Source organism: Patagioenas fasciata, chromosome 1, assembly GCF_037038585.1.
Source record: "Patagioenas fasciata isolate bPatFas1 chromosome 1, bPatFas1.hap1, whole genome shotgun sequence".
In the NCBI taxonomy this organism is placed as follows: domain Eukaryota; kingdom Metazoa; phylum Chordata; class Aves; order Columbiformes; family Columbidae; genus Patagioenas; species Patagioenas fasciata.
In genome coordinates this window covers 77,478,777-77,544,935 of record NC_092520.1, presented here as the reverse complement: position 1 = coordinate 77,544,935, position 66,159 = coordinate 77,478,777, and the positions used below count along the sequence as shown (strand labels likewise).

At 41.2% G+C, this 66,159-nt stretch overlaps 1 protein-coding gene across 1 annotated transcript; it reads right to left on the bottom strand.

The window, feature by feature from the left end:
* Positions 1–9,714: 9,714 nt before the first annotated feature.
* SLC22A15 (solute carrier family 22 member 15) lies at positions 9,715–56,026 on the bottom strand. Its single transcript, XM_065845166.2, has 12 exons — positions 55,819–56,026; positions 40,517–40,729; positions 34,276–34,408; positions 33,103–33,267; positions 31,976–32,105; positions 29,962–30,177; positions 27,815–27,955; positions 26,943–27,028; positions 24,816–24,936; positions 23,788–23,860; positions 20,288–20,476; positions 9,715–17,318 (listed from the first exon to the last, which is right to left on the bottom strand). Exons 1-12 carry the CDS (start codon positions 55,903–55,905, stop codon positions 17,232–17,234), a joined length of 1,641 nt encoding a protein of 546 aa, XP_065701238.1. The 5' UTR covers positions 55,906–56,026; the 3' UTR covers positions 9,715–17,231.
* Positions 56,027–66,159: the final 10,133 nt, after the last annotated feature.

Sequence of the window (66,159 nt, the reverse complement as noted above, 5' to 3'; positions counted from 1 at the left end):
GACAAGCATAAGAGCACCAGCAGAGGTGAGAAAAGAGATGCTCTTTATTAGGAGTATGCTATGTGTACCACAAAACAGATCAAAAGATTCAGCAGACAAGTGAGTAAGAACCAACCTTGTCTGAGAGAGTCTCAACAGAGGCTTCAGTCAAGTCTTTTCAGAGAATTTCCAGACAGATTAGATCATGACCTGCACTGCTACACACTCCAGCTTCAGTGACTGGAAAATGAGCTAATAGCCTCCAGTCCAAGCTGTGTCTGGCAAATACGCGTGCTATTCTTTTAGTTGGCAACTTTAAAAAACTCGTCATCATCAAGAGTAGGCAGCGGTAGAAAGAAGGAGGAACGCAATTACATTCTTCAAGCAAACACTTCCTCCTCTATCTTAGACTGTAAAACTATTACAGCTTTAAGCTGATCCCTGTAATCAGCTGCCCAGCCCTTTCTACTTTATTGGCTGTTTTTTGCAGTCAATGCCAAATTGCTAAAGGGAGAGGGTCAATCGTTCGTGCTGCATCTGCTCCGGGCAGCGATAGGAAACAGGGTATATGTTTAGGGCTAGAATTAGTTAAATGCAGATTCAGGACACTGAAAGCAGGAGTGGGGGAGGAGAAACAATCCCAAAATAAAAGCAATGGGAATATGCAGAACAAGTTGCTTGGCCAGGCTAGTGCATGGGAGAGCAAGCCATCTCTTTGCTCCTTGGGCTTTCACGGAGGGAGGCGAGGGCAGGAGATACGTATGTGTATATTTAGGAGAGAAAATCGGGTGAATAAAGCTACTGGTGATCCAGTAGTAGAGGGCAGGACTGCTTTTCCACCTTGCTGAGTTTGGGTCAGAACGGAAGTGGAAGAGCATTCATAGGAGCACAGGGTCATTCAGTCCAGTTCCTGCTATCAGGGACAACAGAAATTTAATATGAGTGAAGTGCTATTCCATTCATTGCTCTTTAACAAACCGAAAGCTAAGAGAAAAAAAGAGCAACTGGCCACAGTTGTAATTCGCAATTGTAGAGAAAATAATGGACCCTCAATTCAAACAACCCAATATCCCTGAGAAAAGGTCACTGTGCAAGCACTGCTTTTTCCTGCCCTTGCATATACTGTTTCTGAGAGGCCATCCCAAAAGCTCACCCTCCCTATATAACATGCAACAATCAAAGCATTAAAAATTAATTTCCTAGGAATGTTCAGTTTCTCTATGACATCTTCATGCCAACTTTAGCAGAGATGCACCCTGCCCAGCACTGGAAACACTAATTGAACATAACCCATGGTCTGGCAAACTCACACTGGTTCTGCTTTATAGATGGGATTATGGTTGGAGTGTTCAAGAAAACAACAAACTTTGGTGAGAAAAAGTCACTTACCCAGAGCCAGTGCCAATTTCAGCTGCAGTATTCGAAAGTTGTGTCCTAATCATTGCGTCAGTAGCAGATGCATTGACAGGTTTGCAGAGGCTTGAGAGGATTTATTGCCATTTTCTTTAACAAGATATTAATCAAACATTTCAAAGTGAATAGCAAACAAACCAGAAAGAGAACTTGACCCAAACAGAATAGGGCCTGTGAAAGCACAAGACTCCCAGTGCTGTTTAATATACAACATGGTGGGTAATTTGGTACCCACTGCAAATGTATCCACGGGTCAGAATATGCAACACAGCTGCCGAGGTGCCTTGATGCAGGTTTAGAACAGGAGGAAAAAACAATATGTGGAGTACCAGTATCCACCTCCACTATTACAGAAAAACAAGTGCAACCACAGAACAGGAAACCAGCACCATAAAAAAAAAACCAAAATGGAAGCTCTGCAGGCTCAAGCTTGCAGGGTAGGTCTATCTTCACAAAGAGCAGGACAAGCTGAAGGAGGGAGGCCTGCTGTCCTCCTGTCACACAAGGGAGCCCTGCACTGAGCTGCATTTGGCTCCTTGGTGTAACTGGAGACAGAAAACTTCCTCTAATAGCTTCTACTTTTACTTGACCCCAGAGTTTGGAAGTTCCCTCCTATGTGGGGAAGAGGGAGAAACTGTCAGTCAGTTACTAGGACTTGTGAAGAGGTAGTCTCTACTATTTAGTGCACTCACCATCCAAAATGACGTAAAAGATTTCTACCACATCCAAATGCTACTAATAGCTTTGGGAGGTGACAAAGCTGTGCAGGAGCTCTTGGAAGAAGCAGTAGTTGATCAAGAGAAGAATCACCCTATGCTGAACAGTAGTTTATCAGTAGCTTTTACTTGCACAAAGCACCTGCATGATGCTAGAATTAGGTTATAGTTGGACTCGATGATCCTGAGGGTCTCTTCCAACTGAAAAGATTCTATGATTCTATGTTTATCCTTGTTTCTCTGTTTGTGTTAAGCACACTCAGAGGACAGCTCCACCATGACATTAGCAAAGGCATCACCTTGTCTTGGCTTGGCTGGTAAGCAGGGCAGCTGGAAGACAGGTTAGGGATCAGGAGTCTCATACTGCAAGATGCATCATGCAAGAACTAACAAAATAATCCTAAAAAAATAATAATAAACTAAAAAAGCACATTAGAGCACTCCAGCTTTAGGGTCTCATCCATGGCTCAAGCAACAGCTGAATCAAACTAAAGCCAAACTAGATTTTTAATTGTTTCTCAAGTTGCAAACATCCAAGTAATCCCATCTGCATGGATCAGTAAGCCTTTCCTTCAACAAGCCCTCATAACATTCCCCATTGCAATTTTGCCAAGCTCCTGCATGGATTACACAAACTGCAGAGAAGTGAACAAAATCACACACTTTTAGTTAAGGAACAGATTGCAGGACTGTCATATCTTAGCTACCTTTCAGTAGCAGAAGTGTGGAAGGGAAAATGAGATCAAAAGGAATGCTATGACTTTTCTGGTGCATACTACCTACCCCCTCCCCAAGATGGAAGTAAATCTGATCAGCTGCAACTTTACTAGAAAAAGAAAGAATAAGCCACCCAAGAACCATTTTTTCGAGTATGACATTATATCACCTGCTATTACCTAGTTTGATCAATAAGTTGAAGTTCCCCGCTCCACCCTGAAGAATTAAACACCTGTATTTACCACAACAGAGGGGATTTGACCACAAATATTCGTCTTGTGTCTGTGTAACCAAGAAGATGAAAGACAACAAAGCTGGAAAAGGCAGAGTGAGTCTCTCTCAGAAGCGCGCTACTTGGAAATAGTCAATGAGTTCAGTAGAAATAAGGTAACTTCAGTTAAATTTGAGCCTGGTCCAGTTTGGAAGAACTGAGCAATTTTGCTTGATAGCTGCATGGCAGCTGGTAGGCAACACTTAACTACTGCCACCTCAACACCAGTACTGGCTGTTATTGGCAAGAGACAAGCACGTTTTTCCAAATGTCCCCATTTTCAAGGGATGACACTTTAGTTCCATACCTCCCATTTGGTAACTTCCATAGGTCTCTTTGCCAGTGTGAAAAATTACTGCTAGCAGAGGCATCACACCACCACAAAGGTTACAGCTACTTTGACTTAAAAAAAATAAATATCTCACAGCCATGTGAACCAGAGTCCTTCCCACATGTAATTTGTGGCCCCTTTCCCCATTCTTGGTGTCTCACCCTGTTTTTACTTACCTTGGCCCAACAAGAAGCACAATACAATGGTTTGGTAGTGAAACAGTCTCTGGTTACAGCAAGATACAGCCAGTTCCCAGACAAAGCACGAGCAAGCTGCATTTAAGAGCAGCTCAAGTTAACAGTCTCCAAAGAAAGAAAGAAAAAAAAAAAGTGCTTCAGTGTAAATCAACCCTTGGGTATGGCAGATCATACTGCCATACCCAGTGGCTGCTCACAGAAGCACTCCTTATCCTCATGTAGACAATAATCAATGAAGTCTTCCAGGCCAGTAATTCCCTGCAGCATGTAGTTGAAACATATTAGAGAGATGTTGTGCTTTAACCCCAGCCAGCAACCAAGCCCCACCCAGCCACTCACTCAGTCCCCCACAGTGGCATGGGGGAGAGAATCAGAAGAGTAGAAGAAAGAAAACTCTTAGGTTGGAAGAAACAGTTTAATAAGCAAAGCAAAAGCTGTGCACACTAACAAAGCAAAACAAGGGATTCATTCACTGCTTCTCATGGGCAGGCAGGTGTTCAGCCATCTCCAGGAAAGCTGGGCAGCATCACACATCTTACTTGGCAAGACAAACACCATCACTCCAGATGTGTGTCCCCCCTTCTTCTTCTCCCAGTCTTATATGCTAAGCATGATGTTATATGGTATGGAAGATCCCTTTGGCCAGTTTGGAACAGCTGTCCCAGCTGTGCCCTCTCCCAATGTCTTGCGCACCCCCAGCCCACTCACTGGTGGGGTGGTGTGAGGAGCAGCAAAGGCCTTGGCTCTGCATGAGCACTGCTCAGTGACAACTAGCAACGTTAGCAATGCTGTTTTGAGCACAGATCCAAAACATAGTCCCATACTTGCTGCTGTGAAGAAAATTAACTCTGCCCAGTCAAAACCGGCACAAGGGAACAACAAATTTGAATGGCTATAGGTGGAACTATACTGAGCACATAACTAGACACATGTGGAAAACTTGGCCTTCAATCATCACCTCCATGTAAAGTAAAAAACTAAGTACCAGAAATAAGAGTAAGACTCAAAAGAAACAGAAATAACAAGAACAAAAGATGGACTTTATCTGGTGACTTTAGATCAAGGAATGAACAATGTAAGTGATTTTGGATGCTGGTGTATGCTTCATATATTCTAATTACCCATTCTAGAAAGCCTGCTGATGAAAATACTTTGAGTTCAAGAGACTTCAAAATTCCTTGTTTAAGGCTTCAGTAGATTCTAGAAAGGATACTACATTAATCAGAAGACAATTAAGATGGCTGCATTTTTCTTTTGCAGTAAGCAATACAAGAGCAAAGGATGACTTTTCCAGGAAGCGTGAACAGTGAGTCTGGCTGGGTTATTGTTCTTACCTCCATGTTGAGGAAGAGTAAAATTGCAACACAACACAAGGTCCGGTGATATTATCTACACTTTAAAATACTGATAGATGAAATGCTTTGGTACCTGCTCAAAGGACTAGATATTCAATGACAGTTGTTTTTTGGTTTTTTTTTTTTTTTTTTTTAAGTATATACAGAGGTATATATATTTTAAACGGGTATCCAGTTTAAAATAGAGCACGGACCCCTGTTTCTCAGAGTCACTTCTCTTTTTTTCAGATTCAAACAATATTTTCATTGTCACTGGACAGGGGACAGGCAACACAGTCAAGCTGTTTATCACCTCATTTCCAGGTAATGAAGACAAATGTTCAAATTCTGCTATTCCCTGCCATTCCTCATCAAGATATTTAGGTAGAAGCCCTGAGGACAGGGACTATGTTTTAGTGCATTTGCATAGCACTTCAAAGAAGGGGTGTTAAGTGCCAACCAGTGCTCATGGGAACTCCCCCAGTACAAATGTTAGCAAAGCAAAATGTCTGCAGTGGTGTTACTAAACCCCCCAAAGTGTTTCCAGTCTTTCAACATCAATCAGCACAACTGAAGCCAGTAGTAAATTGATTCTCGCATTCCACTGCTGCCGGTTTTTGTTAGAAATGATTTGTGATAGATATGGTGGAATATATTGATTAGTACTGACAGTCCCAGTTTCCCAGGCTCTTTGTAGCAGTGCCATTCCAAAATGACCTGCTTTCCACCTTGTCAGTTTTCTTCAGAGTCCGTTATAAATATCTATTCTATTCTGAGAGCTTCAGCCCCTCCAGAAAACAAAACAAAAGGGTCAGGCAAGTAAAAAAAAAATAGTACAATAAAATAGGTTTGCAGTGTTGCAAAAGAGCTTGTTTTTATTGACAGATTGTGTTTCAGGGAAGAAAAGGCACGAAATAAGTTACAAAGACAATATATGAACTGTATGAGACAGAGGCAGTATCAGAGCTGCTACAAATCACCTAAAAGTTGGCTTAATAACATAGGTTAGCCTCTACAAAAATCTTAAAAGATTTCTTTCAAATGATCAAAATCATAGATAAATTAAGTGAGAATGTAAAGACCACCAACATTAACTTTTGACAAAATTCACCTGGGCTTATCACCATAACTCGTTTAAAACACCAGAAAATATGTAGTATTACAGAATTATTTTAAAAACTCATTTACATTTATAAATTAAGAACCTGATATTTACCTTTTGTACCTTCAGTGAAGTACAGTACACACAGGCAAGGCAGTATGCATAGGAAATACATTAAGAAAACAAAATAGGTAAGTGCAATTATTCTGAATATTCCAATATTAGTTATGGCCCCTCACCTATGGCAACGAACATCTTAAAAAGATGGATCCAACAGCTGTTCACAGAACATATGAATATACCACCAAAAAAGGTCTATTGTGGAAAAGCTTATGCTGTCTTTAGTTGTTACTTCTCAGATCAAGTATTCTGTTAACAGACTTTTCAGCAGTATAACTGAGTTAACAAGAACACACTAATACAGTTAAAGAAGATAAAGTACTTCTGAAATATGAGTCCTCATTTTAAGGTGGGAATGCTCAAAACACTCAGTATATTCAAGTAATCTAAATTAAATATTTAAACATACACCAACTATTTACAACTTGATTTTTCTTTGAAGCAGTAAATCTATTCCCCCCATTCCTATTATCCTGTAATTCAACTCCCAGCTGACAAGGACTTTTGATTGTTGGTTCAAATCAAACTGGCATGAGGAAACAATACAAAGTCTACAGGATATAGAGACTATACAAAGATTTGATTTCATGATGATGAAGGGTTGAGCAGAAAAAAAAAGTAGTTTACCCCTTTGGCTGCTCCTCTGATCAAGTGGAGATCTAAGTTCTATCTGCTGAAATCAACAGGGATGTAAATGTAACCAGACAGAGAACTTGGCTATAAATGTTTGATTATATCCTTAGGAGTTTCATTTACGTGACCTAAGACAACAGTAACAGAGAAAGGGAACACAGTACCAACTTCTCACAAAAACTGTCAGCCCAAACTGCGAGGACTTGATTTGCAAGAAGACCCTTCATAGTCGTGTATGGAGCATAACTGTCAGAGGTTTGGTAGGGAGGAGGCTGCCCTGTGCTGGTCCCAGCCAGCTCCGCAACATGCAGCACAGAATCATAGAATGGCTGAGGTTGGAAGGGACCTCTGGAGGTCATCTGGTCCAACCCTCTGCTCACACAGGGCCATCTACTAAAGCAGGCTGCCTAGAGCTGTCCAGACAGTTTTTGAAGATCTCCACACATGGAGACTCCACAACCTCTCCAGACAACCTGTGCAAGTGCTCAGCCACCCTCACAGTAAAAAAAGTGCTTCTCTGTGTTCAGATGGATCCTCAAAAAAAATCTATTAAATACAAAATTGACAAAAAGGCTCAACATAAAGAGGTAGCTTAAAAAAAAAAAAAAAAATCAAAGTATCATTAGATTAAGGAAGGAAAGGTAGTGCAATAAAGATATCCATATAAAAAACATACTTCCACTTTCTACACGACTCACTTAAATTTTAACAAGAACAAAATAAAATTTGGGTTAGACTTTGGGGAATGATAACAATCAAATACTCAAACCCAGTCTTTTAGAGGCATACTTGAAATCACAACAATCACAATAAAATCTTTTACAATAAATCACCCAGCAGTTGTCTGCTCTGTAACAATTTTCATCAGTGCCTGCAACACCTTTTTTTTGCCTACAAACTAACATCAGAAATGCCTCTCTCAATCAAGCTGCCATCATTTCAAAACATTTTGTTTGAACACAAAGTGCTACGTACATCTCATTGGGCATCTTTAAGTAAATATATCTTTCAACATTAGCAAGGGTTTTCTCACTGCCATACTTTTTGCCCGCCTCCTGATAATGTAGGTATAATATGAGCACCTCAGATGTGTTGGTGGGAAGCAGTAACATGCATGCTGAAGACCTGTTTCCTTCTACAAGGAAATGAGGGTGGGCAAGTACTTGTTTAAACATCCTCCATTCTATAAGCTTGCTGTAAATTAGAAGACTCTGACACCCCATGGTCCCGCTTCATTCATTTCTTTCAAACAATTATTTTGGGGGCAGACAGCTCTTGCTGCACAAGCTTTTAGGCACTTGCCTATTTACTGGCAAACAGGCAGCCATGACAGGGCTGACTTGCAGTGAATTTCAGTTGTAACAGGGATTTAAACTCCTGACATTACTACTTAGCAATGCCTCAAACAGACTGTGCATTTTATAGAAATCTGCTAGATCCTATGAAGCTCCAGGCAAGTTGTTATTAGCAATGCTAATTTGTACTGCCGATGAATGAACTTAAATTCCAATTTGCAGTTTTTAACCAAGTTTTATCAGTCTTAGAGTAAGCTTTTGACATTTGCAACTCAGAAGCAAGAAAGCTCTGCTTTCTCTGTAAGGGCTACATAGTATAAATTCTCCACGTTCTACAAAACCTCCGCTTTATCTTTAAATCCTTCATTTAATTTCTTTGGTTTCTCAGAAACAAAAGCTACTTAAGTGAACTGAGCAATGAAAGACAAGCAAAGGTAACTCTCTTACTGTCCCCTAAAGCTCCAGAGATGCTTGTAAATACCAGCTTCAGCAGGTTGCATGGAAGAATTCCAAATGAATGCAGCTAGAACTAGTTTTGGACCATTGCTTTCCAGCAAAAACCGTCTTTGGCACTTATATAATCCAATTCTATGAGACTACTTTACACACAGTCTCATATCAAGTTGACTGAGGAAATTAAAGATGACTTCTATAAAGCAGGCACTTCAAATTAGAACAGAAAAATCTGCTCCCCATTAGGCAAAATAGGAGCTTTTTTCCAGAATGACAGAATCAGCCAGCAGTACCAAAAATAAAACGAGAGAGCTCAGTAAATTCAGATTGTCAGGCTTAAAATTTTAACCAGCTCTATTAGACTTAAATAACAGTAGCACCTGGAAAGCTACAATAGACTGGACGAGGCATTAAAAATACCTAGCAGGGAAAAATTCTATATAGATTTGTTCACCTTCCAATTCTACATTTAGATCTGTCACAGAGGTTTTCTTATGTTGGTATCTTTCTTCCACTTAATACCTCTTGTAGTAAGATACAAGTAAGAAATGAGACTCAAAATACAGATATACCTTCAGTCTCCTGCGTGGTAAACATATGAATGCAGACATTTCTGACAGGCATTAAGTGCGTTAGGCGAGACTAACTTCCACCATCAAATGACAGCAGTGCTCTTGGGCTTTTCTAACATATCTACTTGCAAGGCTCACAACTTGCATGCACAGATGCCTAGATTCAGCTGTGTCAAAGAGCACAATCAAAGAAGCTCTAACAGGCAAAAGGTATGCATAACACACTATCCTTCAGCTAAAACAAAATAAGACTAACCAAATATGCATTAAGCGACTTTGCAGAAGCTTCAGGAAGGAGTATTAGCTCAGATGTTTCCATTAACACACTCAAGAAAAAGTAAGTTTGCTCATCACTTTCCCCTTTTCCTCAGCACAACAAAAGCATTCTGCATTCCCCATAGTCCTGTAAAGGCTATTCTGCTAACCTCAGTACATCCATAGAGTCTGAAAAACCTTGCATAGATTGTGCACTGTGAGCAGAGGAGCATGAGGCTTCAATCCTTAAAGATTTGACTATAACAAAGGTGGCAACTAGCCGCAACCCGCTCTGTGCAAATTAGGTGTCTCTGGAGAGACACCCTGACCTGAACAGAGTCACTTGTGGCCCTCCTTCAACACAGAGCTTCTAAATTTCTGGTTTGTCAGGGAGTCTCTGAACAACACTTTCACAGTCCCTAAATGGAGAGACTTGGTTTTGTTTTCAAAGAAAGTAGTTTAAAAAATAAACTAGTCAAATCAATTCCCTATTTTATTCTCTTCAGCCTATCAAAAATAGCCAGGTAGTAAAATCCTTTTAGAAGGCTGAAGTTTCACTTCATAAGTTGTGTGACAAAAATGCATCAAATTCTTCCAATCTTTCTAAAGGGAAGCTAGTAAATTAAGCAATGACAAGTTATACAGCATTCTCCAAATAGGTCTTTATAAATGTTAATGATTTTAGTGACATGCCATCTCATAAAAAAGCCAAGTCCAAAAGAAAACTGAAGCATGCCACATTTTATATTGATTAAATGTTTCATTACTGAAGTAGCAGTCCTGAACAAAGCTGACATTAAAAAAGGAAATTATCAAACTAGTTGCCCCAACAGGACACTCCGGAATCAATGCTAGCTCTGAAAGGAGACACTTGAAGTCAACATAAGCAACAAGAAGGATATTTCCACCCAATGCCTACTATCTTGTGTTTTCACTCACCCTTTGTGGCAGTTACACTTCCCCCCCTGCTCTGAGAACTGCTATGGCAGTTGCACTTTGCCCCTCTGAGAACTGTTGTGGCAGTTGTACATTCCCCTCTCCTTCAATGGGGCAGTTAATGGCTCTTTTGTGGGACCCTGAGCCAGTTAGCCAGGGTCATTAGCAGAGGAGGAGTGGCCCAGAGAAGCAGAGAAGCTTCTGGAATGTCCACAGCCAGATCTGATCAGACTATAAAACTGGGTTCCCACCAAAGATTCCCTTTGTGTGATCTTCTCAGAGCAGCGGGTCTGTGCCAGAGCCCTCACCATAGCTGGGAACGCCATCTAAGGAAACTTCCCGGGATTGCAAGTGCCTCACCTCCTCATTTGGGTGAGTGATAATAAAAAAACCTCATCTGGGTGAGTGGGTAGTAGAAGCTATAGCAGTACCTGATGATGTCCTAGCTACTACAGAAAAGGGACAAACCCCAAACAGCAAAGCAGATTTGCAATCCCTACTGGGTACATTAGGGTACTGGAGGAAAGCATATCCCAGGATTTTCAGTGATTGCCCACCCACTATATGACCTACTCTGGAAAAATAGGAGATGGGATTGGACCTTACAGCATACAGAGGCCCTTAATGTTCTAAAAGATGAACTTAAAACCTATCAGAAATTTGGCCCACTGCATCCACAAGACCCACTAAGGGTGGAATGGGGGTTTGCAGAACATGCTTCCTATTGTGGTATATTCCAAAGGGGGCCAAAAGGGCCAGCCAGACCCTTGTTGTTTCCTTCTACCACATTAAAGGAAACTGAACAATGATACTTGGAGTGGGAAAAGGGGCTCCTCTCACTCACCCGAGCAGCTAAGGAGGTAGAGAGGCTGCGTACGTCACAAGACGTTATTGTGCAAGGCCCTTTTCCTCTGCTAAATTCAATCCTTGAAGGATCAACCCCTCCATGAGGGGGTGGCACAGAAAGCAACAGTACATAAGTGGTATGCCTACCTGGAGGGAGTTAGTCAGTTGTTGCCATTGAAAGAGGGTTCTGTCAAAATTTCAAAACTCCAACAACCTGTGAACATGGATCCAGTCCTGCTGAGCTTGCCTTATAAGCCCTCCCCAATTAAAGAAGCACCTGAGTTAACCCAGGACTCAGACACACATGGGGTCTGGTTTACTGATGCATCAGCCATCGGGTAGGGACAAAGTGGCAGTGTAAGGCAGCAGCATTGGAGATTGCCACCAGAAAAACAGTAACAGAGGAGGGAAAAGGTAGTGTTCAAGCAGGAGAGTTGTGTGCTCTCTAATTAGCAGCAGAAGAAGCAGCCTCCACAATTTATTCTGATTCCTATGCAACTTATAAAGGTGCCACTGAATGGATATGCCAATGGGAATCCAATCAGTGCGAAGTAGGTCACACTAGGGTGTGGAGAGCTGAAGACTGGCAAAGACTATTTATTAGAGATAGGCCGGTCATGGCCCTTGAGTGTGGGCTGGGTAAAAGGACATGCAAAAGATGGAACTCCAGCTGCCAAATGGAACCAATAGGCTGACCATCTAGCCCAAATTAGAGTGGTTAAAGGCATACAAGAGGAGTGGGTACAGTTAGCTGAATGGCTACACATTAGTGAGGCCACCCTGGGAAAGCAGATCTGTGTTATGAATGCTGGTCTTAGAGATGGCCAGTGTCCATGGGAACCAGTTATTAAAGCCTGTCCACAGTGCTGGATAAGACTTAAAGCTGATCACCCAAATCAGGCCCCAGCCCAGCATATCGGACAGGGCAAGGCTCTCTGGAGTACGTGGCAAGTCGATTACGTTGGGCCATTAAAACCCTCTCTTGGAAAGAAATAGATCCTGGTGGGAGCAGAGGTGGTATCAGGACTATCAGTGGCTACTGCCGTCAGCGCTGCCACTGGAGATCAAACAGTATGAGCAATGTGTGTATGGTTTAGTGTTCTACCCACCCCTGAGAATATCCAAAGTGATAATGGCACACATTTTTCAGCTGCTGTGGTTCATGACTGGGCTAAGGGGGGAGGTATTAAGTGAGTGTTTCAAACACCATATTACCCCCAAGCCAATGGGATCGTGGAACGAACCAATAGTTTGATTAAAAAACATACAGATGTCTCACGACACAGCTGGGACACACAGTTGGCATGAGCTGTCTTCATTGTCAATAAGCACTGGGGGAAGCTATGGAAGCCCCAAAATCAGGGCATTTTGCCCTGAGAGGCCACTAATAGACAGTGACTTTATAACAGATAAAGGGAAAGACCAGGCACCAAGAACACAAGTGGGCCAGCCTATCATGTTGAAACTACCTTCCATTGGCATTGTGCCCATGACTTCAGCAAAACCTAGAAGGTTATATGCTTGGGAGGCCCTTGATGAAAAAGGGAAAACCCACTGCATTAGTGTCCGGTGGATAGTCCCGGACTTCTAGCTTCAAAAGCCTGGTTCCAAAAGGACCGAGGCCTGTCTTTGTGTTCTCTTGCAAGAGAAAAGGAATATGAACAATCCTGACTGCTCCTACCAAGGCACAGGGGTGGAAGAAGTTCCAGCTGAAACTGGGTGGTGGTTAGAGTCAACCTTTGGAATGATGGTCACACCAGGGCAACACCAACAGGCCATTCAGGGGGCAAGCCTGCAACTGGAAACACTAATGAACTCCATGCATGACATTGCATAGGCTCCCTAAAACAGAAGGACTGTCCAAAGCCAAGCACCATTACACTTGATTCTATTGAAGAAACAGGTGTATACAGAAAGCTATGTGCCATTACAAGAACCACTACAAAGACAAATAACAGAGGACTCAGGGGCAATTGTCGCTGTACTGGGGACCAACTGGTGATGTATTTGTTTTCCTTACCAGGATGGCTAACCACCTTCCTCTAATATTTGTTAATAACTGTAATTGTTGTAATTTGCACTATTCTATTGTTTATTAGTAGGTTGATTCCTAAAGATAACACATAAGGTATGATGATCCACAGTGGACGTTAAAACTCACCAACAGAATGACCGCTTTTGACTTTGGAGGCAAGAGGTGACTGCACCACCACTCCAAAGTGGTCTGTCAGATTGTGACAGTGGTCACAGGGTGGATTGTACGGCAGTTACACTTCCCCCCTGCTCTGAGAACTGCTATGGCAGTTGCACTTCCCCCCCTCTGAGAACTATTGTACATCCTCCTCTCCTTCAATGGAGCAGTTAATGGCTGTTTTGTGGGACCCTGAGTCAGTTAGCCAGGGTTGTTAGCAGAGGAGGAGTGGCCCTATGAAACTGAGAAGCTTCTGGAATTCCCACAGCCAGATCTGATCAGACTTATCCTGCCAAAGATTACCTTTGTGTGGTCTTCTTGGAGCAGTGGGTCTGTGCTGAAGCCCTCCCCTTAGATGCCATCTAAGGAAACTTCCCAGGATTGGAAGCGCCTCACCTCCTCATTTGGGTGAGTGATAATCTACTCTAAGTCCTTGCCAATCAGGCAAGTGTAGTATCCTGGAGTCAGAGGGGAGCTCGGGCTTTGCTTCTTGTGAGTGTGCACATGCATGCTGTGGATCATCGTTATTCTCATTTGCTACACCCCAATAATTTTCTCAACTGATATCCGAACCTTTATCTTATGTTATCAGAGGGCTAACTAATTGTATGAACCCTGTTTTGGTTGGTTCATTGGCTGTACTTTTCCAGACAGAATAAAGTCTGTTTTGGAAATTGTTTTGCTGCCTAAAACTGACTTTGGGGTCCCTTTGTGACACCCTTGCCCTAATGTGTTTCTGTTGAATCCTCTATTCTTTCAGCTTCCTCCAGCTAATTCTCCATGCTGTCTTACATGACCTGTCACTCTCCTTCACTCCTAGCTGTATTCAAGAATCACTTGTGAGGTCCCCAGATATTAGAATCCCAAACATACCTCACCTGAGACAGTATTAAGATCTGACTGATCAGCACCATAGCAAAGCCTCTCTCATCTCTAGTATAATCCCACCAAGTGAGCTGGCTGAAAAAAAAATGAGTCACCAAAACTGAAGGAATCCAGGGAAAGAACTGCCATCTTGGGGGTAGGTATCCTAGTGCCTGCACAACACATATCTCAATATTGTAAAGCATTATACTCTATGGGTAAGAAAAAAGTGCTCCTATTGTTTTCTGTACCAAAAGGACAGTTCTTATAAAACAAATCTTTCTGAAAAGAAACTTAATGCACCTAACAGATTTGAACAAAGGGGGAGAGCAAGTAATTGCAAGAAGTCTGATACTACATTGCTGAGCTCCTCCTGGAGACATTCTCTCCTATAAAACTTCTGAATTAACTGGCCAGGAAAAGTAACAATAGAGAGTTCCTATGGTTGACACAAAAAAAGATACTGCCCTTTAAAATTCCAAAGGTGCAAATATGGGAGAGATGTAAGGTTAAAAGAGAGCAGCAACTTCTATAGAAAAAAAACCAAAAAATGTTGATGTTTTCTTCACTCTTGTTTTTGCAATTTTATATATGTATACTTATCACATAAAAGTACATGAGTGGACAAATAAGTTTAATTATAAGTTGAGGACTGTCACAAAATCCAGCTCAGGTCCTGTGAAGAGTGATCTCCTACACCTGAACCATTACAGCACCCTACTCTTCTAATGAAAATTATGTTGAGGTATCCCATTGCATGACCAGGGTTGCCAGTACCCAATAATGACAGTCAGACTATGGGAGGAGGAAGGCTAACTACGCCTGTCTGCCTCTCAGGTGACTTACTCCACCTACCATCCAGAGAGGGACAGAGATAGCGAACACCTAAAAAAACCTGTTGGGTCTTAGAAGCACATTAATACCACTGGACTTGCCACTGTTGACTTCTAAGTAAGTAGGTTTTATTTCTTTAGAAGCCATCAGCAAAAAAAAAGTCATTTTTCAAGCTGTCCATAATTCAAAATGTGAATGCAAAACTAAAAAGTTACTTGAACAAACAGATTCAACCTTTCCAAGTATTTCCGAGTACCTTATTTGAAGCAATTTTCTTGCACACAAAAGGCCCAAATAAGGCAGAAAGACTATCCAGCTCGATTTAAAAGTGCCCTGCCACATCTGCAACAACTATTCAGTCTGGAAAAAGCAAGTAAAGACAGCAGACTAGAAGCTCCTAACACAGGAAAAAAAAAAAAAAAACAACAAACACACAAGAATACTGACACATTGTCCACAGTGACTGAAGCTCCCAGCTTTGCTCACAGTCAGCATCTGGATCAAGTTCGGGACAAGTGGGAGCACTGCATATGTGAAGCTGCAATCTCTGGGCTGCCTCTGCTAAAGCAGCTAGCTGTAAGCTTCAGATGCTGCTCACTTTCACTTCTTCTCAGAGTAAAGGAGCTTCCTACTTTAACCAGAAAATATTCAGCAGTCATCTTTTAGATTATGTTTTTCCATCTGTTTTTTTTTTTAGTCTAAAATCCACAAAAATGGCTAGCAAGTCTGACAATACATTTGCTGCCATTGTGTAGGACTTTGCTAGGAACTCCAAGTAGAAAGACTAACAAATATTTTATGGAAATCAATCTTAATAAATAGAAAGCCACAGGCTAGAGGATGAAGACGACAATGTAATCAAGAAAACTGAATCCTCGCAAGGACTCATCTTTGTAATTGGAACATTTCACATGATCATGTTTCATATTTCAAGATTCCACATCCTTCTAATGAAACACTTACAAAAAGTTCAGTGTGAACAGGACACTGAAGTTGACTTCCTCAACAAGGTCAAGCAATCAAGTGCTTGAGCAAGCACCTGTTTAAGAAACAAAGTTAGGTAACCAAAAGTTGTCTCAAAGAGATTTGTCTTCTTTTTTTTAATGAGAACTTTATCTACACATAGGAATTTTAAATAAATGTTATAGCGGCTTCCTGACAATAAAACCCAGAATGTAACAGCAACCCATAGTTCCTCTTATCACTTCAGAGTTAAGTTTCTTCTAGAAATAAAGACACAGATAGATCCACAAAAATGAAATACATATTGTATGCCCCACTCATGAAATTCTATCCTTCAAAGAATTATTTCACTGCACAAAGAAGTTGCTGAGCTTCAAAATTTATGGCAAAGCAAGGACAAGGTAAAAGAGGGCAAAGCTATAAACAGCAGCGTTGAGATGTGGGGAACATGTGGCAAACATATGCATAAGACAGTCCAAGAAAATGCTTGGTAGATGAAAAGGAAAAAAAGAAAGAATTAGTAATAACCTTTATGTCTGCAGACTTCATGAGTTGCTGTTTTGTGTAGTGTTTTCTCCTGGCCTTTCATTATCACTAAGCTAATGCACAGTTCATGACTAACCAGCTGCACCCTGTAACTCTACACAGGTGTCTGTGTGCAGCAAGAGAAATCTTATGTTTACAGTTGTCTCTCCCCTACTCAATATGCAGAAGCCATTTTAACATACAATTTCAGGCATTTGTTCCCACTGAAGTAGCACGGAGTACATTCTGTGACCACGTTCACTCTACAGAAAAAAAAAAGTGGATGGTTTCAAGTTTAACAATTTATACTGACCCAAAAATCAACCACCTTGAAGATACAATAGAAACATGTTCATTAATTATCTGTCCAAATCTGCCTAAGCCTAGGTAATTTCCTAGGCTTCAGAAATATATAATCCCAACCTTGCTGTCTCACCTGGTTTGAAATGTGGCCTATGCACTGTCATTCTGAACCACAAGGACTTGAACAGCTGTCTCATATGGAGAACATCAGTAGTGTGATTTGTCTGAATAGTATTCAAACCCCTCTCCCAGGCAGGAAAAAACACAGGCACTTGCCCAATCACATTCCCTGACAGGCGAGGTCCTCAGTACTTCTCTTACAGCTGGAGTGACTGGACAAGTAAGAAGAGGCATCAAACAGGCCAGTGTTTCTTCTTTCCATTACTTGATCATGTGAGTCTCTTCATCAGCATCATAAAACTCTTCATCTTCACTTCCACTCCCTGCAGAACTGTCTTTGTCTCCAGACTAGAAAGAAAAATGAAGTCTTTGGTTAGTGCAGAAGCCACTAAATTAATCTCAGAATACATAAGCACGAACCATCACACCTCTGTTGGAATGCTGGTAGAGAAAAAGAAAGGACAGGTCAAATCGCTGTATTAAAACTTTGTCACAAAGACATGCAAATGAAGATCTCTTTGTGCTCTTGGTTCTTCAAAATCTCTAAAAGAGATAGCCTTGTAGTAGATGGACTTTCTCTGCTCCATCAGTACACTACAGAATATGTGCAGAAGAGAGACTAGCTAGAATGGTTCTGAAGTGATCAGCTTTCTCAAGTCTAAGGGCTCAGAACACGTAAATTACTTAATTAGAGGTAAAAGCTTCTCAATCCCAAATTATTACTTCTCCATATATAGCATGGGCATTTTCATTTTAATTAAAAAGATTCCCCCACAATACTATCCAAAGGTGTTACAGAAAAGGGAAAAAGCAGTATCCCTTCATATGTTCAGAGAGTAAACTCCCTATTACAGGCATACCTACTCCAGCCAGAGTTCTTTTAACAACATATTTTATATTATATATTATATCATAGCTAAACTAAAGTCAGCTATTACAGCTAATTGATTTTAATTTGGCCAGTGTAGCACTTTTCCACAGAACTGATGATTCCATGGAACAAATTATTCCAGTTTAAAAATATCTTGCTAGTATAAACTCCATCTAGTTTGAATATTTAGGATTTTCTTCCCCAGTATCCTTGCATCCACTCTTAAGACTTCCACCTGCCTAGTCGTATGTGGAGAAGGGTGAGAGAGAGGGTGAAAAGTCGATAAATGGAAATTATGTTCCTGACTGACAGTAACATGCAAGCAAAATCTGTAGCTTTAGATCTGTCTTCAGAGGAGTTTTGCTACAGCAATGTGCGTTAACTGCAAATGAATTTCAGAGAGTTTGAGTACTAAGACCTGTCAGAAGATATAAAGGGAATCGTGTTATGATTTTTTTCTGGATTTCTAAAATTATTTGAGGAAAGTCAGGCTATCACTGGAAGCTGTCCAACTTGAGTATCACATTCATGTATGATAACAGAGACAACCAGAATGCATGTTATCTTGAAAGTGGTACAAAAGGACAATGGATTCCACAGGGGGACTTCAGAGTACGCCAAATTCTACAACTTTCTTACAGCAGTTTCATAAGACCTTTCCATGGCCTTGTCAAGTAAGGTTAATGTTCAACAGCTTTCTATTTTATCAGTGTTTTCTTCATGAGTTCTAAAATAAACCCCTAATGTGTCACAGACATTGTAGATATAATGTCACTGAAATCATGGGACTGCTTCAGGCCTGAACCAATGACTCTTTCTTCGTTTGGTTTCAATAATTTTAATCCATCCAAGGAAAAGTGTTCTGAAGAATGCTCTCTTATTTCTTTCCTTTTGTGGATCCTGTTCATGATGGGATTTTTAAGAAGCCTGCAGAAGTGCAAGTGGGGAAGATTTAAACCTGAGAAGACTGCTTGACATAAATCAACAAAGTTGTGCAAATACTGATAGATAGAGAATACTTGTCACTCTAAAGGGCAGTACTGATCTTACTTGGTTAGAAAGGAAGATAAAAATGTGACTTTTGCCCCTCTAACACCTGCACTGTTTGTTAGAATTGTTTTTTGTAAGCCATCTGCACAGTTAAGATATCATTGATAATGATATCATTACCTAAATAACAGCTGGTGTAAACTTGATGTAAATACGTATGATGGGTTTGTGTAACCAGCAAGAACACAGTGCCACAACACATTATCCAGTATGGTTAAAAATGTTCATAAAATGTGCATGTAAAGTAGCTGCCTCTTTCAAGCTTTATTCAAGGGTGCTTTTGTCACTGAACCACACTGTCCTGTCAAGAATTATTACAGATAAAATTGGTAAACAAGGCAACACCTTGAAGCCTTTGAAAGGAAGCAACTGTTCTCATTCTAGAAATAAATATTACTCTGCCTCCTGATTTCTGTGAAAATGAGTTTGACTACCTCTGTATCTCAGGCTGTTTGACCACCAAATCACAGTAAAAGGTATTATAAGGATTGTATGTCACCTCAGCTGAATGGGACAAGTAACATTTTTTTGTTATGAGCTCCCCTTCAAGTCTTCTGACCACTTATTTGATTTTTACTAGCCTCTCTATACTCAAAATTCTGGGACCAGGATTTAAACATTAAAACTGTACCCAAATTCAAACACTCACTTCCAGCTCTCTAGCTACTTCTCTGTAATCCCACTCCATTAATGGAGGACTAGCCATGTAAAAAAACCCTCCAGACTGGAAGATAGACACAGTTCAAGAGGTGTCCAGGAGCTTGACAAAATGTATAAATATGAAAAAATGACATTAAAGGAAACCTCACTGAAACTCATCTTGCTGTCGCATTTATTTATGCTTATGCCTGGGAGGTTTTAGTTCCAATGTTTCCAATGAGTCTCATTTTACAGAACAGCGGGACAGATCTCAGACTTTCGCCTAGCTTTAACCTATTTAAAGACTATCTAGGATAGACCTGACAACTGATGTTGCAGAACAGCCAGTGCAGGTTAGGGGCAGAAGAACAGTGTGCTGCTTTTGAGAAGAGCCCTTCAGAAACAGGCTTCTGTTTTCTTTAACTTAAGGCTTCTCAAACTTCAATGGCCAGCTTTGCATGAAGCACCCTGCAGCAATCCACTTTAGAGGTCAGAGAGCCACAGACACCACCAAGTCATTTAACCCAAAGGAAAAAGATCATAAGCTTTTGGCCCTGAATGGATGAATTAACCCAGTTATGTTCCAGCCTGCATTTTCAGACAACATTTCAGATGTGATGATAAGGTTACTAAACTATCTCTGCATCTCCTTGGGGCCTATCCTCCACAGGACAAGAATCACTGCCCTAATATAAGTAGAGTGGCATATTCAAGCTGACAGCCAAAATAAACACAACAGGAAAAAAACAGAACATACCTGTGAGCCATCTAGGGCTTGCAATGACATGGTTTCATCACCCAGCCTCCAGTACGAGCAGACCTGCAGATCTGAAATAGTTTCTAGCAAAGGGCTATTTAAGGTCTCTGGCAACAATAAACTTAAGAGCCCTGACAAAAGACCAGTTGCTCCAAACACAATGTAAGGCAGAGACCACTGTACAGATTTCTGTAAAAAAGAACAGAGAGAGTTAGGTTGAGATTGGTTTCCTCTACTTCATACTGCATGTTTAAGCACCTAACCTTCACAATCATTCCATCTAGCAAGCATTTGTGTTCATATTTAACATAAAAGTAACTAGTTCTACTGTTTTTTTAACCAATAGTTTCAATTTTATTTTACCAATACTATTAGATTCACACGGATTTTGGGATGGACTTTAAAAGAAATGCCTGCTGAATTTATATTCAATTATTTTCCATAACACATTATTTTCCATAATTTTTTTAACAAACACAACATCACTTCGTAGTAGGGAAGAGGTATCACACAAATCTTGGTTGGAAGAGATCTCTTAAGGTCATCTAGGCCAACCACCTACTCTAAGCACAACTACAGCCAACACTAGACCAGGTCAACCATAGCTTTGTATAATCAAGTATTGAAAAGACTCCAAGGATGGAGATTCCCCATCTAAGTAGACTATTCCAGGCCTGCATTAAGCCTCTCAAAAATAATGTTTTCCAAATTTCCTATCTAACCCCCAAGCCAAAACTTGTGGCCATAGACCCCTGCTGAACTGTTCCACACTGCTGGGGAAATCAGAGGTACAATATTCCCTCAAGATTTCGTCTGAAGCCATGTGCCTAGCCTGGCCCCTGACCATCTTTCTTACTCTCTGCTGGGCCCTCCCCAGATTTTTCAACATCCCTTTGAAAACAGAAGGGGAACTTAATCTGTGGGCCATATACTGGATTGAGCCTGATGCAGCTCAAAGTTTGCCTGTTCATGATAAGATACTGCTGGCTCCCTTTTAACCTGTTGTCATAACTAGGTCTTGTCCAGCAAGCCTGCTACTCAGCTAGTTGGTTCTCAGCCTGTACTGGCCATGTAATTAGTCCACACCAGAAACAGAATTTTATTCTTCTTGTTGGCCTTCATGGGACTTCTGTTGGTCCAAAAGGTCCCACTGGACTCAAGATCTACCATTTAGTGTGACAATCACTCCTCCTTTTGCATCTTCTAAAAACATGAAGAGGACATATTCTTGCCTTGTCTTCCACTTGTCACCAGCCACCAAATACTAAGCCTGTCAGTATTTGAGTCAGTGTTCCCTTTGAGCCTGATGGTCCATGCAACATTCAAATCTAATATTCCTTTCATCCAGGACACACTTCCTCAGCTTCCAAACAAGAATGCTGTGAGACAGTGTCAAAAGCGTTACAAAAGCCTTTCCTGCTTTCCTCTCTTCCCTCACACATATTGGCTTCAGTGAAGAAATGGCTGACTACCAAATCAAGCTGGCTGATAGTGAACTGTCCTAAATCCATGTTCGCTGATCCAAATTTAACTTCTTGGCCTTCATATACAAAACAGACTGAGCAGTCATGTCTCATGATCATCCCAGAGACTGAGTTTGAGCTGTTCATCCTGTAACTCCCTGGATCCACTTTTTGATCGTAAGGATGCACACAGCATTAGCTTTTTTTACCACCACCCCCCCCCCCCCCCCCCGAGTAATCACTGATCTTTCTCTACAACAACAGTTTATAACAGATGGAGACTTGCCTCACTATCACAAGCCAGCTCTTTCACCACTTCTTAGGGAATCCTGTTCCATGGAATGGAAAGCTTTCAGCTATAAATGCTCTTGAACCTATTGCTCTGCTACTGCTGGCTGGCCATCTGCTTCCTCAACTGTGCTTCAATGCACAGTCTTAGGGTTGGGCCTTGCCTATGAAGGCCAGAGCAAAAGTGTTAAGTACTTCAGCTTATTCCATCTCATCCACCAACAGGATGTTCATCCCATTCAACAATGGACTAAATATTTTCTCTACATTTTCTTCAGCTGATGGAATCCCTATTTAAACTCCTTGCTAGTTTTAGCTTCAAGTGAGCTTTTCCCTTTCTGTCATTACCCCTGAGAGCCTAAGCAATGTTTATATTCCTCTTTTGATGCCTGTCCCTGTTTCCACATGGCTTGTTACAAGCAAAACTACACTGGGAGAAGGTGTGTGCAAAAATATGAGTCATCTACAAAATAGCTCCAAAATGTGTACTTTCACTCTCAGGTGACCAATGAAGCAGACTCATTTAAAAAAAAAAACCACAAACAGGGAAGAGCTTCGCTGTTTGTTTCAAAAACTCACTTTGTATAGTAAAGAGCAATTCTAAATTGATAAAATAACAGGCTGTGATCAAATAGAAGAGCAATATTTAATCTATCTCAGCAATTATTTTTTTGCATTCTCCCCTCTTTTGTAAGATACCCAGACAAAAGATACTGAAAACACATTAAATTAGTTGAAGAAATTCCAAAACACAAAAATTCTTCCCTCAAATTAATGTTCATTCGTTATTTAAGCAGAGCTAGTTGCACTTTCATGGGACCCATTCAAAGCTGATGATCCAAGATTTGCAGCGCTTGATACAACATAATGAATGTCCCAACTGCTACATAAAAACTGCCTATTAAAGCTACCTGGGAGACCTACACCAGTCTTAGCTTTGCCTGTTGTATCCCAGAGGTGCTCACACTCTCACCTACCCAGAGTTTCATTCTGCAGATTAAAAGGCTCACTGTGCTCATGTGCCCTTTTGCAAGCCCTCTGCTTGACATAACAAGATGGCAAATGGCAGATGGGAAAGTCATCCCAGATGAAATCTACTATATTAAAGGAATTGTTACTTGACCCCAGCAAGTAGTTTATGTGAAAAACTGGCACACTCTTTTACCTGCATACACACAAGTCTATGAACATAGAGCATGTTTCATTCTTCAGAATTTCTCTTTGCCTCGATAGACTGCTGTGAAGTTTGTGCTCAAAAGCCTTGCCAGTGTATCATCACCTTCATTCAAAGATAAACCACCCTGCTGATAATTATAATCCATGAATATTCCATGGCACTGATGGTAAAACTGATTTATTGTCAAAAAAAAACCAACTTATTGAGCCCACATACTTAATCTTGATGCAATAGATCTTTTAATCACATGAGATTTTTGCTATTGTTTGCTTAGCATTTAAAATTGGGTATCACTACCTTGGTATTCTGAAATCGCTATACTGCTGAAGTCCACTGGCTAAATCTCAAAATTCTTACAGGGCTAAAACACCTTCTGAGCTAAATGACACCAAATTTTTGTCTAATCACACAGATTATATTGCAATGCCTTTGGCCTACCACAATACTGTTAAGACATGCAATATTCATATCTTATATACATAATTTATCCAAAATATTCCCACCTCTGTAAGCCTCTGATACATCAGAGCCACAAACAAAGATATACATAACAGTGAGAAGTTCAGACAAACCAATGAGGGGACGAAAGGTGCAATGATTCCACCAACACGGGAAAACATGGAGCAGGCACCCATTCCAACATTCCTAAGAAAACAAAAATAATCAGTGACATTTGCACAGGAGAAATTACAACTAGAAAAACGTCATTGAGCAAGGAAAACCCAAAAATCTCAGTCATAATCCAGACCACATTAACTGGCAAAGTCAAATGTAACTGGAAATATCCCTAAACAGGAATTAATACATATGCTTTGTGTTTAAAGATAAGCAAAAAACACCTGCACATTCAGAATCCTAACAAACATACATATATAAAAAGGTGGAAAAAAGTGTGATTTCAGTTAACACATCTTGTGTCTGCCTGAAACTTTGGCTAAGTTCCTTTATCCAAATCATGTTTGTCAGCAGATTTGCCCACCCATGAAAAACATCACAGTATAGTTTCACCAGTTAAAATATCTATTAAAAATTGCAAGCATAAGATAGATGTTTTTATCTGCTCTGACAGCACAAGCAGGGGGTACTTCTGCCTCTACTGAGTGAAACATTACTGTTGCTTACATATGGCCTATGAAGCATCAAGTTACATTTACAAAGCTTACTATTGAGCAGTCATCTTCAGTGTTGCTGGTTAAGCAAGTATGAATGTTTTAATAGAGTTGTATGGTTTATAAAGCACTGAAAAAGTTACAGATATCACTAATTTAAAAAAAAAAAAAAAACAAAAAAAAAAAACAAACCAAAACACAGCAACAGCATTGAGTGGAGAGGGCTGTGAGCATACCAAATACCAAAGGACTATTTTATTGTTGCATAAAGAATATGGTTAGTCTGAGGAGAGCACTGCAATGGAGAAACAATGGAGGAAATGAGAACCAAATAAAGGAAGAAATTTAGCATATAAACCTACAGATAATCACATAATAACTGAAAATCTCAAATGAAAAACTATAGTTAAAAGAAAGAAGTAACAGAGAAGTAAAAGGTGATCAGGTAAGGGAACCAGAAAAATCAAGACCTTAAAATTAATTTGTATTACCTGATCACTGTGGGATAAAGTTCTGACGTGTAGATGTAGACAATGTTAAATGCAGCACTGATTGTCAGTTTCCCCAGCAAAGACAGAGAGCGACTATTCACTACTGCAAACACTCCAGTATCTGATAGAGAAAATGTGACCCTTTTAAGGCTTTCAAGCATTCAAATACATCTCCGTAATTATTTTAACCACACAATAGCATGGAGTGAAAAGGAACCTACTGAAGAATCTGTTATGACAGCTGAGCATTTTTCCATTAAAGGACAGTATTTGTCAGAGGTAATCTGTATTTTCAGGAGAACTCTCAAAACTCAAGAGAATTCAAGGAGCCTTCTTTTAGGCAGCAATGTCAGAAATCATCCATCATAATTTATATTCTCTGTCTAAATACTTATTACCTTTATCTGTGCAACCAAATTTGCACAAAGAGGAAAATTCTGCATTTAACACACTGAAAAAAAAAAAAAAGGATTTTAAATTCATGGCAGACTTGCTACTAGCCCAAAGTTGTTTCCATTCAATTAAATATAATCCAACAGAAATGACTGAACAGTCCCTGAGATTATGGAATGGAACTATTTCTCAATACCAGAAAAAAATAGCAACTGAGTTTTCCTTTCCCGGTCCTCAGTGTTACAATAAGCAACACCTTTAATGCATTAAAATCCCGCATTACAGCTCTACTAGAACATCAAATTTAGAAACTTAAGATAAAAATCCTATAAACATAGTGAAAGCTGAAACAAAAGATCATTTTTGAGTCTATCACTAATAAAATACTAAACTAGTTCTCTTGATAAGTTGAAGAATAATTGCTACATTTTTCAAAAGTAAGCGAGTTTTTTAGTGACAAGAGCCCTGTTCAGTGTCAATTCCACAGTATAAAAACAGGCTTCCAACTATTAACTTTGGAAGAAAAACAAAAGACAGGAAGGTGCTGTAAAGAACTATACCAAATATCCCATTTAGCTCAGTTTTGTCAGAATGGCCAGTGCTTATTCACTTATGCCAGGCATATCAGAACACACATTAAACACCTGCCAAGGAAGGCTACAGCATAAGTCATTACTGAGCATGATTTGTTCAAGGCAGTAGAAGCAGGTGCTTGCTTCTGGCCAGTCACCCACCTCACTTCCTAAGGTATTTTGCTCCTGCCTGACTTGGGCAGTTCAGCACACAGATGATGTCCTGAGGTCTGACAGTTCTGGCCTCTGAAAAAAATCTTTTTGCATGTTTTACTTGGACTGATATGCAAGCACTACTTGATGACTGGTACCAGCCTAATCACAATATCTCAGCATCTGGGCTCTAGCATCTGGAACACTTTTGGAGGTTTCAGTTGCACCTCTTAAAAAACAAGTTCTACCTATTGTATTCACTGTCATCTAGAGCAACTTATGCATACTGTCATCTTACATGTTTAATCTTTTTGAACCATGCTTCAAATGTTTGAAGCACCTTCTCTCCTTATGACAGGTGTTACACAGGCACAAATCTTACAAGCTGACATGAATTTCTGTACCTAGTTTTCAAAGGAAAAATTGCTCACTGTGCAATTTTGTTTCTATCATTTTGAAAAACATCTGAAAATGAAGAGATTACCATTAGTGTGTCTTAACAAAAAACACATTTCATTTCACATTTCTCAAAGACCCCTTGCTTCAGAAAATTTTCAGAATGTTCTCTGAGCTACAAGTTATGTGGCCATATTACTAACACCACAATCACGTAGCCTTGAGCATTACAGAGCCTTTCACTAGGAGAGACAGGTACAAGTTCCATGGGTACTACTTACACTGACATATCATTTGGCTAACAGATACCCCAAGAAACCTCGTTCTTTGGGATTAAGTCAGAAACACTAGAAAGGAATGACTGATGTGATCAGAGGTAAGTAGCAGAATCCAAAAACAAACATTCAAACCCAAGCCTTTATAACAAGCCTTCCTTAAGGTCTTCGGAAGGTTGCTACTTATCCTTTTCAAAAATTACCTTCTTTGGCTTCAAAAATTGAGACTCGCATGTGGTATGAGCCTACATTATTGACACCCACCAAATCCTTAGTGTGCAGGATGCCATGTTTACAGCTTCTTATCATGTACTCCAGAAACAAAAGGAAGCATTTACCTTTCTTTTTAGGAAGAAACATGACAATAAGACAAGCCAGTCCTCCCAGGAACAGAAAAGCACTCAGTGTTCGCTTCCGACCAAACCTGATGTGCAAGGATAACAAAGCTTTATTCTGCATTAGATCTGTAGTTCCCAGAGCAATGAGTCCTCTAAATTCACATTGCCTCTTTATTTGCAGTTGGAAATTCTGAATGTTATCTCTCAAACACTTCTTCTCACACTGTTTTTAACAAGCTTCTACTGCACTCTTAACAAAATGAACACCAAGAAGCCTTTATGCAGTGGCTGACAATTTCTAGGGTTTCGATTTGCTTTCCACCGTGCGTGCACATTTGTAACTGGGAGGTGAATTCTACAAAAAGTAGAAGATATTGTCCAGAGAATCATGGCTCAGGAAAAGTTGAAATATATGAATCAACAGCTCTAACATACCAGTGCACGTAGTGAGTATAACACAAAACCACATGACGGCTTTGGTTGAGTTTAGTTGCAATATCTTTGACATAGCAGTGAGAGCGGGGATTATACAACAGAGGTAGGAAGAATGACATCTTGTGTTAGCATGGAGTCAGCACAGCCAGGTTTGATTGACATAGATCAGCCTCACCTCTGAGCCAGATTTAGATAGCTCATTAGTAAGTGAGCTACTGAGAAGTTGTTAAACTGTTGTTATTTGAAGTAATGATGTACCAATTGGCACTTTCAAATAAAAATGCATTTCCCAGGAAAACATCATGAAGTAGCAACACTGAAGCAGGAAGCCCCACGCAACAGATACAAGCTAGGAGATGCAATATACAGGAAACCTATCTTTGATAAAAACTACAACAAAGCCCAACCCTGAACAGGTTAATAAATTTCATACTTACCATTTTTGGTTAATCAAGTAAATACAGACTGGGTATGCTGGGATTTCTATCAACCCTGAAAGGGCTAAATTGGCATAAATACTTCCACCTAAGTCACCCACATTAAGGGTAAGACCATAGTAAACCAAACTGCACACAAACCTGCAAAAGACAGAAAAACAGTAAAATCAGAACTGCTGTTTTGCCTGCCAAATCAAAGCACTGGTCTGCCACAATACACTATAAACTATATTTAGTGTTTCAGAAGATAGATCTAAAATGCTTTGCTGTAAGTGTAGGATGCTGTCCTGGTTTTGTTAAAAACAAGTTTCTCTTTTAGTGAATTTCCCTGTCAGCTAAAGTCGTCTTACTAACTGTGCTTTCCTGAAAGCCAAATACATGGTTTGGTAGACATAGCAATGGTATGCAAGGTTGCTGAACTGATAAGTATGGATGTACATCCCGCAAGAGGGGTAAGGAAAAGTAGTGACTGAAACTGACCAACTGAGTATACCATCCCATTCACCTGATACTTCACACAAAAGTGGGAGATTACAAGGATCTCGTCCCTTTTCCTTATGGGCAACATTAGGAGAGGACCTTGCGAGTTGTCCCTGCAAACTGAGGGCTAGTGACAGACTGAATCCAGTTCTGGTTGGCTGCAGAGTCCAGTCCAGGACTTTCAGGTGCTGGCACTTCATCTGCCAGAGCAGTTGCCGGGACTTTCAAAATTAGTTTTGTATATTTCGTATTATTTTCTCTATTTTTATTAGCAGCATTAGTAAAACACTTAATTTTTCCAACTCTCTTCTCTCTGTCCCTCTTTCTCTCCCAGTTGCCTGTCCTTAGTGGGAAGGGGGAGGAGGGAGGGGCAAAAGGAGGAAGGGAGGGGAGAGGAGTTTAGCAAAATATCTGCCACGGTTTTATTGTCACCCCACAATCAAACCCTCAACAGATGCTTTGTAGGTAAAGAAACCATCTTGTCTCTGCACAGACCCAATTCCTGACTTATTACTCAGTGAAAATTAAGACTATGCTTAAGAAGAATGTGCACAAACCAGGATAATGTTAAAATATTACTATAATTACGTTATTTGACTTAAAAATGAAAAGGACAAAGACATAATTTCTCATCGGGTTTCACTTTAGTCCATACTTTTCCAACTGTGTGTAAACCCGTTCTCAAACAGTTGAGATGTCATTTCTGTCTTCTTTTAAGTTTTACACCCTAGCCCACATTTATTTATTCTCCGATTCTGGGGTTTTTTTTACTTTTCTTTTGTAACCCTGACTGGCTGACTTCTTTGCAGAGTGGAAAGGAACAGGTCACTAATTCATTCTGCAGGAAATCAGCAACACTCATTTAAGGAATAGAAAAATCAACTATTCTGCAGTAAGCATTTGGAAAAGCAACAGAAAATCAGTTTTGTGTTGTCTGACACAGTAATGCCATTTGTTCTTGTGTTAATCAACACATCTTCCCCAAACATATGCATTATACAAGCAACTGTATGAACAGTAATGCCAGAGGACTCACATACCATGTCATACATAAGGTTTATTTCAAAGTGGCAGCAAAAGACCTCAGGGCTAGCAGAGCTACCTGAAACAAAACAGGCACTTTTGGAGAGTTAAATTTCTGCTAGTGACTAGAGGTAGTTCCTGCTCCATGTTCCATCATGGGTTTCTGGCCCTTACTACAGCAAAGGCTAGAACTGGCAGAACTTCTTCTTAAGAAAATAAACGTACACTAGATGGAGTAGGCCACCCACATGTTAATGGGCTCCCTACACACAAAAAAAAGAATAATCCATGTGACTGAAAGTACTGACACACAGCATCGGGCCAAAGAGGGGGACTGTCTCACTAATCTCAGCAACCTTTGAGGATCAGAAAGGAAGATAGTTCTCAACTAAACTGAGACTTAAAAAGCATGAAAAATTCAAAGATAAAAACCCCTCAGAACTAGATTATAAAAACGGTTTCACGTTACAAATGTACTGAAGAAATACTATAATACGAGGATTCTTTTTAGGTACCGTGTCCCTAGTAGCACAGGCTGAGACTAAGTACAATCTGCAGGATAAGCCAATTCTCAGCAACATATTCTCTCTCAGACTTGAAGAAGCAACAGTAGCACAGCTGGGCATACAAATTATTTCAAGTACCAGGTAAACATCATGATCAAAGTGCGTCCCAAGAGAATCTTATATCGGAACAGATCCAAGAAGCTGCCAGTCTCTCTGGAGCTCCTCTCTGCTGGGAGTTTTAATGAAAAAGTGCACTTTTGCTTGCGGTTCCTCTTCGCAATGAGGTAGAGGGCATCTTCTGCTTCATTCAGCCGCCCCTGTGAATAGAGCCAGCGTGGGGACTCTGGAATGAATCTGAAACACAGAGACACAAACAGCTTCAGGGGTTTTCTCTTCCAAAAGGCTGGACTTGTCTATGGAAATAAGGCTGAAATACATTTCACTGTAACAAATAATTTTTCTAACAACCCTTCAGGCATAGAATTCACTTACTGAAACAGAGACAAAGCATGTTGAAAGGAAAGGGAACATAAGTCATATGTAATTTAGATACTAAGAAATTATACTGAGTATATGCATATACACACACATACAAATACACACAACACTACAAATTACAGTATCATTAGGGCTCCCTCTTCAGAGAATTCAGAAATAAGGAGGCATCACATTACTATAAGTTACCACAGGATGTTTTTGTAACACTAACTAGTTGCCTTCTGTTTCTCATTTTCCAACTTTTTCCCAAATCCTCTCCTGTAGACAGGAAGGCAGAGGCTGTGAAAAGGTCATGTTCTTGCTCCCCATGTGCACTGTTCACTTGATAGCTCTATAACTCCAACACAGTCTACAAAACAAGTCTTCTTGTATTACTTTCAGATTCCCCAAAATAATTCAAACTTTAGTCTTTTGCCAGAAGCTTTTTAAAATTTTTGCCTCTGACCAGAAGTGACATTTTCCCTTTAAATCTAAATGAAAGCAATTCTGTGGTTTTATAAAATAAGAGCTTAGAAAGAAATACATTTTCTTCCCCATAATAAAAAAAAGACGGCATTTCCTGCACAGAGTAATTTCTAAGCAATGATGGAGGAAGGCAGTGTGAAGGTTGGAATAAAAAAAAAATCCTTTATTACAGTAAGATATGGCTCTGAGCACAGCTCTGAAGTCCCAAGCATAAAGCACTTCAAAAAATGGCACAGCTCAATCCAAAAGTTAAAACTTTCCCAAAGGCCCCAAATACCACTTTAAGTTTTGAAATATCAGAAGTGCCATTTCTGGTCCTCACCTCATGAACAGCCTCCAAGAACTTCCCTTGAATTCTGATGCTTCCTTTGAAACTATATGCTGACTCCTCAGCAAAGAGCTTTATCCAAAAAGCTTTTACTGAAGTTAAATAGATGTTGGAAGGAAAAAAAGCTTTAACTTTAAACAGCAGCTAAAGTTACTTCCTTTCAGTTATTGAGATTCTGTTGTCAGGGAGTAAATAAGAAAAGAAGAGCATGATGCATCATACAGCTTTCAGTGCTGAAGTGCACAAACATAAAACCCTTACTACCTTAACAAAGAAGCCTTCTTCCTATTCACATCAGAAAAATAAAAGGAAGCTGCCTATTTTTTATTTTTCATGTCACCTTTAAGACTATGTGCAAGCAATTTTTATGGTGTTCCTTCTGTGTAAGCACAATTTTAAGAAAAACATCTTGTTATCACATAATGACAAAAAATTTCTGCATAATTTTGTATGTATATATGGTCTCTTGTAGCATACCAGACAACACTCTAGATCATCTAGATATACCAGCTAAAGAATAGTATGCCACTTCTATACCACTCTAGAGGCTGTTCCCGTCTACAGTAACAATGCATATACAGTACAATGTACACTTACATTCTCAAATACTGCAGCACTGCTATTTAAGAAAGCACAGAACATGGTGTGGTGAGAGAAATACCTTAGTTACACCATTTCATACCATTCTAGCAAAGCACCTTGACTTAGCTGTTGGGTTTGTTGGTCATGGGGGGGGGGGGTGTTGTTGGTTTTGTTTGTTTTTAATTTTATTTTATTTTTGGTGGTGATGGTGGTTTTTTTTTTTTCTTTTCTTATTTATGACATCTTTATTGACAAAACTCAGTTTGAAATATAACTTACAGAGAGAGAAGAAAGACGACTGTTCCCTCCATGTTAACCACAACAGCCAAAGTCCTCCAGGAACGAATAAAGTAGCCTAATAAAGCATACTGGGCAATTCCCACAGCAAAGAACAAGCCACCAATAGATCCTAAAATACAATTAAAAGCAAAACATTATCACTCCTTTAAAGAACATTAGTAACTCTCAACACATGGGATCAGACAGAAACTAACACTTTATTTAAGAAAAATTCAGGCAGTCATACAGGTGAAACCACAGCTATTTGACTAAGAACATTCTGTTCTTCACCCATGCAGGGGAGAAGTATTACATCTGATGGCAAAGATAAATACAAGCCCAGGAAGCAGCATTTTACATACTCCTCACCCACCAACACCTCATGAACAATTAAGTCTCATAATTCCAAAAATGTTTCAGCTTTCTACGTGTCAAAATAAACACCACAAACCATTGGAAAACTGATATTCTAAGGAATATATAGTATTCATTAGTAGCTTTCACGATTTGCAAGATACCCTGATTTAAAGGTCTTGGCATAGCACTTCTTTGGCACTTGTCACAGTCAGGCCCCAGAGCTGTAATAGAATGATGTATACACAACATATCTGAAGGACAGTTTCAACACCAGCAACCAAGGCAGTTAAGGGCATCTGTATGTTTGGTTCTAAGGTTGATTACCACATGGGACAACTTTTAACATATAAACAATAGTTGTCTCGTCTTCCTATTATATAAAAAGACTTTTAATTTCTTTTTGAGAACTGCCAGGAATGAAAGAATTCATAGATAACTTTCATACATACAAACACTAAGCTCTGTTTAGTCCAAAATGTTGATGGACAGAGTCCAGCTATCATGAACCATAGATGAGTATTTAGCTGTGTAACATTCACAGGGGATGCTTCAATGGACCTTTGTCAACTTGAGTGAAGCAGAAATATAAATGGCCCCAATTTACCTACTGCACTTGTCTAAGGTTCATATTAAACAAAGCAGGGCTCAAAGACTGGGGTCACACAAACACTCAAGCAGAGTTAAATTCACAACTGCTATGGTGTTAGCTTTGGCGTGAGGACTGAAATCTATAAATTCTGAAAATATAGACACTGGCACTCATACTTTACCTGCTAACGCCCAGTAGGCAGTACCCACACACTCATTCAGTAGAACAAAGGCTACCAGTGACATCCCACCATTCATCATCCCTACCAAGAAGCGAGAGATGGCAAAGAATTCATATGAGGGTGAGAGTCCATTTGCAATGGCAAACAAGATGTCAAGAGCAAAACCTGGAAAACAAGGCAAGATGTTTCATTTCAGAAGACTACCTAACGAAAAACAGAATCATTTATCAGTAACTTTACTTGATGCTCAGTGGCATCTCTCCCAAGTAATCACAGTCAACACCACAGGTTTAGGCAGAAATTTAAGTTCCTAAGGTCAACATCATAAAGGGGGGGGACACAAAAAAGGAGTGGCTTCTGATACATAATTTGCCATACTAAACCTTCAAATTCAGTTCCTGGTAGGCAATTTTTTTCATGTACTCAGAACTATTGTCTGGCTCCAGTTAAAATGGCTTGATATTTATCCCCATATAGAAGCCACAGATTAAATACAACACCAAATATCTCCTGTCATTCTTGGAAAGTAATTTGTACAAACTAGAGAAGAGAAATGTTACCAGGGGACGGTACAAGGGGAGTTTGCACTGCCTAGCAGGCCCACCTTTATCTGCTTTGAATGAGGTGGTTTCTTTAAAAAAATAATCCGCTTTTTAATTGTACATGCTCATCCACTGACACTCAACTTCATAAACTCATATACAAAATATGAAGTTCCAAATGTTGTTTTATCTAGGAACAGCAAAAAAAGCCCATGAGCTTTAAAACACGATGAGGATCATAAATACATAAAAATTAAATCATGCAGATGTGAGATAAAAGGTGCAATAAATTTGTATCAGGTTAAACATGTAAGAGCACTGACAACAAATTACTAGAAATATTAATTGCATCCTGTAGAGATCCCACAAGCATGACATGTATGTTAGCCCTTACGGCATGATTCCTAAATCCAGAACACCTCTCAGATATTCAGATGGTGATTGAACTGTCAAATATTAATTTATTGTCCCTACTTATATTCCTGAAGTATACTGGAAGGAAAAAAAATAAAATTATAGCATGTGATTCACTGCTGCATATCAAGCTCTTAGCAGAAACTGGGCTCTTGCCACTGATCTTCAGAGACACACCACCTCCACTTCATTCATTTTGTTAGGTGGCAGTGGTTACCTGTGAGATAGACTTTCTTCCTCCCAAAGCGATCTGAAAGCTGGCCAAAGGAGATTGCTCCAACAAACACACCACTGAAGTAGAAAGAACTGGCAGCACTGACTTTGTACGAGGTGTTTCCAATTAAAAACCACTGGGTGGGGGAAAAAACAAACAAAAAACAAACAGGCAAATTAACCAGAAGCCAACAGCTCCAACAGCTAACCATTGGAGGGGCTGACACATAATATAAAGAAAGATCAAACTTTGCATAAAACCTGCTAAACATCATATTCAGTGTCATCAGATAGTCACCAAAACACAACTGTTGTCTCCCAAACTCACAAGGTGGTACTAACCAATTGCAGAGTTCCCCCAAATCATGTGTAGTCTTTGACTCTGGAATCAAGTACTGATCCCTCAGAATACTGCAATTTTTGCAGCCATCTCCCACTCTCCTCTCTATTGCCTTCTCTCACATGAATCTATTAGCTTAAATAGACTCATTCCTACTTCTTGACATATGTCACTGTACTATGTAGGAACACTATGCAAAAACAGAAATTGTGGTTTATGTCCAAAGATAATCCTGCATATGCTCCTCCTTATGAACTGCCTTGTCACTAAGAAACACTTTGGTAGCATTAGACAGGTTTTCTGGTATTGCAAATACTCATCTTTTTTGCAGTGTACTTGTCACGGAGGCACCTCGAGGTTAGTTCAAGGGACAACAGGGTCCAAAACAACTTCTATTAAACCGGTGAGAAACAGGGTTTTAGCACTCCAAAAGTGACTTAAATACAGGTTCGGATATCAGATAAGGAAAATTATTAAGGGGCAGCAACTAATACAACAGGCGGTCCACAGAGTGCATGCACATGGTTCACCAAAACAATGCCGGAGCCGTCTGAGTCCGGGAGGAGCACACACTTGCCTGAACACGGTGTGGGATTATTTTTAAAGAGATACACGTACTCGTAGTGAGCACGGAAAGTGTACACTCGTAATCCTGCGAGGGTTAATTTACTTACACGTACAAATGTGCACGGAATATTACATGTGCTTATGTGGAAGCACGGGAGGAAAACACACTCGCGATTGTGCGAGGAAATAATTTAGACGTGCTCGTGCTGAGCACGGAAAGTTACACGTGCAAATGTGCATGGAAAGTTACACGTGCTTATGTGGAAGCACAGGAGGAAAATACACCCGCAATTATGTGAGGATTAATTTTACACGTGCTCATATTGAGCACGGAAAGTTGCACATGCATATGTGCGCAGAAAGTCTAAATACACTCGCAATCCTGCTAGAAGAAGTTTTACTCACACCCGTGGCAGCAAGGCAAGCGGAGTCTCCATCCCGGGGGGGGGGTGTGGCTCTCAGCGGCAGCATCTCGCTCGTGCTCCGAGAGACCTGCGACAATGGGCAGAGTCTCGACGAGAATCCCATTTTTTATATAGGCTGATCAGATCTGACTGTAGGCATTCCAGAAGCTTCTCTGCACCCCCACACTGGCTGTGGGGTGCCCCTGAAGCCTCCAAACATCCCCCACACTGGCCGCAGGTGCCCAGCGGCTCACTGGCTCACTGGCGCCTCAGCACTCCCTTCTCCTAATGGCCCTGGCCAGGGTGCTCTGGGGCCAAACAAAAGAAGCTGTTAGCCTCAAGTAGCAGAGAGAGAGGGAGATGTGCCTACTCCTTCCATACTGAAGGAGGGAGGGGGAGAGAGGGGGGTTTGCATCCTGCCACAGTACTTTGTGTCACTTCCAGATCTTCTCAATTCCAAACACAAACCTGATCTTCAAATGACACATTGTTACAAACTTAATGTCTCAGGTTGAACCTGGGAGGAATTTTTTCGCCTCCACAAAACTGCAGAATGAAAATACGCCATGCTCTCACTGTTCAAAAGTTATTTCCTTTTACGAAAACTCCACATCTTGTATTTTTTTCTTTTTCTACACCTCTTGCTTCTCAAGACAATGTTTTCCTTTAGTGACACCCAACTTTCCTTCCTGTGCTGGTAAAGTTGGTGATTATGTCATTATCCCTGCAATAACACACTAATCTTCTCCTCATAATCTTCTTTTTTTCTGCCAAAATCCCATTAGACATCCTTTCTAGCAAAGCTTATATTATTTCAAAGCTCAGTTATAAACTACTTCACCATGAGAACAGAGCCATGCAATTAAACCCCACCAAGATTAGCGAGCTAACAAAAAAACAAAGAAAAAAAAAATCATTCAGAAGCTCCAAGAAAATAACTTGCTCACTCACAGTATATGCTTCATTTTGAATTGTCACTTTAATGGTGAGGTGTTTACCACTATGGTAAGTTATGTGCCCATAAAGCATCAAGACTGATAAAATTCAATTCTAAAACTAATCATGTGACCACAAATCAGCTTTTCAAGCTTCTCTAGATTTTAAAAACAATTCCCAGAAAAATAATTTGTATAATAATAGCATATGAGATTAATTTTATCTTGAAACAACATAGCCAGTTTCTTTGATAAGAGCTATAAGAATTATGCCCTAACTTTTGGTATAAAAACTAAAAAATGCTGCCAACACTGAAACTCAGTGACATTAGATGCTTCCCATTCATGAACTAAGGGATGATTTGGTTGCAAAGCAAATTTGTTCTGCAAATTAATCTCAACAGCCAAGAAGCCCTTTAAAGGTCTCAAGGCTTTCCTCTTGTACATAAAGCATGTTACGTATGTATGCTTGATATTCATAAATCATTTTTTTTTTACATCAGAATATTCTTCAGTGTAAATTCATTGTATTAGTAAGTGATACTACAAGATAAGCATCAAAAACATCCTCCTCAAATGTAGAAAAAGCTTCTTTACACATCAGTAATGAAATTAGCCAGTGATGAGATCTCTCATATGTGCAACTTCACTAAAACCTTTGTATTTAGTACATAACTTCAAAACATAGCACACACTCAGCTAACAAATTTTGAATAAAACCAGTATTTTAACAGTGGGAAATGGGAGAAGTAACAAGATCTTACACACAAACATCTACTGGGAAGTTTGAGGTGTTTTTTTAGTTCTACATTTTTCAAGTAAACATAGTTCTTTAGCTGCATTTCTTACCTATTGAACTAAACAGCACTAGAATCTTAATAAAATTTATGTCCTAAAACACACTGCTAGGTTCCACAAACATGTCTGACTTGTCAAGTTTAAAGCAACAGAAGATTCTTGGATAAAATCAAAAAGCAAAAGAGAACAAGCCCAGAGAAAGTTTTAAAATTCTACTGAACTGTAAATAATGTTTAAAAAACTGTCCATTAGGATTTTAATTTAAATAGTAGCGTAAGTACTCATATCCTTTTTATTACTGGAATAAGAAACAACGCCTGTTGTACACAACTGCTTGATACTATTCCAAAGTTGGTAGTTTTTATTAAGATGCTCAGAGCCAATGAAGTTAGGTGCTTACAGGACTAATTCAGATAGCATTAACACCTCTGGACAATAGCCATGAATTATCAAAGGGTACTACACTTGACTCAACTCTAAAACTCTAAAATTCAGGTCTTGTAACAGATGCACTTAAATAGGGCTCTTGAACCAGGAGACGTGCATGGTTGAACTTACCCAGCAGTTCCCTGTTTAAGTGGAAGAGGAAAGCTTAGAGATTGTGGAAGGAGGGGCTGACCACTTGGGAAGAATATAAGGCTACTGTCAGAGGATGTAGGGAGGCAACTAGGAAAGCTAAGGCCTCCTTAGAATTAAACCTGGCGAGAGGGGTCAAGGAAAACAGAAAGAGCTTTTTCAAATACATGGCAGATAAAACTAACACCAGAGGCAATGTAGGCCCACTGACAAATGAGGTGTGTGCCCTGGTAACAGAAGATACAGAGAAGGTAGAGTTACTGAAGGCCTTCTATTGTCTCTGTCTACTCTGCGGGAGGCTGTCCTGAGGAGCCCTGTACCCCTGAGGCCCCAGAGGAAGGCAGGACAACGGAGGAGTCTGCCTTGGTTGATGAGGACTGGGTTAGGGAGCAATTAAGCAATCTGGACATCCATAAATCCATGGGTCCAGATGGGATGCACCTGCAGATGCTGAGGGAGCTGGCTGAAATAATTGCTAGGCCACTCTCCATCATCTTTTCTACATCGTGGGGAATGGGAGAGGTGCCTGAGGACTGGAGGAAAGCAAATGTCACTCCAGTCTTCAAAAAGGGCAAGAAGGAGGACCCAGGTAACTATAGACCGGTCAGCCTCACTTCCATCCCTGGGAAAGTTATGGAACAACTTATCCTTGGTCCCATCTCAAGGCATATCAGGGATAAGAGGGTCATTAGGGGCAGACAACATGGCTTCACCAAGGGGAAAGTCATGCTTGACCAGCTTCATAGCCTTTTATGAGGACATAACAAGGTGGATAGATGATGGCAAAGCAGTGGATGTGGTCTACCTCAACATTTTACACAGTCTCCCATAGCATTCTCACAACTAAACTGAGGGAGTGCAGTCTGGACTATCAGGTAGTGAGGTGAGCTGGGATCTGGCTGAAGGAAAGAAGCCAGAGAGTCATGGTCAGTAGGGCGGAGTCTAGTTGGAGGCCTGTATCTAGTAGAGTGCCTCGAAGAGCAGTACTGAGACCAGTATTATTCAATATATTCATCAATGACTTGGATGAGGGAACAGAGTGCACTGTCAGCAAGTTTGCTGATGACACCAAGCTGGGAGGAGTGGCTGACACACCAGAAGGCTGTGCCGCCATCCAGCGAGACCTGGACAGGCTGGAGAGTTGGGCAGGGAAAAATTTAATGAAATATAACAAGGGCAAGTGTAGGGTCTTGTATCTGGGCAGGAACAACCCCAGGTTCTAGCAGAAGTTGGGGAACAACCTGTTAGAAAGCAGTGTAGGGGAAAGGGACCTGGGGGTCCTGGTGGACAGCAGGATGACCATGAGCCAGCACTGTGCCCTTGTGGCCAGGAAGGCCAATGGCATCCTGGGGTGTATTAGAAGGGCAGTGGTTCATAGGTCGAGAGAGGTTCTCCTTCCACTCTACTCTGCCCTGGTGAGACCCCATCTAGAATATTGTGTTCAGTTCTGGGCCCCTCAGTTGAAGAAGGACAGGGAACTGCTGGAGAGAGTCCAGTGGAGAGCCATGAAGATGATTAAAGGAGTGGAGCATCTCCCTTATGAGGAAACACTGAGGGAGCTGGATCTCTTTAACTTGGAGAAGAGGAGACTGAGGGGTGACCTTATTAATGTTTACAAATATATAAAGGGTGAGTGTCATGAGGATGGAGCCAGGCTCTTCTTAGTGACAACCAATGGTAAGAGAAGGGGTAATGGGTTCAAACTGGAACACAAGAGGTTCCACTTAAATTTGAGAAGAAACTTCTTCACAGTGAGGGTGACAGAACATTGGAACAGGCTGCCCAGGGAGGTTGTGAAGTCTCCTTCACTGGAGACATTCAAAACCTGCCTGGACACATTCCTGTGTAACCTCATCTAGGTGTTTTTGCTCTGGCAGGGGGATTGGACTAGATGATCTTTCAAGGTCCCTTCCAATCCCTAACATTCTGTGATTCTGTAATTTGACATTAACAGATAGTGAAAGCCCCAGGAAGGGCAGGTGTTGCACATATCAGTGCAGAGTTTGGAATAATTTCTGTAGGGACTGTGGCTAAACCACAAACAAAGATAAAACAGAGGCCACAGCAATAAAGCTAAAGCTTGTTTTGGAATAGAATGGGGGGAGTTGCTTTGTCCACCTGACTCCCCACTGCTTATATCTTCCTTCATATCTGCAGTTGCAAAGGCTGCAGAAGCCACGTTCTCTCTCCAGTTCCTCCACTGCTCACTAACTGCCTGACAGACTCACTACATGCACTTGATCTTAGCAAGGGAATCACAAGAGGTGGCCAGAAAGAGCTCAGGGTCCATAAAGGATTTTCAGCACATTAGTACAATGAATGACATGATTCCAGCTCAGTTGTGGAACCAGGTTACAGGATTCAACGCAATTTTCACATGGAAAAGGTGTGAAGTTTTGAAGCAGAATTTTGGTCAAGATCTGCATAGCAAAATAAAGCTAGTTTCTGTTGCCAGAACAGATATTAATAGCCTACATGTTCTCCGCCTGGAGGCAGCACTTGTTTATTTGCTAATCAAAACACACATTAATATAGGAGAAAGGAGCAGTACATCCAGCCCCTCACAACTGACCCAATAAAATTTAGCACTCAGACACGAGACAACAAAACACATTTCAGACTTACCTCAGAGACTATGGATGTGAAGCTGCTGCTGAAGTGTACGTGCTTACGCATCTCACTGCCATTGGCGGTCAGAAGCCATTGCCCAAAAGCTCTCTGCTCACTTGCGGACTGGTTGCTATGGCTCTGATTAGCTGAGAGCTCTTGGAGATCCCAATGGTAAGGAGGTGTCGCACCCACCAATGCAATGAGGATGGCTTCAGTGGCTACATAGAGCTGGAACGAAAAACAAGAGACAGAGATGCTAAACATTTTCAAGCAATGTTTCCTCTGCAGTTGGATCAAATCAGTATTAAAAAAAATAAATCCTATTTTATATTTGCTTTCTACCACTACAAGATGCTATGTATAGCCCCCATCTACCAAATACCAGGTACTAAAGAACCACAGCTTCAACTTCTTTTGATTATTTGAAAGAAGTTCCCCTTCTGACACCCTTTCCTCAGTCAGAGAGCCCAATCCCCCCAACAGACACACATATATCCTGGATGCATGAAAACTTGTTGCAGTACTAAGGAGACAAAATAAAACTACTGTTTAATGGAAGTATATTACTCTACTATACCTTATCTCTCCACTTGTGTTGTTCGTTCCTCCAACCTGTTATTTGGAGCGCATCTCCTCTTCACTCTTTACTATCTAATCTTCCCAGTTCTACCACAATTAATTCCTTCCCATTTTTTAATCTTTTTACTCTTAAAGAGACACAAGGCTCATATGTGAATGTACATACACATTTTGATATATCGACACACTTACACACAGACAAAGTCTCAATACAATTATTAACAGCTGACTTCTTTTTTAGTAAAGAATAAATAAAACTGCTGAAAACTCAGATGTTTCAAGCCTGACCTAGAGCTGTGTCACTACTGCTTGCTCACAAGAACCTTCACAGGCCACCACTTTAACAACCTACACTGCAACTCCATCTAAAAAAATCCCATGGTTTTTGAACACAGAAGCGTCACGTGTTCTGCAACCGAAGACAGAGACAACAAACTCTGACACAGAAACAGTTGCTGGTAACAACACAAAGACCCTCACTCTCCAAATAAAACTGCCTTTTGTCTCAAGCCCTCACTGAGGAACAGTAACTGAGCACAGTAGTTTCTGACCAAAAAAAAAAAAAAAAAAAAAAGATGATCCTGTCCTGTTGCTTCTCCTGCCTACTTTTTTCCATTTAAAAAACAAACAAAAAACCCAAACAAAAAACAACAAAAAAAACAACTAAACAAACAAAAAACAACACCACACTTCAGCCATGCCACTCAATTCCTCAGCCCCCACTTCAGATACCTCCTGAATACAGTCCTTGCTCTGCTCCCAGTATCTCCTCTGTATTTTCCTGGGAAAAATGTAACCACAGGACATGTGCTCTCTCAAAAGCCTGCTACACAAAATTCTCAAAACTGAGAAGACCACACAAAAAAAGAAGTCTGAGGATCCCTGAATTCTGATGCAAGCCACACCAGGTAATCCTATTCTGCTCTGTACAACAGCTGAGCAGCCAGAATTACATCCAGATCTAAATGAGAATTACAGTTAAATCAACACATAAACCCTCTTCCCATTAGCTCCTTTTTGCATTCTACATGATAAACTGCTACTGTAGTCACAGGAGGTAAATAAATACTTCACAAATCATTCTCTTTCCATTTTTTAATAGAAAACTTGGAAGAAGCACTATAACTTTTTAGCTATGCTATTGTTGAAGCTAAAGAACAACTTCTAGATAAGTAAAAGACCTCGTCTGCAAAAGAAAGCAATGACTAAGATTACATGAGGAAAAAGGTGTTAAAATGCTGAGTGGCCATGTTGCTAGGGACGTATGGATATAGTACTCTCAAGAACAGTCTGAAATTACTGAGAAATAAGAATTACTGGTCATGAACTGTGGTGCATCCCTGTACTCTGGCTCAATTTCATGTCAGGACTAAGTGATAACATCTTTGCTTTTGTATTGTGAAATCATGAACATACTTTTGAAATAGCACAGGAAATTAAATCCTCAAGGCATTTGGCTTAGAGAAAAAGCATAATGCTTTCATTTTTGTTCTAGGTGAAACCCACCTCAGCTACAGAAAGCTAAGACAAAATATAAGTGATTGCAGGAACACAGAGAAACACCACAGATATTTTCTCAATTGAAAAAAAAAAAAAAAAAAACACAACAAAAAACAGACTTAAGCATCCTAGTGGATGCAGCAAGGAAGGATATCAAAGATACAAACACTTCACACATTTTTCTGATTCAACAGATCAGTTGAAAGATGGAGACATGGTTTGATGTTATCAAATAGTATTGTTCTATATTCACGTTGACTGGAGTCACTGCTGCCACAAGACTGTTTTCCTAGTGATCACCTGCCTTGTATTTGAGTAACAGGTATGTTAAACCTTCTTCATTTCATTGCAAAACCTAAACAAAACCTAAACCCACAAAACATCCCTCCCCAATTTGTTTACACTTCTGAAGACCAGAAATGTTTCCTATAAGTAGTCTTAAACATGACAAAGTAAACTCCAAGCTTAAAAGAAATTCAGAATACAGGTTTAAACATTCAAATAAAAGGCAGGGGTTTCTGTTAGTAAATCTAGAAATTCCCCCCTTAAGAATTCTAAATGCTTGCACTTAGCAATAACATACTTGTGCAGACTAGTCGTCAATATAAAATGCTATCAAATCAGAATAGAAATATTATATAACAAATTTGTAAGGTATAAAATGGCTACATGATATGCACTGTGGAAAACAAAGCATTTTAGTTTCTTCAACCCATATAGTACAAATCAAATTTGTGTCTTTTAATGTATATTTTGTATTCATAAAACATTTTAACTGGCTCTACATGGATGTTAACAGTTCCCTACCGAATTCCCTGCACTGATCTGTATTAATCAAAATGAACACCAAGCACAAGGGCAGGAGTTAGCAGCTCATAATCTCTGTTAATGAAATGCTTAGAGTTTTGTTAGTTTTGCTTAAGTTTCTCCTGTTTGTTTAGATTCTCAGTTAAAATTTTAGAATTGTCTAGATTAGAAGTCAATGGTGTAAGGAGATTTATTAAAGGGCAACATCTTAATAATCAAACTTTCATTTTCTCTGCTAAGTAGAAGGAATTTTAGTTAGTCATTTATAGCTATTCCATTAAAAGTTTTGAAATTAACTTTAATATTAATAGAAATGCCTGGAATGTCTTACACCAGCATTTTTTTGTGTTCATTTTCATAATAAATTACTTCCAAGAAAAATGTGAAATCTCTAATAAGACTAGCAAGGCAGGGGAAGAACTTAAATAGTTTCATTTGTGTATAATGAAGATACACAAAAATAATGTAAGAAGCTATTTGAGACCTCATAATTTACCCATTATGAGGCACAAATGAAAAACAAAGGCAAGACTTAAATTCCACTAAGAAGTGCTTTCAACTTTTTTAATCAGCTTGTTAGCAATTCACAACCAGCCTGGTCATTCTAGATAAGTATCAGCTGAAGCATTCACTGCTGAGCAAATAAAGAGTAAGCCACTAACTTCTGACCTTTCAAATACAGAAACATTAAAACTGCACTTTGAGAAAAGACAGAAATTAAGAAAGAACAACAAATAACCTTGCTCTGGTAGATGCCTATGACAAAGAGATGGTTACATTTTAGGATTAGAGTAATTTCTCCTGAACCCATGACAAGCAGCTGAAGAGCTGGAGGGCCACCTTATTTTTGAAAGACTGACAATCTCATCTGCTGAGTTATTTCAAAAGAGTGATCTGTCTTTAAATTCACATTATTTTTTCCCTTCAATAACTCTCCTGTGTAGAAAAGCCCTAAAACATCTTCCTGATGCACAATTATTGCATGCTGCTGACAATATGCTCTTCTACCAAAGTCTCTTTCCCCTCTAGGTACCACAGTAAGAGAGAGAACACCATAAGAAACAAGGAAAAGCTACGTTGTAGTTACAAAGCAAAGAATCACCATGTGCAGAAGAACACAGTCTAACACTTAACCTCAACCCCACACGGATAAGAGATATTCCCCCTTAAGAATGCGACCACTGTTGATCATTACCTGTGTAACCACACAGTCAACACGTATTTTGAAAGAATTTCGGGTTTCTGTAAAGAAACTGAGAAAACCTGCTCAATTTAGAGTTTTTTGACCTTAAGATGAAGGCCTCCAGAGCCCACAGAAAAAAAGTCTAAAGTCTGTCCAAACCCATACATAACTTTATCCTAGAAACTCTTCAACATCTACAATAAAATCCAACACTGTACAGTACACCACAATGCTCAGAGCCTCATTTCCTACAGGTTTGTGGAAAAAGGCCCTTCAGCTTCCCCTTCTTCTCTGTTCTAAACATCCAAACACACACCCTGAGCTCTGTTTCACGCTCAGTATCATTTTGATGGGCAATGGCAGTGGTAAGGGTTTGGTACCCCTTCTGCTCAGACTGGCCAGCCAGTGCGCGTGCCAGGTAGTCAGGAGATTGCTGCCACCAAATAGCACATGCACGGACAAGGCCTGCTTTACATCCTATCATCATAGGCAAGTGTTTGAGTCTCAAGAGCAAATAACTTCCTTGTACAAGCTCTCTGCAAAGACAGACCAGATAGTAGCCTTGTACGTGTACTCCTGACCACCTAATGATGACAAAACCACTTATAGCTTTGGTGATAGGACTGCACCTATAGATAGAACACTCATCTAGGTGCTCAAGTCACTTTAATAAGTATTTTGTAGTCTATCACAACAAATGAATCTACCCTTTTTCTGCCAACATGCAGACGTGATCTTTACCAGCAAAATTCAGTGAAGTACTTTCAGTCTTGGACTTTTTCCACTTGTGACATCCTAGAGATCCAGTATTTCTAGGTAAATTGATACCATTTACGATTTCTCAGTTATTGTGAATGAACCCAGGACAGATGGTATGTCTGGAGACAGACTGTGTAAGTGGAGAGTAAAACAGAGTGGAATGCAGTCAGTGACAAAGGAAAGTCAAAACAAAGTTCCACAAAGGGTTGTCCAAGAACAAAACAGCACTCTTCACAAAAGATCACATGAGTAAGTTTAATTGTGAATATGCATATTTCATCAAATGATGCCAACAGCACTGGATGATTCTACTTCTTCCACCATCCTGTTCTTCCAAACACCATAATACACAAACAAGAAAATTTATCATCAAAAGACAGATTGCTATGACTTCTGGAAGCTGGATTTTTCCACAGTGCTATAGATACAAATAATGAGTTTGCCGTTAAGAAGTCAGCTGTCAGTCTCGTATTGAAGCAAAATCTTGCAAGATAGCTATCTGTTTGGTTTGCTCAAGGACAGATGAAACAACTTACAGGACTGAAGAGTGCTCAGCATGACTACTGTGGTATACCAGTCTTTTGACTAAACGAACACACCTAGTGTGCTACTACCACAGAAACATTAAAAGTGACCATAAATACAATTTTTTCTTTAAAATAACATCAGAGATACAGGCAATGCATGTGATACTAAGGAGACCTGAAATTTTCTAGAGACCTAGAACAGAGAAGCATGTGCTACAAAGCTTCTGGTACATTACAAAGTACACCACCAAAACTCCCTGCTTTGCCCTACAAAGCAGAGAGTTCAGTGACAGAAATTAACAGAAGTTTTCCTGTATATTTAAACTGTGCAGCAGCTGACTTCATGCTGGTAGACTGAAAACGTGAGTCCAGAACTGCTTCAGGCAGTATAGCCTAAAGCATTTGCATTTCTGTAGTATGTTAGACTACATGCAACAACACTCAAGAAAGGCAAACATACTTAGCTAGCATTGACCTATATACTGCACCTCAGAAGGTTGGGACAGGACTTGGCAGTACTACAACTGTATCACCGTGAGCAAGGGAAATTAAGTCACATTCACATCATCAGTTTACAGGACTCTGAACATCAATAAGGAAGTTGGCAGAATTATTTTTCTGCCTTTAAAAACAAAAGGCAGGCACCTTATTAAAATATCTACAAGTAAACTTCTGGTTTCTTTCTGCCAAAAATGCCCACACACTGGTAACTTGGAGAACCAAGCCAATAAACCAGAATCAAAATTATGATAAGTACTATAAATCCTACCTCTGCTTGCACGGGAATATTCAAGAAAGTTAAATTACATTAATGTGCAATCATGTGCCAAGAGTCTCCAACTGAACACCAGCTATAGTGTTTCATCAATGCCACATCAAAAGTGTCATTCCCCTCTTTTTACATAAAGAACTTACAAAATCAAGCTAAAAAGTGCCATAAGTTCCTATATCAATTTATGAACAGACTATAAACCAGCACAGGACTGAGCTGTCTTAATGGCACTGTAGGATAACATGAAGGAAAAAACTGCAACTGCTAGTAAAAAACAGCAGGAATTGTGGGCTGACAAGTATCAGGCAGTGTTTAGCTCTCCTTCCACAAGCATAATTATTCTTTTGTTGGCACTTCACCCTTGCTCCTCTTTATATCTTCCAGTCTGCTTTGGCTATCAACACATCTGAGTCCCAGCCAGTATCATAAGAGACTGAAGTTCTCACCTTAGCATACTGATTTGGGACACTGCCAAAGAATATTGGGTTAGCATCCTATCTCACAGAAGTTCTGCTAAGACTATGAGAAGAGCACAGTCTTGGTTGTGCCTGGACTTCCTTGCTATCAAACAATTAAAGCATTTAACTTGGTAAAAAGATGCAATAAACACATACACTGATTACTTCAGAAGTTCATGCTATTTAAGTATCCAGACTAAAAGACACTGACATTTTTATAAGCTGCTCTCATACCTTTATTAATTTTAAGGACTTGCTTGAGGATAAGCAATTGGAACTACTTGTGTTTTGTTCACGTTTGTTTTTGGTTTTGTTTTGTTTTGTTTGGTTTTTTTTAATTTAAAAAAGTCTCGGGTTTACTGCTATTTCAGAGCCACGTGATGCACCAGAAAAGAAAGAACAATTTCTTTCCAGTTTTGTGGTGGAATTTGCTAAACCAGTGATTTTCAACTTACAGCCTACAGACCCAGAAGTCCCTGAATTACTTCTTAAAGTTCTGGGAAAAATAATTACAAACCACAAAGCTGTCAGCAGTCTTAAACTCACCCACACAAGGATTTAACATCTGTAGGGGTGTCCGCAAATTCAAAGAGATTGAAAAGCTCTGGTCTTTACATATTTTGAAGACACCAATAACTGCACAGCATACCACAAACAGAAAGCTGGAATAAGCTATACAGACAACTCTCTTCAGCTTTCCTTACCTGAGGATCTCAAAAGCTTCATTGTGCCTTCCAAGGCAAGTTCTTAAAACCCTTTCCCACCAGGCCCACCAGAAATAGGAAAATGACCAGGAGAACACAAATACAGTGTTTAACCAGGTTAGGCCCCAACCTTAGTCAGAGATTATACTGTAAACAGACAAGACCTAAAATCCTAGATGCTATTGCTCCAGAGAGACTCCAGTCCCACTGGACTGGTACCTGCAAAAAGCAAGCAGAGGTTTTACTTAATGCAAACAACGCATGTGAAGGACTACATTACCTAGAAGTAGAATAAGTTGTATTAACTAATCCAGTTAAAAAAAAAAAAAAAAAAAAAGGCATTTCAGAGCACAAAACCTTATTTTGGTCAGAAATAAAGAGCAACAGTTGGAAACAATTATTCCAAGTTCAGTTACACATCTACCAGTTTTACCACCTGAGAGAAAAGGCAATTAGAGTCTCTAAAATTGAGGAAATGTTAGTGAGGAGAGCTTTGATGATGCGGCTTGCTAGTGGAAAAATACAGGTAATTTATTGCTTAAAAAACACAGGAAGTTAGAGACTGTGTGTACACTTGGGCAGGGAAGAAGGAAAGTGAGATAATGTGTCATAGTACAAATATTTTTAATCCATAATCTTTGCTATCCAGTAGAATTATGCCTGTTGACTCCAAGGCTCAACTTCTGAGGGTGCTCAGAGAATAAACTGGATGGATGGATCATGACAAGAGTTTTTCAGGCTGAAAGCCATCTCAATTAAGAACAGAAGATAGGATTGCTTCAGTTCCAACTGAATCCAAATATCATTCCATTACAAAAATATTTTATATAACGTAACTTTTTGTTAATAATCTGAAAACACCTCCCCATTTGTTTTACCCATACTTCCTATCAAGATGCCCATCACTGCTGACACAGTGCCTCCCAGGCACCTTCCATTTCCAGTTGTTAAAAAGACATTGCAAAAGCAAGGCATTCAGCCACAACTAAAGAACCCCAGCGAGAGGTCCTTCTGACAACTTCACTCTTCACATATCATGAAGCCTTCACTTTAAAAAAAAAAAGTTTTGTTTGTGCTTTTTCGTTGTTGTTTGGGATTTTTTGTTTGTTTTCTTTCCAATGTAAATAGGCAGAACAATTTGCTTCCTTCCCTCTGTTGCTAGGCCTTCAGAATGTCTATCGCTCCGTGCTTCTGCCAGAACTCATGCTTCTTGCTATGCCCATCAGCAATTATTCTGTTAAGGTCTTTACAACAGCACATTGAACAGGCATCTTCTAGGACTGAACTGCGCAGAAACTGAAGTCTGCCTTGTAAATTAAACTGCAACAGCTAACTAGATGTGTCACATACATGTGGTTTCAGTGTCACAGTGAATGCAGTGATATTAGAAGTACAAGAAGACCCAGCAATTGTGAATGACATTTAAGATCCACCAAAATATGAACTAAATTACATCTGTTTTGCAGTTCAGACGCAGGTAAAGAAGTGAAGGTCTCAAAGTTACACCTCATGTTTCTTCCATACCTCAAGCTTGCTTTGATCATATTTTTCCTCTGCATACAAGCACAAATTTAAACCTTAGCTAGATGGATGATGCACTGGTTTGGATTAAGACAGAACATATTTTCAGGGACGATGGAAATTCGGGCAGCTGATAAGGTATTCATAACTTCCTTCCATTTAGGATTATTTTTAGAAAAAAATATAGCAAGTTAGCTATTTTAAATTAACTGGCAAGGAAGCAGTTACTAGAATTTAGACTTCTGCATTGTATCTGAGAGTTAAGGACCCCACTGCTAATGAAGCTGTCACAACTCTGCATTGTTATTTCAGGCTTTCTGCAGAATACAGTGCAATGTCTGCATCAGCTGCATTCATGTTTTTAAGGCTATAACTGTAATATCAGGATAGATAAATGAATATTTCTTTTAAGGAACAGATAAGGATCTGAAAGAAGTAGTTACAGAAAGACATACCATACTGAGTCTTGATTATATTTCTTCTGGCACCTATGTTTTATTTACAAATGGCCACTAAAGGACCAAGAACTCTTGGTGAGCACCTAAGTCAATGAAATGAAATGTAACGTGTGACCAAAGAGCTACTTCTTTTGTTTTAAAGGCTACCTGCACCCAACTGGAGCAAATGGTAGGGTTGGTCTTCATTTAGAAGTTCCATCAACTTCCAGATAGATATATTCTTAGCTAAATGAGTAGCAGCATAACTTTCTGTGTGACAAGTTTACACACTTACACCCACCTAGTTTATTTTTCTTCCCAAGCAGGAATTAGCTATACCAGAAAAAGGAATTACATTCAGTGATACAAATACTCTAAAAGCCTTCATCACTTCTGCAATGAAAACACCACCATTCTTTAGCATAAGCATGTTCTGCGCAAGATACAATGCACAAAAAGATGTAGAAATAAGAAGCTTACCTCAAAAAAAAAAAAAACTTTGGGCTCCTACTTTTCATGTTTGTATTCATGCTGCATTTGAAACCACACTTCCACTTAAGTGGCTGCACATGTTTGACGGGCATTCTGCAACTGCTTTCTTGAGAGACTTAAAACTTACTTCTCCCATAGACTTGAAGACAAAAGCCAAACAGGTTACACAGCAACTCTGTAAATCCTTTTTATACCTGCCACCTTACTTACACAGCTAACACAAAACCGTAGTTGAACTATGTCTGAGATACAGTGCATGTAACTGGGTAAATAGCATACTTGTCATGAAGCCCCTGGAATACCTTCAGCATCCTATACCAGCGAATATAATGCAATTTGTGTAATACCCATCTCTTTCCTTCATTTTAAATTGTACATTACATTTCAGATTTGTTCTGCACTTTCTGTTCAAGTAAAGTCCTAATAGTATACCTCATCGAGGACAGGGAGTATGCTGCTCAATTTCTGATCATTCTGGCTAGTTCAAGTAACAGCTTAATGACTTAAGGAAATATAAGTACTAAAAGAAGATTCACTGACAAAATATTTCATTACTGTTATTATAACTACAGAGTGACATCTGATGCCATTGAAGAGGTGGAATATGTATGAGGGTGTCACGGAGGCACCCCGAGGCTAATTTAAGGGACAACAGGGTCCAAAACAACTTTTTTATTAAACCGGTGAGAAACAGGGTTTTAGCACTCCAAAAGTGACTTAAATATAGGTTCGGGCATCAGTTGAGGAAAATTATTAAGGGGCAGCAACTAGTACAACAGGAGGTCCACAGTGTGCATGCACGTGGCTTCACCCAAAACAATGCCGGAACCACCCCCGAGTCCCAGAGGAGTACACACTTGCCTGAACACGGTGCGGGATTATTCTTAAAGAGATACAGGTAAAGCGTACGCTCACGATTCCGCGAGGGTAAATTTATAATACACTCGCAATTCTGCGAGGAAATAAGGTTACACTCGCGGTTGTGCGAGGAAATAAGGTTATACGTGCTTGTACTAAGCACGGGAAGTCACACGTGCATATGTGCACGGAAAGGATAAATATACTCGCAATCTTGCGAGAAGTTTTACTCACACCCGTGGCGGCAAGGCAAGCGGGCTCTCCATCCCGGGGGGTCTCGGCAGCAGTATCTTCAACTCGTGCTCCGAGAGACTGGCGACAATGGGCCCAGTCTCGACGAGAGTCCCGTTTTTATACTGGCTGATCAGACCTGACTGTAGGCATTCTAGAAGCTTCTCTGCACCCCCACACCGTGTGTGGGGTGCCCCTGAAGCCTCCAAACATCCCCCACACTGGTCACAGGTGCCCAGCGGCTCACTGGCTCCTCGGCAATCCCTTCTCCTAATGGCCCTGGCCAGGGTGCTCTGGGCCAAACAAAAGAAGTTGTTAGCTTCAAGTAGCAGAGAGAGGGAGATGTGCCTACTGCCTCCATACTGAAGGAATGGGGGGAGAGAGGGGGGGTTTGCATTCTGCCACAGAGGGATAGATAAGAAATATCAAAAAACAGAGTTAAACAAGGCTATGTATGGGATCGCATCTGTATCCTACCTGAAGACAGACACTACTACTTTTGAATTATTTCTAAAGATTTGGGATGAGCCCATCCAGAATCCACTCTCCCTCAAAATATTTGTGCAGATGGGCTGATTAAAGGGCAGCTTTCTGCACTGGGATATTCATACATGATCTTGCTGCCAACAGTGAAGAGATGTTTGCAGCATCGTTCATTACAGCTGTACTGCATCAAGAATGCCTTCGCCTTAAAACAAACTATTATTCGAGGAACTTGATGTTACTGTCTTAACTGCTTTTTTCATCTTCTCTTCAGTTAGTAGTAAATCCCTAAAACGGAGGGAAACACCACACTTTGTAATTATCCATACTGCTGCGTGATACATGTTACCCAACTTATAGGCAAAGCCTTTTACAGCTGTGCAAATAAGACCTTCCCTTTAAACTCTAACAGGTTTTTAAAAGTCTTTTTATAGACATACAATAGTAGGAACACACTTCTATTCTCAGATTTCCGCAGGTTCAGTTTGGACTTGGGCAACCCTGTAGCTCAGATTCACTGCCAAAGGCAAACCTCTTTCAACTGCACACATTGCATAACAAAATATCAATTTTATTTTTTTTAATATCCTTGTAAGGTCTCAAGTATCTGATCAAGATGTGAGATTTTTGTCTAATGATGCTACACACACTACACAAACACCAAAAGACACCATTCTTTAATAATGCTTCGAAGTAATTTCTCCAAAAGGTAGTAAGCACCTTTCTAGTAATCAATAAGAATCAAGTATTAAGTTCAAAGTAAAATCCCAAGTACTTTAAGAGTTATCAGCTCCCTTTATTCCTCTCCCACTCTCTTAAAGATAACACTAGAAATGCAAGAATAATCCAGCCTCAAATTCACATCATTAGTCTATCCCCATATTCTTCAGGGCCATTCTGTCTTTGGGTAAATCCACAGATTTTTTTGGGGGAAAAAAAAAAAGTTTCTCTACATTAGTTTTCATCACTCCATTATGAAGTTAGCAACCACTGCTATAGAACATTCCTAAAAATCTTCTGAAATCCTATTAAGTTGGCAGTGAATAAGCCAAGCATACCTTAATGCTATAACAGCTCAAGAAGTTAATGAATAACAGCAGCAGGTAGCAGTGGAATAATACAAATCAGTGAAGATTAAAAAGGCAGCCCACAAGACATACTTAATCTAGTTTTTCACTGATGACACACACAAACATATTTCTGACTACAAGCAATCTAGAGGTTTTCTTGCCAGAGTGTCAGTAAGGGCATTCAACAGGTCAAGCACCAGTTCACTCAAGCCCACATTAAAATTGACTACCATTAACAAAAGTCCCACCCATACAGACATAAGTGTTTGATACAACTTGCCTCAAAGAAGCTCTGTGAGCTAAACTATGTTTGTCATTAGAGCTCACAAACCAGATACCTCAGCGTATCAGTAAGGCTACATGGCAGAAGTAGTTTACTGTAGAAATTTATATGAGAAGAAAAACACTACAATGAGGGAAAATACCTATAAAGTATGAAACTCGAGAGATAAGAAACATGCAGAGATGAAAAAGCACAGGAACCTACAAGGAAAGCAAGCACATCTGCTGGTAATCTTACAGGCTAGGGAGAGCAGAGAATATTAGCATCAGAGATGAAGGGACTTTTAACACAGTAAAGACAAAAATAGTTTTCACCCATGTGATATTCTTATATCTACATTCTATATCTATATTCTACATTTAAGAATGTAGATTTATTTTTATACTAATAGGTCAATGTGAAAACACACACCAACTGAGAGAGCATGCGTAAAGGGACAGGGAAACAAGCAATAAAATGAATAAGTCCATGGCAAAGCCAGCAACATAGACTAACGGGAGTTCTATTTCCACAGTCAGATGCTGCTGCATCTAATCCACTAAAGGAGCCTTTGATTACCGACATCTGTCACACACACCAGATACATTACTTACCTTTGGCTTCATCCTCCAAAGATTGACGATAAACCAGACAGAAGGCTAACACCAGTTGTGGAACCTGCCTTCAGTCTTACTCTTACACATCCCAGTGACACATTATGTAACTTGGCACCAATAAAGGAACACAGAAAGCAATCAACCACTCAAGCAGGAACCAGTTGTGTAAGTACAAATCTATTAATGAACTGAAAGACAACAAGCTTCACATTTGAATCCCTTACAAATTCCTGTACATGTCAGTCAGGGGATGATCCTCTTTGGTAAAGTTCAATAATTAAAGCTAATATGAGAATTAAAAAACAGACCTGCAAACTTGCCACCTTTTTTTCCTTCCTTATTCTGAATTAGTTCCAGGATTTGTAAAGAACTCCTTGTTTACTTCTCTCAGGAGAAATGCAAGTTAATCCATTAAAATGAAAACAAAAGTGTTACAGAACAGCTGACATACACTACTTAAAACTCCAGGAATACAGAGCACTTGTCATGGCTGCAATTCATTCCAGAACATGACCAATACTGGAAGAAAAAACAACTATTGCTTTCTTAATCCCTAATCTTCATAGAACATACAAATTTTCTGGTGAATCAGCCTGGAGAACAAGCTTTAAGCAATATGTAGTTTTAAACAATTAATCAGATAAATCAGTATTAAAAAAAAAAATAGAAAAAAAAAAAAAGAGAAAAACAGTACAAGGAAACAGAAACCTACAAAGTTTTTACTGTTCATCATGGTAGTTTTGCAACCAAGTACAGAGTTCTCAAATGACAGGACTGGGCATCTGAATTTTCTTTGGTCATCTCATAAAGCTTCTTAATACTTCTGTCAGTCCTCTAGATGCCAAGAGAAGACATCTTCAAGTCTTACAGCTCACAACTGGAAGTTCTTGATTACTACAAAATACTGGTCAGCAGAAGCAGAAAGACACCTAAGTTCCCCTCTTCCCTCTTGCAGCTGTTAAGTCTCTGCAGTGACAGTAACCCAGCATTTGTCAGCCTAGCTGAATTCACTACAATTAAGTTACTGAAGAGTTAACACAGAGTAAACCAACTTCCTGCCAGATTGAAAATATATGTCATGCCTAGGCCTGACTATGAAGGTGCACGCATTATCCTCATCCCCCCATCCCACTCTCACAGGTACAGGCACAAACATGAAGTAAAGCTGGAAGACGACAAACCTGGTTGCAGAGCACATCACTTGGTCATGTAGTCTCTGAAATATACTATAGCATTCCACTATTACTTTGGACTCTATTTTTATCAAAAAACTTATGAGAGTTCCAGTTCTGTTTCTCAAAGAACACAAAACTGACTGCCTAAAATGTAGAGCCTCATTCAAATGTCTAGTGCAGAGACACTGCCCCTACATTCTAAGAGTTAGGGCAAATCGAAGTACCATATGCAGTCATAGCCTATCAGCTGATTAGACAAGAGCTTCTGCACACAGAGGTATCAGTGACCACATGTAGCTCTTCAAACATTTCCACCACAAACAAGCCACACACAACCTAAAAATCACTAGCCTAGGCCATTAACTCTAGGCTGTGTAAGATTGCCAGCAGAGTCTCTGACAGAACTCACTCTCTTCCAGTCCAGCTCATGGAAATCTCAGTGCAATTTCACTTCAACCAGCCCTTCACCTGACAAACTGCATACTCCCAATCTGCCCACCAAGTGACACAAGGCATAACTTCCCAGACAACATGGCACAGACAGCATCAGCCATTTGCCCCAAATTCATTCAGCAGAAGCTCACCCTGCCTTTGGACAGAGATCACCTTTGCCCCCAGGAGCACAGCAAACTGCTGCAGCTTAAATCCAGAGCAGGAGACCAGTTACTGCCACCAGCAGCACCCAGACCTCCAACACCAACCTTCACACCAGGCAGCAATCACTACTGGCACATCCACCCAAACACTTGAGAGGGCAACTGCCCACAGCACCCACACTGTGCGGGTGGGGGCACCCTCCCTCTCGGCACCGCCTCCCCACCGCCAACCAGGGCGCTGCCCCTCACCCTTGCGAAAGGGGCGGGAGGGGAGGTGGCCTCTCACCTGAAGGAGCACGGCCAGCAGGACGCACAGATACACCTGGTAGGGCCCCATCTGCCCCACCAGCGGGAACGCCTCTTCCACCTCCATCCCCCTCCCCGCCGGCCGCACAGCTCCGAAGAGCGGCCGCCGGGCAGCGCATCCCCGGCCCCGGGGCGGGGCGCGGGGTGACGGCCGGGCCCTCGCGGAGGAGGAGGAGGAAAGGGCGGGAGGTGCGAGGTGGCGCCCATGCGCAGGCGCAGGGGAAGCGGCCCGCCCAGGAACGCATGCGCAGCCTTCCTCCTTTCCCGGCACCTGCCAGGGAAGCGGAAACGCAACGGCCGCCGCGTTGCCATTAGCGCACGCGCACGTTCCTCATTTAAATGGAGGGGGGGGCGAGGGAAGGGAGGCTGGCGTGCTCCTCTGGCTGTTATTGGCCGTCAGGAGCGGGGAGGGGTGGGGAGTGTGTGAGGGTTTGGGAAGCGGTGGAGCGTGAGGCGTTTGCGAGTATGTGTGACAGCGCTGCCAGGCGTCTGTGCGAGAGTACCGTGAGGGGGTTTGTGAGGGGGGCTCTGAGATGTGCGTGCGGGGGTGTGGGGTCTGAGAGGGCTGCCCCGAGGAGGTTTGTGAGAGCAGTGCGAGGTGCCTGAGGAGGCGTGAGAGGCCTGCCGGGTGCGTGAGGGGTGCTAGGGGGGCAGCGTGGAGGTGCCTTGGGCGAGTTGCCGACAGGGATATGGACGTTAGGCGGAGAGGGGTGTGTCATCATAGGGTAGCGCAGCTCCGATCGTAGTTGTTCAGCAGGGAAGGTGTTAAGGCGAGGTTGTAGCGTGGAGGGTGTTGGTCTCTTCTCCCAAGTTGCAAGTGATAGGATGAGAAGAAATGGCCTCACTTTGTGCCAGGGAAGGTTCAGATTGGATGTTAGGAAACATTTCCTCACGGAAAGGGTTGTAAAGCCCTGGAACAGGCTGCCCAGGGAAGTGGTGGAGTCACCATCCCTGGACGGGTTGAAAAGATGTATAGATGATGCTCTTAGGAACATGGTTTAGTACTAGATTTAGGTTGTGGTTGGACTCTGTGATCTTAATGGTCTCTTCCAACCAAAATGATTTTATGATTAACCCTGGATCCTTGATTAGACCAAGGCAGCATGCTGGGCCCACGGGCTTGGCAAGAAAACTGCTCTGAGTCCATGCTAGTGAGGTAGTTCTGGGTTTTATGGCATTCTCCATGCAGCAGCTTAGCTCTGACCCAGTTTTATCAGAAGAGCACAGCTAAGTTACATTCTGTGGTCAGTGGGTTTGCGACTTCATTGTCCAGTGTTAGCCCTTTGGCTGGGAAGCTGTACCCACACAGTGCATGCTGCTTAAGCTCTGTAAATTAATGCAAGACCCCTAAATGCTGACATACCTCAACTGTGGAATATTCTGTAATTATACTCCATAGCATATCTGCTGATAGTTGGGAGGGGAAAAAAAAAAAGCCACAAAACCAAATTTGGTGTGATATTATTATGTAGGTGCCACTAGAGTTCAGTTCTAGACCTACACAAATCTTGTTCTTGATTTAATGCCTGGTGAGGACATATCTCTTTCAGTTACAGCAGTCTTCATAAAATTGGTTGTAATGTGTTTTATGAAAAATATTTGTCATTTATTTGGGGAGCTTTTACTGTGAACATATAATAGAAGTTCTCACTTAGAAGAAATGGGGCTGGTTTGTGAAAGAAGATGAACAAAAGGGAGATTAATACATCTCTGAAATAACATTAATGCAAAGTGGCAATGAGCTCTTCACAGTCCATTTTAATTCCACCTTTACAATAAAGCTCCAAGAATATGAAGCAACATAGATTGTTGAGACTTTTTTACCTGGTGGTACCAAAAAGCAGCAGCAGCAGAATCTTTATGCTTGTAGGTTTTACTGTATGATGAACAGCTGAAGGGAAAGGAAGAGTTGTGTCATGAGATGTGACCTTTAGGACCATGCCAAGAGCCTGGGAAATAATACCATTTCCTCGCTGTAAAACTCTCAGCAAATTGACAAGCATGAAAGCAATTTACTCTTAGTATGAAAGTCACCTTTGCCCTAAGCACTTCTTTTCATATTTGAGGCTTAGTTAGGATTGATTAAAGCCAAAACAGCAAAGGATTTCTGAAATGTCAGGACCTTTCTGGTGTTCAGCCAACCACACTTGTCTCATTTTATTACTCAGCATGCTAAGATGCAGAGGAGGTGTCCGGGTGCTCAGGACACTCTATGTTCCTCTACCCTACATCCTTCCTACCCTCCCAGTCAGTTCAGCCGTGCTCTGTGGCAGCCACAGCTTTATTCCAGCTTGCCCAGTGCCAGGGAAGGCTGCTGCCTTTGCCATCGACTTTCAGCCCTTCCTTGACTCTGGAGTTGAGGTGAACACAGTTAGGGGAAGGAGATGATCCTTGCTCCCTGTTGAGAGGATACTGCCTCCCAAATTGCTGTGCTCCCTTCACCCCCAGGCACTTCTCCCTCTTGCTTGGGTTCTCAAGCACCTCTTCCTGGGAGTTTTCCCTCCTATGTTTCCTGCTTCCTCACAGCCAGCCAAGCTACAGATTCTGCCTGCTGTCTGGGCAGCAGTGAGAACTGGCAGCTCTCTGCTGTATTCACCTCCCTGTGGCACTGCATTCCAGATGCTGCTCTTGCTCTACTCCTGCCGTGATGGCCCTGCTAAGGTAGCACCTCTGACTCCTGCATCCTCCAGTTGTGACCGTACCAAAGTTACCTGGTGGGCTTTAGGCATGCCCATACCATGCAGCAATGCTCTGCACCTGGGGAAGACAGCTATCAGAGGAGCTGTCTTCTCTTGCTTCCCAAACAGAGTCCAATAGAGGGCCATGAAGATGATGAAAGGACTGAAGTATCTGTCATGTGAGGAGAATGATAGAGCTGGAACTGATCAGCCAACAGCAGAGGAGGCTCAGGGAAGAACTTCCCAGTGTGTATAAATACAGGGAAGGAGCTTAGGCTCTTCTCAGTGGTGCCTATCAACAGGAGAAGAGGCAATGGACACAAATTACAAAAAAACAAATACACAAAAAAAACAACCATGAAACTTAATCTGAATACAATATTTATTTATTTACTTACTTACTTACATTAGGGTGGTCAAACACTGTAACAGGTTGTCTAGACAGGTTATAGAGTGTCCATCTGTGGAGATACTCAACACCCAACTGGACATGGTCATGGACAACCTGCTCTAGTTGACACTGAGTAGAAGAGGTGGACTGGATGATCTCCAGAGGTCACTTCCAGCCTCAACCATTTCATGATTTTTGTAGTTTGTATGCCCCAGTTATGACTGAGCCTCTCATATTCCCACTTCGTTCTAAACCTTGTGGATTTTAGTCATGCCACCAAAAATGCCTGATTTTAGTAGTGATCTGGCTTTTCATTTTTTGCAGTGAAACCTGAGTGTTGGCAGAAGGAGTCTTGTTTCAGGGTCAGCCTGAAGGACGGGACTTGGCAGGAATGTATCTATGGGACACTGACCAGAGGTGTGAAGCAAGAAACCCAGGTGAAGAGAGGGGAGGGGAGGGGCGGAGACGAGAGGAGACGAGACATAATGGTAGCGCTGCACTCAGCCAATGGTTTCTCCTCACTGAAGCTCTCAGGTCTTCCCAGAGTATTATTGTCTGTGAAGTTCATTAATGTGCAGTTTGCTCCCTCCTCCTCCTCATTAATAACCATGTCAAATAAGAATAGTTTTAACAATGCTGCCTATGGGGATTTTTTGTTTTAATGAGAGTGATTCAGGCTTCTTACTCAGACATAAATATGCTATCTCCTAGGTTTTCCCACATTGCTCCCAATCCCCCCTCTCTAGTACTGCTTCACGGTTATGTTGCTCTTTAGAGGCTCACATGTCAAATTCACGTGGGCACTCCAAAACAGACACCTGCATGGCTTCCTTTTCAGCCGTTCTGAAATATAGTTCCATGTATGTTTAGCCCCTTTCTGTCTGTATGTAATGATGACCCAGAGCATTCAAAGCACTAGATACATGTAAATGCAAAGGGATAACCCCAAGCTAAGTTTCTGTCTCAAAAAAAAAAAAAAAAATCAGGTATCTTAGAGCTAAAATCTCATTCTGGTTCATTGGCATTGTGTTCCCAGATTTTTTGTATTCATTTGTAGTAGATTCTGACATGGTTGTTAATTTTGGCTTGGAAACACAACAAATAACTGTTCGAAGACCTTAAAAGAGCTACTGATGTTCCCAGCTTCTAGGTGGGGATTCCTCACCTGTTCAAAGGGTGGCGACACAAATCATTGATTTAGCACTTAGCACATCTGAGATCTAAAGAAGATCTGTTCCTGATAGAGGAAGTTTCAGCTGGTCCATAAGTGGACATTGTGACTAAGCTGTGAAACTCCTTAGCTCAAACTACTGTGACTGCCAGAAGGTCAAGTGGGTTCAAGGGAAGGCTGGACAAGTACATAGACGGAAAGTCCACTGAGGTTTATCAAATGCAAAGAGGAAACACCTCCGTCTGCAAAATGTACCTGAGACACAAACTGTTCGAAGCTGTTATCTGGAGGAAATATCTTCTTATACTCTTACCCAGGCATTGGCTTTTGGCCACAGCAGGAGGTGGAATTTGAGGCAGAAAGGGCATTTGCTCCCATGCTGCACAGCCACTTTTGTGTTCTCACACATCAGGTTCCCATCCCCTCCTGTCCTCCATCCCCTTACATCACAGGAGGTTTCCACCACGTCAGCTGAGCTGAACGCTGAATGACTGAGCTCTGACTGAGGCAATGACAATGGCAGCTGCGAGGTGAGGTAGTAGAAACCTCTTCCATAAGAAAATTAAAGGATTGTGGTTCATAAAAACAGTTACTATTAAACAAGCCTAGGGCTAAAGGAGGGTCCCTCCCTTAGGACAAAAATAAAGCAGAGGTTCTGTTGTTCCCCTAGCTTCATCTGATCCACAACAAGATGACACGAGCAGTCAGAGGGGTTGATGGCACCTGCCAGAATGCTTGCCTTTGCTGGCCTCCTGTTATGGAAAATGAAGATTTTTTCCAACCAGACTAATCAGCTGCACTTTGCAGCTGGCTTACTCCATAATACTATGCAAAGCTAGCATATGGCTCATTACAATATACCCTGACTAAGTGTTCAGCCAAACAATCCACCAAGGCACTTTTGGTTCTCTGATGTGCTGTTTGCGCTTTTTGCAAACAAAGCAACAAACAATTCCTTTGGAGGCACTTTTCAATTTTAGATGAGGCTTGGGGGTGCTGAATTTCTGGCTGCACTGTGAATGGCTTTAGAAGCTGATTCCCTGTCCCTTGCTAAATGGACAGTTGTCTGTTGCAAACAGCTTCAGTTCAGGTTGCAAAGAGATCTGAGCTTCCTCACACATGTCCTATCTCTGACAGTGGATAGTTGCTCTCAGGATATCTCCCCTGATTAAGTCCCAAAGTGCACATCTGCGTCCAACACCCTTCTTCCCAACAGCATGTGTTACTACTGTCCTGATGCTGTTCAGTTTCACATCACTTAGACATTATCTGCAGTGTCCACCCTGAGGTGGGATCTTTGGGTTTACCACAATCACCTTCAGGGGTTTCAAGCTGAACAAAGGAGTTTATGAACCAGACTTTTTTGCTTAAACATACAAAAAACTTAGACATTAAACAAACAAACAAACAAATTAAAAAAAAAAAAAGTGGTCCTAAGAGGCGGGATTGGCTATTGTGACATTGTGGTCTCCCAGCAGCAGCTGGGTCAGAGATGATGATGTTGAACATAAAGGTGAGTGCTTGTATCTCAGAATGGTTCTCTTGAACAGTTGTGCCACACTGCCTTTGACAGAACCCATGTGCTCTTTGTAGACTCTTTTATTTCCAAGCAGTCATAATTTGGTTGAAGCAGTGTCATAATCTTGACATTTATACCCTTCATTCTCTGCCTTTTCACCAGTGTACAGAAGACTTGTTTGGACTGTATCTCTCACTTTGGAGACTCCCAGAGATCCCACAGAAGTACACAAAAACACTTACAGGTGGCTTATCTGGCAGAAGCAACAGCACTTGGAGGCAGAAGGGGTACTTGGCAGGTGGCAGCTCCCTCACAATGCCCTCAAAATGTAAAATGCCCTTAACAAGGACAATCACATGGATGTCAGCAGGTCTTCTTACCCTAGTGTGCCATGTGGTGCAGTACTGCTATTCTGCTCAGTATGTTTGGCCCCCATTAAATTTCTTAATCACCACTGCTGGAGGTTATCACAGGAGTAACTTGTCCTTCAACAGCAACTCCGAACTGCAAAATAAGGCTTTTGGTCCTTGCACAAGAAGTGAAATAGCGTAAGAAAACCCCTTAGAAATGAAGATGTAAAGACAGACAGACGTCAGACAGATGCTGCTGAGTGTCAGATGGAAACTCACAGTCAAAATTAGCAGAAGTTTAGGACCTAGGAGCACTGTGGCAGCGACATGGGAAGTCTCATGAGGCCCTTCTTGTCTGACCAGGTGGGCTTGCACCAGCTGTGCTATGCAGACTGCCAGGCACTGACTGCCACTAGCTCAGGGCTATCCGAAGTATGATCTACTGAACTGTATAGACACACCTTACATTTCTCCACAAAAAGATAAAGCATCCATGGGTAAAGGGGTCCTGCATTTTTAGCTCTAAGCATGGGAGGTAGGAATGACTCATTATTACAATAATTAGGATGCCACAGAGAGGTTTTCTATATGTAGTAGTAGGGCATTTCTCCAGCAAACCAGTTTGCACCCTGTGGGAGTTCTCAAGACACAAAAGTCTCATGGACTTAATTTCTCCAAAGAGCTGTAGTTCACAAAGTGATCTTGGAATTACATAGGACCAGCTACAAAAGATATATGCAAGATAAGACCCTCACTCAATAGTACCAGAAAGGGACAGTGCACACAATCAGGATTTTGCAACAAAGAACACTTCTGAAGCTCGTACAGCTTGGCAGTGGAAAAGGAGAATTTCAGGTACTTCCCATTACCCAGGGAAACAGGTTTTAAGTCATCCTTGTGTTCAGACGTTCCAGTTGATGCGTAGGAAAAAAGACATCAAATGCATTACCCAGCACAGAATCCCAGAGAAACAGCTGGCTTTGCCCTGCAGCTCCTGGATACCTACAGTCAGAAGGATCTCTCAGCCATCCACGACACTAGATTTTATTTTCCCAAGTTGAGATTGTTGCCTCAGAAATTTACTGTCTGGTACCAGATATGAGTCAATGAAAGCAAGGAGTGACAGTGAAATAGGGAAGCAGTAATGTGAATTCAAATGAATACACAATACATGTTTTCTGGACGCAGAAAACATGGTGACTACGTCTTTTAGCACTGAGGTAAATGGTACAATACAAATGAGATAAATATGCTAGCACTGAACTGCCCATTACAGCTAATATGTGCCAGCAGATTTCCACAGGCACTCAGGTAGAAAGAGGTCCTGAGAAAGGCTTTCAAATGGAGTAGATTTGGACAACATGGGGTTTCTCCAGCAGAGGCAATGGCAGGGAATGTTACTGTCGAGGGTTAAGATTGCGGGGTGACAACAAAAACCCTGGCAGATGTATTGTTAATCTCCTCTCCCCCCACTTCCCCCTCTTGCCCCTCCCTCTCCCCCCCTTCCCACTCAGGACAGGCAATCCGGAGGGAAAGGACAGAGAGAAGAAAGTTGGAAAAATTAACAATGTTTTACTAATGCTACTAGTAAGAATAGAGAAAATAATACAAAATATACAAAACCAATCTTGAAAGTCTCAGCAAGTGCAGAGCCAGCACCCAAAGTCCTGGATTAGACTCTGCAGCCAACCGGAGCTGGATTCAGTCTCTCACTAGGCCTCAGTTCGCAGGGACGACTAGCAAGGTCCTCTCTTAATGTCGGCCATAAGCAGAAGGGAAAAAGGAAAAGGGAAAAAAGGGACGAGATCCTCGTGATCTCCCACTTTTATATGAAATATTCACGTGAATGGAATGTTATACACAGTTGGTCAGTTTCTTGGTCACCAGTTTCTCGTTGCCCCTCTCGTGAGATGTCCATCCGTGCTTATCAATAAGTTTGCATTCCATTGCTAGGTTTACCAAAACATGTATCTGGTTCTCCAGGAAAATGCAGCTAATATGAAGGCTTTAGCTGAGAGGCAAATTCACTAAAAGAGGAACTTGTTTTTTAACAAAACCAGGACAGTTACATATCCTGGATGTGAAAGTGCAGATGGTGTGATAGCTGATATCACAGTGTCCTGACAACTGGAAAGATGCTTGACTGCCTATGTACTAAGGACCTCAGGAAGCCTGGGACCTTCCCGTACATTTGGTTCAGGACCATGGGCAAACCACTGCAATAGGATGGACATTCAGCCGGGATCAAAATGTTCAGCTGGCTGTACAAAGAAAGAACATGGCTACATCTGAATTTTGGAGAAGGTCAGACCTGTATCAAGTCTGGCTGTCCCATTGCTCATAGTTGGAACACTAGCAGGTGTTTGAGTCTGGGAAGGGACTTCTGGATTCAAAACATTTCAGTCTCACCTCTCTTTCATTATGCAGTTAAAACCACCTTTGACACAATCTCAAATCACCTAGACACCAAACTTGAGCATAACTATGGAAATAATTCATAAGTTAGGCCCAAGAACTGGGCTTTGCAACTCAGCTGGGCAGGATTATTGCCCTTTTTTTGTGCAGGGCACAGTTTATCGTGTTCCTGCTCAGCACCCTTAGCAATTCGCGCTTCTGGAAAAGAACCGTTTGTGCAGAAAGCAAAGTGTGCCCCTCTGAGGTGATGCTGAGGCTCCCTCCAAGCACCAACGCCTGCCCGACACAGAGGAAACAGTTCGGGGGGGCGGATTCCTTCCACCGGCAAAAGGGCCGATCAAAGGAACCGAGGAAGGTGCTTAAGTCCCTTTTCAGGAGGGGAAAAAACAAACAAACAAAACCCATAAATAGATAAACAGCGGTGTGTGGTTCCCTCCACGCTGGGAACAAAGAGTGTCTGCGGTGCCCGGCGGGGCCAGCAGGGGGCGGCGGAGCGCTGCCGCGCCCGCCGGGCCGGTCCCGGTCGCTTTCCCCGTCTCCGCGGCGGCGGTCCTGGCGCGCGGCACGGCCGTGGGGCGGTGGGGAGGGTGGTTGGGGGTGTAAATCTCCCCATAGCGCTGGGGCGGGTGTACTCCCGCAGCCGGGGAGTCCTCTGCGTGTACTCGAGTTCAGCCCGGAACTTGGGGCAATGCGGCAGGGAGCAAGGGAAAGCTCCAGGTTGTTGTGTGGTTTATTTAATCGCTACACATTAGTTCTGCGGCCAGACGAGTGTCGGTTCCAAACTGCTTACACACAGCAGTATTCAAGCCTCAGTCGTCTTGGCATGTCTCCGGAAGCAGGAATCGCACAGGGCATTATATAAGTTGGGGAACGACCTGTTAGAGAGTAGTGTAGGGGAAAGGGACCTGGGGGTCCTGGTGGACAGCAGGATGAACATGAACCAGCACTGTGCCCTTGTGGCCAGGAAGGCCAATGGCATCCTGGGGTGTATTAGAAGGGGGGTGATTAGTAGGTTGAGAGAGGTTCTCCTTCCACTCTACTCTGCCCTGGTGAGACCACATCTAGAATATTGTGTCCAGTTCTGGGCCCCTCAGTTGAAGAAGGACAGGGAACTGCTGGAGAGAGTCCAGTGCAGGGCAACAGAGATGCTGAAGGGAGTGGAGCATCTCCCTTATGAGGAAACACTGAGGGAGCTGGGTCTCTTTAACTTGGAGAAGAGGAGACTGAGGGGTGACCTTATTAATGTTTACAAATATATAAAGGGTGAGTGTCATGAGGATGGAGCCAGGCTCTTCTCGATGACAACCAATAGTAAGACAAGGGGTAATGGGTTCAAACTGGAACACAAGAGGTTCCACTTAAATTTGAGAAGAAACAACTTCTTAGTGAGGGTGCCAGAGCACTGGGGCAGGCTGCCCAGGATGGGTTGTGGAGTCTGCTTCTCTGGAGACATTCAAAACCCGCCTGAACACATTCCTGTGTAGCCTCATCTAGGTGTTCCTGCGCCTGCAGAGGGATTGGACTAGGTGATCTTTTGAGGTCCCTTCCAATCCCTGACATTCTGTGATTCTGTGATTACAACAACTTTCACATGTTGTTGCTTAAATACACTATTTAAATGAAGACACTGGCATGTCTGAAATCTGTATTTGAATGCTGTAGCCCAGATTGGTCTTTGTCAGAATATGAAGGCAATGTCATCATATGTTGCTGGCAAAATGTACACAAATTTGCCATTCAGACTTTTAAAAATCTAGTTCTTAATTTCTATTGCTATCAGTCACTGTGCCGATCACT

Bases quoted from the DNA above. Each gene is read 5' to 3' on its own strand.
- SLC22A15 (XM_065845166.2), bottom strand. From the start codon at position 55,905: ATGGAGGTGGAAGAGGCGTTCCCGCTGGTGGGGCAGATGGGGCCCTAC. The intron at 40,730-55,818 runs GTGAGAGGCCAC...TTTTCGTTCCAG, and splicing joins TGCTGGCCGTGCTCCTTCAG to CTCTATGTAGCCACTGAAGC. The intron at 23,861-24,815 runs GTAATACAAATT...TTGTTTTCTTAG, and splicing joins CTTTATCCCACAGTGATCAG to GAATGTTGGAATGGGTGCCT.